This window comes from Takifugu flavidus, chromosome 14, assembly GCF_003711565.1.
Source record: "Takifugu flavidus isolate HTHZ2018 chromosome 14, ASM371156v2, whole genome shotgun sequence".
Classification (NCBI taxonomy): Eukaryota; Metazoa; Chordata; class Actinopteri; order Tetraodontiformes; family Tetraodontidae; genus Takifugu; species Takifugu flavidus.
Genome location: NC_079533.1, coordinates 5,267,397 through 5,334,043, shown reverse-complemented (window position 1 = coordinate 5,334,043; position 66,647 = coordinate 5,267,397). Strand labels below are relative to the sequence as shown.

Here is a 66,647-nt window from a genome sequence, read left to right as displayed (position 1 = left end):
CAAATCAATCTTTATTTATATAGCGTCTTTTACAATCAAAATTGTTTCAAGGCGCTTTCCAGAATCCCAGGGCCTAACCCCAGACAAGCAACAGTGGCAAGGAAAAACTCCCCTTTAACAGGAAGAAACCTTGAGCAGGACCAGGCTCATGTAGGGGGACCCTCCTGCTGATGGCCGGCTGGGTAGAAAGAGAGGAGACGGGGGAGGACAGGTAGAGGATAGAATAGGTAGGAGAGGGGAGAGGAGAGGAGAGGAGAGGAGAGGAGAGGAGAGGAGGAGAGGAGAGGAGAGAGAGGAGAGGAGAGAGGAGAGGAGAGGAGAGGAGAGGAGAGGAGAGGAGAGAAAACCATGACCCAGTAGGGTGACAGAGGCCTGTCAGGTGATCATGTTTCTGGACTCCGGCAGTCTTGGCCTATAGCAGCATGACTAAGATGTTAACCTAATGATTAAACGATGTTAACCTAATGATGAAGTATGATAATTTGTCTGTCTATAATAGTAACTGGAACTACAGAATTAGTAACAATAAGCTTTTTCAAAGAGGTAGGTTTTAAGCCTAATCTTAAAAGTAGCGATGGATCAACCTCCAGTACCTGGACAGGGAACTGGTTCCATAGCAGGGGGGCCTGATAGCTAAATGCTCGGCCCCCCATTATACTCCTAGAGACTCTGGGAACCACAAGTAGACCAGCATTCTGAGAGTGGAGCGGTCTATTGGGCTGGTAAGGTGTCACTAGCTCCTCCAGGTAGGATGGAGCTAGGCCTCTGAGGACCTTGTAGGTCAAAAGAAGAATTTTAAAAATTATTCTAAATTTAACGGGCAGCCGAGAGAAACTGAAGCAACAGGAATATATCTGTGGCTCTGCTTTTGACAGCAGGAAATCCATGGAGCATTTCTCTGATGGCAGCAGTAGCAGAAGAAGATAATATCATTGAGCAGATAGGCTCCTTGTGTATCGTGGCCGGCAGGAACTGACACAAATGACTCAGCTGTTTCCATACCAGCAAACTGCAACAACTTCAGTTGTGTTGCTGTTTGCAAGGTTTTGTTTCCTTTGGCAACTTTGAAGCAAAACTATGGTCTGTTAAAGGATGAAACATAAGAAACTTTGTGATCCTCCGGTCCTGTCGGACTCCTCCTTACCTTCTTTTAGCCCCCTGGCCCCCTACACACACGCACACACACTGCTCTGCTGACCCCATTTTGTTTTGAAGGCTTCTCGTAGCTTCACTTCTTCCTGTCATAAGGAACACCTCGCATTGAGGTCACATGACCATGTAACTTCCACTTTCACTTCCTGTTCTGCAGGAGTAATAAAAAACACAAAGGAAACTTATACAGATGTATACTTACACACCCAGTGCAGCAAAACCAGAGCTCACCTAATGCCAGTGTGGTGATAACACACACACACAAACATACACACAAACAGAAGCCATATTTGGTTTGACTATAGCCCTTCATTACTCAGCAGCAGAATCACCAGACATCTCTTGGTCACTCACATAATAACCACTTTGTTTGGACTTAAGGTTTCTTCACGATGGCGTTTCTTCTACATTTGCTGCTCAGCATGTTGACCTGTGTTTATGTGCTCCTACAGGCAACCAGACAAGCTGAGGGTGGTATGGACAAGGAGGAACAGGCGCATGAGCTCCAAGGTAGACGCATAAAAACCACAGACAAGTGTGACACACACTGATGTGCGCACGTCTCACTGGGTTGTTTGTTGTGTGCAGCTGCACAGTTGGCAGCCTGGAATCAAGAACCCATACAGGGGGATGGTGGTTTGGCCCGTCCCAGAGAACATCGACATCTCTGTCACACTCTTCAAGGTAGCAACAAGCAGAATCCACCCAAACACATAGAGGGATCAATGATTTGCCATGACTTCATTACACAGTAACTCAGTGTCTTTGTCTGTGTATGACACTTCAGATCCCCAACCGAGACAGCAACATGGTCTCAGTTGTCCTCTTTCTGCCTGTTTCAGAAGAAAAACACATACACACAAACACACACATACTCACTCTCACACACACACGTATGTATGTATATGGTTATTTATATCGTCGTTATATATATCCAGGAGGCCAATGCTGATGAGTTTGAGGACAAAGAGTGGACTTTTGTCATCGAGGGTGTAAGTATCTCTTACAGTCTTACAGGTTGTTCACATGAATATTAACCCAAATGAATCATTTTCTAAATGCACCAAGCAGAACTCTCATCATTCTCTGCTATCTCCTAATGGACTTCTGTCCCAACCAAGGAAAACAAGGGCCACCGTAAGGTTCTGGCCTCAGCTGACATCAACCTGAAGCGCTTTGCCAGTCCCACACCCACCCAGATCGACCTGACGCTGACGTTGAAACCGCTGTCGGTTAAAGTGGTGGAGGCCACCCTCAAGCTGTCCTTGTCCTGTGTCTTTATCCGTGAGGGGAAGGCCACGTGAGTGACACGTTTCAGAGCCACATTATCATGTTATAGGCTGATAGTGATGCTGGTGATAATGATGTTCATCCAACAGCGATGAAGACATGCAGAGCCTGGCCAGTTTGATGAGTGTCAAACCGGCAGATATCGGCAATCTGGATGACTTTAACGAGAGTGACGAAGACGAGAACAAGAAGTCCGTCACTGCGACAGGTAAGCAGGCAAATGCAGCTCCTTCTGTCTGATCTTCTGCTGACAGCTCTTCAACTATGACCTTCTTTCCTTTCCAATCCTCCTTCCTCTGCTGCTGTGTCCTGGCTTCTGCTGTAGTTCCTCACACTCTCACTCGCCCAAATCGCCCCGCCCCCCCACCACCTGACAAGTTAAACACCGCTGGACCCTCGTTCCCGGCCTCAGGTACCCTCAGCCTTGGCCTTTGTTCATCGGTCTTGTATTTCACACCGTCATTTGTCCCACATACCGGTACATCCGAATATGGAGATTAAAGATGGTGAGAATGACGCTATGCTGTGCAGTAGACTCATAGTTTACCATCTCCATCTTGGTCTACCATCTCCATGTTTCCATGGAGATGGTAGACCAAGTTAGACCATGTTAGACCAAGAAAACAAACTGCATATTTAGCGGTGCCAGAATTCCCTCATTTTTGTAAAGCTTTTTCTGAGGTGACGTCCACTCAACAGGCCATGTGACTTCAGACTTGCATGACGGTTTCTTTGTGAGCATCGTTTCATCTGTTTTCATTATTCACAACCCTGTTTTTTATCATTTCTCCCTCTGACAAAATCCACTTCCATCCAACCCTCCATCTGTCCATCCAGCCTCTCAGTGGGGTCCTCCCAGTCCTGCTGTCCTCTGCCACCCCCCACTTCCCGTGGCTCCTTGTCCCTCACCCCGCCATGCCCGACACCCTTTCGCCCCCACCACCACCCAGGTCCAGCCAGAGTTCCAACACTCCCTCCCATCCTCCCCTCAGCCCTCTCCCAGGTCAAAACACAACCCTCTGACCAACCAACTTCTACTTTCCAACCCATTTAATTCTGCAGCTCCCCCAGTGACAGCACCTGAAAACCAGAGTGCTTTCCCTGAGGTCTTGCCATCCCCTAAATCCCTCCTGGTCACACCTATACAAGAGAGCTCTTCATCCCTTCATCATCCCACATTGCCTGAATGCGGGACTATTTTACCTCCTGCTTCAACACGACCTTCTCCAGCCTCAGGTTCCTCAGCAAACATGTCCATTCCTGAAGTGTCCTCATCCGGTCATACCATTTCATCGTCCTCCATGACTCCCCAGACATCCCTCATTCTGTCCACATCACTGACCCCTGAGACTCCATCTGTCCTTCCCCTCAAATCCTCCTCTCCTCCAAAGCCCATCCCATCTTCTCAGCCTTCATCTGCTCACACTCCTGTCACCTGGACCCTCTCCCAGCCTCCCCCTCTTCCCAGAATCTTTCAGTCTGCCTCAGGAAAAGGTACCGCTGGGCCAACTGACTAACAGGCCTGCTGCATGCATTCCACTAACTGGTGCCCTTCATTTATTATTTTCCACATAAGTCACACACACAGGCCAAATACTCTAGATGACACTCTGGGGGCCATCTCAGAGGTTGAAACACAGTGCAAAACTGCAAAACCACAATTGTATTTTAGCTCTGAAAGAGTTCAGAAGAAAGATTAGCACGACGGAAGGAGAGTGTGTATCCAAACTACATTTGAAGGAATTAAAGACCAGTCTAGCTCCATCCTACCTGGAGGAGCTAGTGATAACTTACCAGCCCAATAGACCGCTCCGCTCTCAGAATGCTGGTCTACTTGTGGTTCCCAGAGTTTCTAGGAGTAGAATGGGGGGCCGAGCAAGCTACCAGGCCCCCCTGCTATGGTACCAGCTCCCTGTCCAGGTACGGGAGGTTGATCCATTGCTACTTTTAAGATTAGGCTTAAAACCTACCTCTTTGAAAAAGCTTATTGTTACTAATTCTGTCGTTCCAGTTACTATTATAGACAGATAAATTATCATACTTAGGGGGTCGTCTAATCATTAGGTTAACATCTTAGCTATGCTGTTATAGGCCAAGGGTCCAGGGTCCAGAAACATGATCACCTGACAGGCCTCTGTCACCCCACTGGGTCATGGTTTCCTCTCCTCTCCTCTCCTCTCCTCTCCTCTCCTCCTCCTCTCCTCTCCTCTCCTCTCCTCTCTCTCTCCTCTCCTCTCCTCTCTCTCCTCTCCTCTCCTCTCCTCTCCTCTCCTCAAGGTTTCTTCCTGTTAAAGGGGAGTTTTTCCTTGCCACTGTTGCTTGTCTGGGGTTAGGCCCTGGGATTCTGGAAAGTGTCTTGAAACAATTTTGATTGTAAAAGACGCTATATAAATAAAGATTGATTGACTGATTGATTGATGACTTGAAGCACGTCACACTGATGTGATATTTGTCCACCTAATGATCTTAGGTCCATGTCCACTGATCTGACTGATTGCAGGGTCATCGGGGCTCTTCACTGCACAATAAAGGACAGCAGTTCAATGAAGCAATAAATTAAATAAAAATTCAACACTTTCAATACAGTTTCTTAGCTGATGTTCCTCTTTTCCCTGTTTCCATTTGTCTTCATTTCTCGACCCTCACGTTGTTTCCTCTCATTAGTTTCTGTTCTACAACAACGGCGCCCCCCGGAGGCTGCGGCAGGCCTCGCATCCATCTCTGGTGCGTCTCTGAATCTTTTCAATTTTTCTCTATTCTCTGCTTTCTCTGCATTCCATTCTCCCTTCCCGACAGGCCACTCTCACATGTTCAGGCCCCAGATTGTCAAATCCGCTGGCCACCCGTGCTCCCCATCTCCCCCGGCCTCAGGGCCTCCTCTCCCCAAACCTCAGCCCTGTGTTTCTGAGTCAGGTAAAGTCTCATTTCTGTCTTTGTGAATCTCATCATGAGAGGTCTCATGTTTTCAGCTTCCACTGTCCCTTCCCCAGGTGTTCTGAGGCCGTGGCCTGATTCCGACGTCCCCCCGGTCCCTCTCCTCAGCAGTCCAGATCTTGATTCTCTCTGTGATCCCGTGACTCCTATCCTTTCCAAATCTTTTAATCGCTCCTCACCCCCTCATTCTGCTACCCTTCCTCTCCCTGCTCTCTCTGACCCTTCAGGTATTGCTGCTCGAGTGGTGTTTATTTGCAGCTTATTGATAAATTATCATATATAACCAATTCATTTAGGTGCCTGCTCATTTAAAAGTCTTCAATAGTTGAGGTTTAACAGTTCTGCTCCCACCGGCAGGCAAAGGCAGCCCCTGGAGCCACGGGGAGGACATGCAGCAGAGTAACCTGGCTGACGTCAGAGAGTCCAAGCAGCCCGTCTGTCCAGCCCAGGATTCAAAGATGTCCATTACACAATGCAGAGCCCAGTCAAGGTGAGATACGTTATTTAGAATGCAAAAGTGCACAAATACAATATACAGTTTGCTTGGGATGATAAGAGCAGATACAGAGCATGTCCTGGATGGTTGTGTTACCCATGGAGATATTTGAGCTTTTCTGCAGTTTGTGTATGTGTGGATCAGCTGAGGTATTTCTAGGAGCGTGGACAAGGTTTCACTGGATGAGTGAAGCTGCTGAAGCTTGACTGGCCTCACGAGTACGGCACATCATCCACCCATCCATAATCCAGCCATCATCCATTCATCCATACATGCAATCACCCACCCATCATCCACCCATCATCCATCCATCCATCCATCCATCCATAGATCCTCTTTATTCCTATTCAGAGTCATGTTGATGCTGGAGCTGCTAACAGCTGCATGTGTTTTTCTAAGAACCTCCCGCATGGCCTAACCTAAAATCTCGACCATACTTATATTGATCCTGTATTGTATTGAACCTCCAACATTTGTGTCCTCAGCAGTATAAAGTCATGCTCAGAGCTGATAATAGCTCCGCCCCCTCCATGGCCTTTCTCCTGCAGCGAGAGCATCATGCCTCAGCAGCCTTCTGCTTCTGTCGTGGCTGCTTTTATCACTCCCAAACAGCCCTATGAGCAGCTGGATAATGATTTGAAAAAGCCGACCAATGAGACAGGAAGTCATATGAGCACCATTAAAGCACAAAGGCCGCCACTGTCGCAGCCTCAGCCTGACTTGGATAAGTCTGGGGGGTTATTCCTGGAGGACGATGAGTCTAAAAAAGACACTATCAAAAGGTGTCCCGCACAGTGAGTATTTATATTTACAAGAAAATAAAGTTGGAATTTAGTGTTGTTTTGGAGCCACAGCTGGCCGTAACTCAGTGAGAAGTTGTAACCTTTCATTAACCTAAAAGAAGCTACTGTACTTGCAGAATGCTGCTAGCTCATTAGCTCAAATGCAACAATGACCACTGAAGTGTAAACGAAATGAAAATTGTGTCATGAAAGTTGTTTAAGAGTTCGATGGCTGAAGAAGAGGATTCAGGTGTCTGGTTTAACCATATGTTTAAATGTCCTTAAACATCTTAAAAGTTTTCTGCCTTTAAGGGCCAAAGATAATTTCTTGCTTTCCTTCAAGGTCAAGTTCACTAAGCTTCCTTATGGCATAATTTAAACTGTTTCATGATTGCTGAGTGCAAAAAGAGTTTTTCATGTGGCACTTTAACAATGCACAGATTGGGATTAAGGAATTTTATTATTGTTGTTCTGCAGTCTTGTACAGAAAACCAATGAAAAGGCCTCTGGAGAGGGAGAGCAGATAAAGAGAGCAGCCGAGGAGAATGATGGGGTGGAAAAGGCAGAGCAAGAGAGGCAGAAAGAAAGACTTACAAACCAAGAGAAGGAAAAAAGGAAAAAAGTGGAAGAGAAAAAGATACTGGAGCAGGAGGACAGAAGAAAACACGAGAAAGAGAAGAAGAGATTGCTAGAGGAAGAAAAGAAAAGACTCTTATGGGAGGAGGAGGAGTTTAGAAAGGACAGAGAACATAGGAGACAAGAGGAGGACAGACTCCTGCAGGAAAAGAGAGAAAAACAGAAAAGACTTAGGGAAGATGAGGAGAAGAGGAAACAAGAGGAGGAGAAAGACAAGAGGGAAAAGGAACAGGAAAAGAAAACTCTGGATGCAGGAGAGAAGGAAAAACTGATGAAGGAGGAGGAGAGAAGACTTGAAAGAGAAAGACTCCTGAAGAAAATGACAGAGGAAGACAAGAAAAGAGCAGAGAAGATGAGAGTCATGGAGGAGCAAAGGAGATGGATGGAGGAGCAACTATTCAAGGAGCCAAAACAACAAGAGCAGAAAATTAAAGTAGAGGAGCAAAACACAAGGGAGGTGGAAGGGAGAAAGAAAAAGAAAGCAGAAGATGAAAGAAGAAACCAGGAGGAGGGTAAAGGAGTTAAAGAAGCAGAAGAGAGGAAAAAGAAAGAGGCCGTTGAAAAGGAGAGACAACAAAGGGAGATGGATAGTGTGAAAAAAGAGGAGAGGAAAAAGGAGGAAAGGGTAAAGGAGAAAGAGTTGGAAGAGGAGAAGAAAAAAGAAGAGACAGAGGGAATGAAGAGGGAAAATGAGGAGAGGAGACAGAGACAAGAGGAGGTGATGATGACACCTCTTCCAAGCTCCACACACTCACCTCCTCACAGCTCCACACACTCACCTCCTCCCAGCACCACACACTCACCTCCTCCCAGCTCCACACACTCACCTCCTCCTAGCTCCACACATACACTTCCCTCCAGCTCCACACACTCATCTCCCTCCAGCTCCACACACTCACCCCCTCCCAGCTCCACACACTCACCTCCTCCCAGCTCCACACACACACCTTCTCCCAGCACCACACACTCACCTCCTCCCAGCTCCACACATACACTTCCTTCCAGCTCCACACACTCACCTCCCTCCAGCTCCACACACTCACCTCCTCCCAGCTCCACACACTCACTTCCTCCCAGCTTTACACACTCACCTCCTCCCAGCTCCGAACAGACTCCTCATCTCCCTCTTCTGGACAACAATGGGATCGCAGCACCCAAGCCAATTCTCAGCCAATCACAACACAGAGAGATAAACCATCAGCCAATCAAATTGAGTGAAAACTCCACTAACAGGAAATGGTGAGTTAAACGTGAATGGAAATGTTTACAGTCAATTGTCATGTTTATAGTCAATTATCAATCAATCAGAATATATGAAGTCTGCATTGGCTGATGTGTTGTTCTTTCTTGATTATTTTGTTTTTTGTGGTGATTGATTAGGATTTCTGTATGATTTTATTGATTATTATGGGATGTGATAGTATTTACATTTGCAATTGTGCAACTTGTGTGTCATTATTCAGTGTTTGCAGTTTCTTCGCCTTTCTTTACTTTTTACTCCTTTTCTCCACTTATTCCAGTCAGGGGAAACGTTCTGTCTTGAAGCAAGTTTCAGTCTCAAACATTGTTGTCCCAGAAAAGAACATATCTGACACAGATACTCCACCTGACATCCATTCAGGCTATGTTGCATTAGAGGTTGTGATGGTGACCCCGCCTCCACAGAGGCTTTCTGATGCAGAGGTTCCCATATGGAAAGTGCTAGAGGGGAGAAGTGGGAAAGATGAGGGGGGAAACTCTGCCAACGAGGCTGCAAAACCTTTGTGTGGAGGGTAAGAATGAATGAAGGGAGCTGTGGCCATCTGCTTCTCTGCATTATCAGTCTGAGCAGCCGCTTCTCTAATGATCTGCTTATTTTAATGTCAGCCATTGAAAAATTGTAAGTTGACATCGTCTATGCTCCTTTCTTACAGTTCAGGCGAAGAAGATGCAGAGGGGAAAGACATCTCGCACCATCCACACATTGTCCCAGCTCCTACTCAACCCAGTATGCCCCAAGAAGCAGTTGGACCCGGTGTGGAATTAGAAACCTCCAATAAAGCTTCCAGACTACCCTCAAAACCAGAACCAGGTCCACAAGAACAAGTTACAGAACCTCAGGAGGGAGCTCATGAGTCAGAGTGTGAAGTAGAAAAACATCTGTGGGCAGCTGTGGAGGACAAGCAAGGCAGCGAGAACTCTGAGGATAAAGATGGGAGGCAGCTGCAGGAGGAGGGTAGTGTGACAGGGGGGTGAGTCAGTAATGGTTTAGCTCTTGTTGTGCCGCATGCTTGCAAGCCTGCATGCACGTGTCTTGACCCATGGCTGCAATTAATCTTTTTTAACGCTTCCACTGCTTCTTTCCATGGTGTCATGTCCATAATTGTGCACGTGTGTGTGTGTGTGTGTGTTTTGCTGAAGAGTTGATTAAGTCACCTTCACCAGCAGCTCTAGATGCAGTAAAAGTATCACTGGCATCTTAGATGAACTGCAGCATAAAAGCTAAATCAAATGGTTAGGAGTGGCCTATTTAGAATGGCATACCTGCTATTTTGCACTCACAGTCATGTGCACGAGTGTTAAATGCTGTGAAAAATTTTGGTCCAGTGTGGTATCCTGTAGATAAAACTGAGCTGTACCACATGTGGTACATTAGATTTATGGTTGGTCCCATTCTTGGCTGTGAAGCTGAGGCGAGCCTGGTACACACCAATGCTGGTATCCTCTAGCAGCTAATGCAAATAACTGCAATATCTGACCCCTCATGAGAAGAGTAAATAGTTGCTGTCTTGTTTTTTTGTTTACAAGGTGCTGCTAGTGAGGTCATTGTAAGTTAAAGGTGCACCAAGAGGCGCCTGGGCAATCTAATCAATAATTTCTGTAGGCTTGTTCTACCTGTTTTATGGCCAAAGATGATGTAAATTTCAAGCAGATTTGCTGTATTATGCATTAGGTAAAGTGGTTCTCTGTGAGGCAGAAGTAAATATCTGTGTTCTCTGGACAAGCACCAAAACAAAGTCTGTGACCCAGCTGCAAAATCGAAGGCAGCGACTGGCTGTGAGGTCATTTTAAGGTCCGTTTTCCTGAACTTCTTGTCTGTCTCTTCAGTTATGAGACAGGAACCTACTTCAGCAACATATCTGAACAACAAGCTGTCGCCATGGGCACCAAAGAGCAGTCACGTTCGCATCGTCCAGACAGCCCCAGTGAGATCCCACCATCAGCAGTAGGAAAAATGAAGAAGATGAGAGAAGCAGCACAGAAACACGATGAGCTGAGTCTGGTAGCGCGGCTGAGACTGGCCGCTAGTGAGCGGGAGAAAGAGAGGGAGGGTAAAGAGAAGGAAAAGATAGAAAACACAGCCAGGCAGAGGGAAGTGAAGGAACCACAGACAGGGGAGAAGAGGGAAATAACAGAAGAGCAAGACAACAGAAAAGAGACAGAGAAAACAAAGGGGGAGGGGGTGAGATTAGAAAAGAGGATGGAGGGAAAGAAAAAAGATGAGGACAAAGAACAGGAAAATGTGAAGAAAATGATGGCAGAGAAAAGAATGATTAAAGATGAGAAAGAAAAGATAGAGCGAAAAACCACAAAGGGGAAGGAAATAGAAAAAGAAACAGAATGGATGGAGAGAGAGATGTGGAAGGAGAGCAAAAGATTAGAAAAAGAGAGCAAACATCTAGTGAGAGAAAGAGATGAGGAAAAGAAGAATCTGCAGAAAGAGAGAGAAAATTTAGAAAGACCAAAAGATAATGACTGCACGCTGATTGTGAAAGAGCGGGAAAAGCTGGAGAGGAAGGAGGAGAAAATGAAGCAAGAAGAAATTCAGCATAAGGTGACTGAAAATGGAGAGAAGAGGCTGGAAATTGAGAAGAAAAAGACAGAAAGACTAGTGGAGGAGAAAAATAGTTTAGAAGAAGAGAAAAGAGAAATTAGGAGAAAGGAGAAGGAAAACAGAGAGGAAAGAATGAGGCTGGACATTGAGAAAGAAAATATAAGGAGAGAAAAGGAAGAAGAAAGAAAAAGGCTTGAAGAGGAGAGAAAAGAAATGGAGAGGAAAGAGAGAGAAAGGGAAACAGAGAAGATAAAATTACAAAAGGAGAGAGAAGAACTGGAGAAGGAAAGAGAGGAAGAAAGGAAAAGATTGGAACACCAGAAAGAAGAGCTGGAGAGGAAAGAGAGAGAAAGGGGGGGTGAGAAAAGAAAGTTAGAAAAAGAGAGAGAAAAACTTGAGAAGGAAATAGAGGAAGAAAGGAAAAGATTGGAACACCAGAAAGAAGAGTTAAAGAGGAAAGAGAGTGAAAGGGAGGATGAGAAAAGAAAGTTAGAAAAGGAGAGAGAAGAACTGAAGAAAGAAAGAGAGAGAGAGGAAGAAAAAAATAGACTAGAAAGAGAGAGAGAGAAGAACTGGAGAAGGAAAGAGAGAAAATGGGAGGAGGAGAGAAGAAGACTAGAAGGTGAAAGAAATGAAATAAAGAGAAAAGAAAATGAGAAGCAAACAGAGATGCTTAAATTGCAAAAAGAGAGAGAAAAACTGGAGAAAGAAAGAGAGGAAGGGAGAAAAAGACTGGAAAAAAGGAAAGAAGAGCTGGAGAGGAAAGAGAGAGAAAGAGAGGAGGAGAAAAGAAAGTTAGAAACAGAGAGAGAAGAACTGGAGAAAGAAAGGGAGAAGGAGAGAAAGCACTTGAAAGAGGAAAGAATGGAAATTGAGAGAAAGAATCGAGAAAAAGAAGAGGCAATGGAAAAACTTAAAAGGGACAGAGAAATGATGGAGAAGGAAAAACAGGACGAGAGAAAGAAACTGCAAAAGGAAAGACAAGAACTGGAGAAGGAAATAGAGAAGGAAAGAAGAAGGATGGAAAAAGAAAAGGAAGAGCTGATGAGGACAGAGATGGCCAAAGAAGAGGAGAGAAAGATACTAAGAAAGGAAACTGAAAAGAGGAAAAAAGAAAAGGAGGAAGAAAGAAAAATGCTGGAGGAGAGGAAACTAATGGAGAGGGAGAAGGAGGAGGGAAGAAGGATAGAAAAACTGAGAGAAGAGCTGGAAAGGGAAAGAGAAGAACTGATGAGGGCAGAAAAGAAAAAAGAGGATGAAAGAAATAAGATGGAGCAGGATAGAAAACTGATGGAGAGAGAAAAAGAAGAGGAAAGAAGAAGGATAGAAAAACTGAGAAGAGAGTTGGAGAAAGATAAAGAGGAAGAGATGAAGAGGATGGAAGAGAAGAGTAAAGAAATTGACAGAAGAGAAAATGAAAAGCAAGAGGAGCAGAAACAACTTGAAAAAGAGAGAAAAGAATTAGAAAGGGAGAAGGAGGAGGGCAGGAGGAGGCTGCAAAAACAAAAGGAAGAGTTGGAGAGGAAAGAAAGAGAGAGAGAGGAAGAAAAAAATAGACTAGAAAGAGAGAGAGAGATGGTAGCAAGAGTAAAAGAGGAGGACAGAAAAAGACTGGAAAAAGAAAGGGAAGATCTAAAGAGAGAAAAAGAAGAGGAACGAAAGAAGTTGGAGGAGGAGAGGCGAAACATGGAGAGGGAAAAAGAGGAGGAGAAGAAGAGACTTGAGGCAGCGAGGGAAGAAATTGAGAGGATGAGGAGGGAAAATGAAAAGGAAAGAAAGAGTTTAAATATGGAGAAGGAAGAAATTCAGCAGAAAAGGGAGGATGAGAGATGCTGGGTGGAGAAGAAAGAAGTGGGGGAGAGAAAACCAGTTTGGGCTGGTTCTGTTGCTGCGGACGGTTCCATGAAGGGGCTTGACTCCGGATCAGAAGGACCAGATCAGAGGCCCAGTGTGAACACTGGTGTGACCACTGGTGCTGTCACAGCATGGCTAAGGGAGGAGGAGGAGGGGCCTGCAGAGCAGCACCAGGAGGGGGGAGCAGGGTAAGTAAGGGGAGGGGGGGCGTTGCCGTGGCGACCATCAGCTTTGTCTGTTTGTCCGACTAAATCTGAGAGGAAAGATGTTCACTAACATCAGGCGCATCTGTGCTAGTACAGGTGTGTGTTGTCACGCTAACCTGCAGCAGCTCATGCTTTCGCACCACTTCTGAGGCTCAAACGTCTCTGCGGCAACGGTGACAACCTGTCGACAGCATGGCGGATTTGGAACGCGCTCGAGCCGCTCCAGCTGCTGAAATCTGGCTTTCTGTCCTCAGCCCAGGAGGCTCCCCCCAGGACGCTGCAGCTGCTCAGGCCACCACACAGGGGCGCTCCATCTCCCCTCCTAAACTTTCCTCCCCTGCCCTACTGGAGCAGCGGCTCAAGGAAGAGGAGAGACTGTTATTGGCAAAATTACATCACATGAGTGGTGGGATGCCGCCCGTCTCTGGCCCTCGCAGCATGAGGCGCCTCATCCCTGACCTTTGTGACCCTGGCAGTTGCTCCACCGGCGCTCAGCCTTCCGGTGTCCGCCAGTTTGATAGGCTGCAGGTGATGTTGCTGACCCAGCCTGAGGAGTCCAAACCCCTGGGACAAAAGTTGGAAGAGTAAGTCACCCGGGAAAAAACAGTGAGGTGGGACACAAAGCTGCTCCTGATGACTGGTTAAACTGGTAAACTGGGCCCTGGTGTTTTGGTGAGGGCAGGCTTCAGCTTCAAATCACTGGTTTTGGCTTCCATTTTTGATGGTTTTGATGTTGTGGCTACTCTGAAGAAGCTATCTGATGCATTTAAGTCCTCAGGAAAGTGTTTGTGTTCAGGGTGAAAGGCTGCGTCCCCCGTGCTGAGACGAGGACACCGGCAGAGGGCGCTCCGAGCACAAACATGAAGACATCACCACTTCCTACATTAGCAGAAGAAGAAAGCTCCCACGTGAACGCCCCTGGTCCAGTTCCAGTGGTCAGAGAGGAGGTCGACGGGAAGGACGAGACAGTGGAGGTGCGCGCACACACACACACACACGCGCATTGTGGGCGTGTTCTCATCTATCATCCCCCTCCAGGACCTGGTGATCTCCAGCCAGTCCCTGCTCGAATGGTGTCAGGGCATCACCGACAGCTACCCGGGGGTGAAGGTCACCAACTTCAGCACCTCCTGGAGAAACGGCCTGGCCTTCTGTGCCATCCTGCATCATTTCCACCCAGAGAAAATGTACAATTCAATCCACAGTCCATCTTCCTCTTTGATATCGCTCCTGTGTTCTCACTCATCTCCCTCCTGCTTTTGTTTCTTTAGCGACTTTGAAACATTGGAAGCCCACAATATCAAACTGAACAACAAAAAGGTGACACCAGCCTCCGCTCCTTCAGTAACCTTCAGTTTTGCTCAGTTGCGTTTTCTCACAAGAACAGAAATTTTCCTTCTGCTCTTTTTTTCAGGCCTTTGACGGTTTCGAGGCTCTCGGCATCTCTCGTCTGCTGGAGCCATCCGACCTGGTCCTCCTGTCCGTCCCCGACCGGCTCATTGTCATGACCTACCTCAGCCAGATCCGCTCTCACTTCACTGACCAGGAGCTGAGTGTCCTGCAGATCGAGCGCAACAGCAGCCAGAGCAGCTATGGGCATCCCCGCTGTGGCCCCTGTCCTACTGATGAAGATGCTGCCGCTTTCTGCATGGCCAGGCTGAACGAAGGGGTCAGTCTGGAGGAAGGAGGAAGCAGCACGCTGGTCGTCCCACCGCCCAGAACCAAACGGCCAGTCAAAGGTACTTCCCGTTTGGTTTAGAGTGATGAGCAGCACCCCCTAAAATCCTGATAGTTCCTTGTCCCCCATCAGGGGATGATTTGATAACCACACCTCCAAGAGGCGTCAACAAACTCGCCAAACCTGGACCTCAGGTGCCATCTTCACCGTTTCCTCTGCCGACTGCATAGTAATTCCATGTATTCATCTTTCGTCTTCCTCCTCCACAGGATGAAGGTGCGACGACGAGCTCAGCTTCAGAGGAGTCCAATCATGCAGGTCCGTCCAGAATGTTTTGTCATGAAATGCTGCAGGGTCACCAATGTTGTGTTTGTGCGCAGGGCTGCGGAGCAGAACTGCAACACAAGAAGAAACACTGGTCAGTGATGTCTTCTAACAACCTTTAGAGCATCTTAAGGTTCTCCACCTTCACCTCTCTCTGACCTTTCACCCTCTTTCATCTTCCCCCTTTACCACTTTTTTCCCACTTATGCTCGGCTGCACGTGTGGCGTTTGCCTGCGTGCGTGATTGGGTTTGTGGTCAGTGTCTGCAGGACACCAGCCAGTACGTGCTGAGTGAGTTGGCAGCATTGGAGTTGGAGCAGAAGCACGTGGACAGCAGAGCAGCAGTGGTGGAGAGGCGACTGCGAAGCCTGATGGAAACAGGTAAGAGTGCATCGCAGCTGGCATTGCATCACTGCTAGCATCACATTGCTGCATCGCTTCAATTTAGGGGTTCAACGCACCACACAGGTAGCAGATCGATAGCATCCTGGATAATGAGCAGCTCTATTAGTCAATATTTGAGACTAGGCTCAACTCTGACACAAAATTACTTTGATATCAGGATTCTGATGAAGTCGGCATCGTTTCTGTGATGTCTTCCTCCAGGAAATGACCGTGATGAAGAGGAGAGGCTGATCCAGGAGTGGTTCACTCTGGTGAACAAGAAGAATGCCCTCATCCGCCGTCAGGACACCCTGGAGTTACTGTTAGTCCCCGCTGATGCGTCCAACTATCAACACACCTCAGTCTGTTTGATTGATCGCTTAAGTGTCTTTGCAGGCAAGAGGAGCAGGACCTGGAGAGAAGGTTCGAGCTTCTTAACAGAGAACTTCGGGTCATGATGGCCATAGAAGGTCGGTGGAAATGAGCCGTAAATACTAATTTAGTGATTATGCTAAAAAGCTCAGTAAACCATCTCTTTGACCACGCCTGGTTCTCTCAGACTGGCAGAAATCATCCACCCAGCAGCAGAGGGAGCAGCTGCTCCTCCAAGAACTGGTTTCTCTGGTCAACCAGCGGGACGAGATCATCCGAGACATCGACGCCAAGGAGAGAGGGTGAGTGCGTGCAGGGATGGAGGCCTGAGCTCCTCACATGAGGGGAAGCGTTCCTATCTGACAGCCAGCTCCTGTGTTTGCAGTGCACTGGAGGAGGACGCGCATCTGGAGCGCGGTCTGGAGATGAGGAGACAAAAATACAGCAACAAGGAAAAATGTGTCCTGCAGTAATCAACACATACCGCCAACTACTGAACCCCCATATTATTATTATTATTATTTTTTTTTTATTTTTTTTTATTTTTTTTTTTTTTTATTATTATTATTACACAGGAATTCCTGATTGCCATTATTTTCCTTCATCATGAGGAAATTATTTTGTCTTCTGCGATGCGCCTTAATTTTACAGTTTGGTTTAATCCTGTTGATTTATTTCGGTGCATCAGTGATTTCTTTCTTTTATATTTATGCTGATCGCTCTTCTCTTCCAAGCTGTTTTATTTATAATGTTGGTGCTTGATGTTCATCTGTCCTGCTGCTTGTGATATTTGGTTTCTTTCTCACGAGTAGAGATGTCTGAAGCACAGTAATTGCTGGTAACATTTTAGGTTCCTTTAAAAAGGTGAGAAATTGTGAGCTGGACTCAAATGTATGATTTCAACTACAAAATGACCCCAAGTCTTTGTTTTGGATAATTATTCTTTTGTTTTCCCATGTGTTGTCAGACCTGATTGTTTTTAGAGGTTAATCCAAAGGTGTACTTTTGATGTGTGATTTCTGTGTCATGTGAGTTACATCAGGAGAATAATATGCTGTACACTTGGTATTTATGAGGAGACAAAACCAATAAAACTTGGTTGCTTTACGTTGGGATCACTGTCTTTTATCTGAGCGCCACCTTTTAGGAATGGATCATTAACAGCTCTGGCTGTTAAGCTGAGGGTGCACAGAAACGTGCACCCTTGCACCCGCCTCCTCCCTGCAGAGCATTAGCGTTAATCTGATTCAACCGCAGCAGTAGAGATCTGTGGATCTACTAATCAGTGGTGACAGAAGAGGGACCTGCTGTGAGTGTTAGCGGACCAGTGGAGCCTCTCAGGGAGGGTTCTGTTATGCTGGAGCCAGAACGTGAAACTCGTGTCCACGCTTGGGTGTGTGTGCTGAGCTGTTGTTCTCTTGCCTGTCTGTACGTTGGTAGTTTGCACATCTGGAGGATCAACCTGCCCAGGTGAACAGATCCCCGTTAAGGCTGTGAGGGTGATGTGGTTCTGGACCGTTGAAATGATCTCTCTTGCTGTGTGTAGTGACCATCTCAGTGTGATTAAACGACGCTGTACCAGCATGCTGGTGTGGCTGGGCTCTCACTTGCACTGGTTAAGTTATGGACATACTGGGCTGATGTCAGGGTGAGTTCAAATATCAGGGGTTTGTTTTATGCTTTTGACTACAATAATAATTAAACATCCAACACAAACCTCACAGGGAGGTCAAAGGTCAGTGTCAGTCGGGTTCTTCCCTCCTTAGGGGCATCCTCGCTGTTCCCCTGTGAGGGGAAGCATGGACTTTCTTATCTTTTTCCCCTCCAGGTGGTCGGCTCAGTGTGGCAGATGATGGGGCTTCGTTTGGAAGGTCTGCTTCCTGCTGCTGTATTGCCTCTACTACTCAGAGTGGTACCAACCAACACACGTTCAGCATTTAATGCATTTATGTTTTTGGCCTCTCCCAACATTCTGTAAACATGTGATTACCCACAAGTTTGAACTCTCATGCTTACACTATCAACATTGTACTTGGGTCCCTTGGTCCAGTCATCTCTGGACAACCCTCGAAGCATTGCCGAGCAGCTGCGTTCTGCTCTCGGTGAGTTAACATTTGTATCTAATAAGTGTCATGCCACTTTACGGTGCGTATTCCTACATTTGATCCTCGTGTCACCATAAATTCTTGACTTTATGTGTCCAGATGTTCATTCATGGAGGCTGTGCGCATCAGATCCAGTGTGGCTCAGGAACCAGGTGGTGGCACCATTGACAGAGGAGGTGGTCTTTAGAGGGGCCATGCTGCCCATGCTGGTGCCCTGCACCGCACCCACCACCGCCATCTTCATAGCCCCACTCTTCTTCGGCACCGGCCTGTGTCAACTCACGATTCAGTTGTGCTAAAACAATTCTTTTAAATATTATTCTAGCTCATTTGCATCATCTCTTTGAGCAGCAGCTCCTCTCCAAGGATTACACAAGAGCCACCTTCTTGGCTTCAGGTCAGTCACGCTACAATCACAGTCCTGTTTTTCACTGCAGGGTTCAAAGAACTTTTTCTTCCTTTAATGTTGTGATGATCGGAGCATCAGAACAAACATGTCTTAAGCCTTAAAGTTTGGTTGTTCTTTTAATTGACACAGTAATTGTATAATTCTCTTTTATCTGTAGTTCAGAGTCCTGTTTGTCTGATAGCTTGATGCTGGTTTCTTTACAGCTTTGATTATATAAAACCATTATATAAAACTTGTTGCATCTGCATTATCACAGTGTTTTATTTTTTTATGGTGAGCGGTCATGGTTTATTCTTTTGCCGTTTCTTTGTTGCAGGGGTCCAGTTCTTGTACACAACTGTGTTTGGTGTCTTCGCCGCCTTCATATTCCTGAGAACTGGTGAGAGGCAGGTTTTAATCCCCAGTGACTCTCGCTTCTACAGTCCTGCATCTGATCATTAATCTCTCTCTCCTAGGTCATGTCATAGCTCCAGTTTTGTGTCACTCCTTCTGCAACAGTCAGGGCCTCCCTGATATCAGTTCTGCCCTGCGACACCCTCAGCCAACAGCTGTCCTCTTCTCATACCTGATGGGTCTGCTGATGTTTTTGCTGCTGCTTTTCCCCTCCACAGACCCATTCTTCTATGGGACCATTCCTGCTTACAGCCTGGCTTCCCCATCACGGTCTTTATGACAGATTAAATTAAATTAAATCCACTTTTCATTGTTTGTGTGTGTGTATGTGTGTGTGTGTGTGTGTGTGTGTGTGTGTGTGTGTGTGTGTGTGTTTTAGAGTTATCAAGTAATCAGCATGGGCTTTATAAGCAAAGAAAAACAGACTCAGAGGCCCAACAGACAAAATGTAAAGTCCCATCACTGTGATTAAGACAGAAAAGCTACCAGACAGAATTGTGAGAAAACAGGACCTGAATCAATAAGAGGATAATGAGGATTGAAGGGCAGGTCCAGGTCCCCCAGGACATTTGAAATGTGGGGTAACAGAATTAGAGTGGGATTCTGTGGAAACACTGACGCTTAATACGGAAAGCAGAAGAGGTTGAGACGAGATTTACAAGACAGAAACTAATGAGATCACTTCAGCCGTTGTCCAAAAACCTTCAGTCCCTCAACCAAAGTCCTGTGTGACAACCATGTCACAGTTTATTGTCCATTTTCCAGATCAACAAGGTTAGCACCAGCAGGACAAGGTGACAGAGTGGTGGAGGTACTGATGGTCCAATCCCATTCCCTTCACTGCGGTAAAGATTTCTCTGGTGGAACAAACTGATCACGTAGCTTCTGGTAGGAAAATCAGAAGTGCTCCTAAAGTCGGTCAGTAGCTGCTGCTGGAGTCAACCTGTCTAAGCTGAAGGTTGCAGGATCAACACCACATCCCTGATGAGGGAAGGACCTCCAACTTACCTTTTCTGCATGTTCCTGCTGCAAGTACCAGTAGGAGCCGACAGGTTACGGATGTGGGCTGCTGGTCTTTGGCTCTATACACGTCCTCATTGCAGGTTTGCATTTATTTTGTTATGGAAAACATTTTAGCTGTTGGTGTTCAGACTGGACCGCTGGCATCTGATCATATAGGTTGTAAAAACATCTACATCCATCAACTCATTCGTTTTTGCCTGATTTTTCCCTCACGGGTGAACGCTAAAACTATTTCCCGAAAAACAAATTTGGTTGTTGTAGGTCAAACTGATTTATGCCCAAACTCCTAATTTTCACAATTTCAAATTGATGATGTGATTGACCAAAGTTGAAACTGTCATACTTTACCCATGGCTGCTGCACAAATGTTGAAGCAAAAGGTTCCAGGTGGCAGAAGTCCAACAGCTTAATAAGATAAATGGGGAACTGGTAAAACATGTTAATAAAGCAATAAACATGTGAGGTTCTAGCAATATTGCAATATATTTAGCTAACTGGTAGGGTTCCAGCCTCGCAGTTTAAGTGTAAAAACAAATATTGTATGTGTAGATTCTGAATCATCCAGGTCATCGTTATCCAAGGCAGTTTTCTTTGTCATCTGGACTATATTTCTTCTCTTTGAAGACGTTTCACCTTCTATCCAGAAGGCTTCTTCAGTTCAGTTCTCGCTGGGGACCGAGCATGTAAATATAGCCCTTGTGGACCATTAACCCTTGTGGACCAAAAAAGAAACAAACGCCACGGCATTTCGACCCCCTATCTGTCCGGGGTCTCTGAGAAATATAGGAGGATCCTCCAAAATCATGACATACCGGTTCAGTTTAAACCAAGCAACACTCTCAGACAAAGGCTGGCACACCTGAAGGACAAGACACCAAGACATAAACAATGTAATGTTGTTTATGCTGTACAGTGCCAGGAGGAATGCAAGGAACTGTAAATTGGTGAAACCAAAAATCTCTCCACAGAAGAATGGCACAACACAGACATGCCACCTCTTCAGGTCAGGACTCAGCAGTCCAGTGACACTTAGAGAGCGGGCAGTGGCCAGAGAAGACCGCTGGTGAGAGTCGAGAGTTGTGTCAAGGAAGCCATCCATGTCAAATTGGAAAAACCATCCTTAAATAGAGGTGGTGGGCTGAGGCACTTCCTATCACCCACGTACAATGCAGTCCTCCACTCCTTCCAACAACAAACCAAACATTCACACCATTTCAGGAGACCTGGTGATTCACCACCATGTGAGTCAGCAGACAAAGGAGAGACACCTCAACTGAACCCTACCAACAACCCTACCAATGACTCTCAGATGACCACCCAGATCATTAGCATGCTAATGGTCCACAAGGGCTATATTTTCAAGTTTGGTCCCCAGAGAGTTTAGAACTGAAGAAACCTTCTGGATAGAAAGTGAAACGTCTTCAAAGTGAAGAAATACAGTCCAGCTGACAAAGAAAACTACATTGGAAAAACAAATATTCTGCCCAATGGATTTCTGTTATACTCAGAATAAGAACTGAACAGGTTCAGAAAGTTATCAAAGAGGATATGGCATTTTTTGGAAATTGTCATTTTATTCTTTTAGAGAGAGAGCTGATTTCTGCCCAACTCTCAGTCTTTTGGCATATTTTCAATTAAAAAGTCTTTGGCAATAACCCACTAAGTGTTTTGGGATTTGAAATATTTTACTGCTTTGGCTCCAGTCTGACAGCAGGTTTTGCAACTGTTTCATATTTACTGCCCAGTATTCCTCCCTGGAAAATACATGAGCTCAAATCTCAAAACCTTGGTGGCTAAAATTCCTCAGGCTTTGAGAGTCAAGAATGAAGCAGATCTCATATCTTGTGTTTCTTTGGAGTTATTTAGCCCCCCCCCCCCCCCCCCCCCGCCCCCCCCAATGCTGAGTCAGGTATTTTGCTGTTCTAACGTCTGCTTGAGAGGTGAGGTGTGTATACATGCAGTGCAAATGGTGCAGAAAGAGTCAGCTGAGTCTTCTCAAAGGAAATATAAATCAGCTTGTATCTCTCTCTGTCCAGCAGCTGTGTGTCTCTTTCCTGCTGAGGCCTTGGTCCCTTTCTTCATCACATAATGCACTTACCATTAGTGGGCAGAAGGTCCACCTCTGGAGAAATAAGACTGAAGCACGTCAGATGCTGTAAGAAGTGCTCAGATGTGTGTCTGTGTCATGTCTATGGAAAAGCTGAGACTATCATCTGGTAAAGGAATGATCTGTTGAGTTTCACTCCCTCCGTCTCCCTTTCCTGCCTCTCAGCAGTATTTCAAACCTCAAGACTTCTCCTGATTTTGGAGCTGTTTGTCTGAGGTTTGTTTAAACATATGTAATTCTTTAAGTGCAGCTCTGACATGCCTGCAGGAGTGGCTTAAGCAGCAGTAGCAGCAGCACCTACAGCAGCAGTAGCAGCTACAGCAGTAGAAACGACAGCAGCAGCAGCAGTAAGAAGAGCAGCAATAGTAAAAGTAGAAGCAGCAGCTACCGCAGCAGTACTAACAGTAGCAGCACTAACAGCAGCAGGAATAGTAACAGTAGCAGCAGCAGCAGCAGCAGTCATAGTAGCAACAGCAGCAGCAAGAGCAACAGCTAACAGCAGCAGAAGCAGGAGCAGTAATAGTAGAAGCAGAAGCTACAGCAGCAGCAGTCATAGTAGCAGCAGCAGCTACAGTAGCAGCTACAGCAGCACCTACAGCAACAGTAACAGTAGCAGCAGCAGTAACGGTGGCAGAAGAAGTTAAAGCAGCAGGAGTCATAATAGTAGCAGCGACAGCTACAGCAGAAGCATCAGCAGCCACAGCAGAAGCATCAGCAGCAGCAACAGCAGCTACAACATCAGCAGCAGCAGTAACAGAAGCAGCAACAGCAGCAGCGGTAACAGCAGCAGCGGAAACAGCAGCAGCAGCTACAGCAGCAGTGGCAACAGTGACAGCAGCGGCAGCAGCAGCAGCTACAACAGCAGCAGTAACAGTAGCAGCAGCAGCAGCGGCAGTAATGGTAGCAGCAGCTAAAGCAGCAACAGCTACAGCAGCAGCAATGGCAACAGTAGCAGCAGCTACAGCAGAAAAAGCAGCAGTAGCAGCAGCAGCAACAGTAGCAGCAGCTGTAGCAGCAGTAACAGCGGCAGTAACAGTAGCAGCAGCAGCAGAAGCTACAACGGCAGTAGCAGCAGCAACAGCAGCAGTGGTAACAGCAACAGCAGCAGCTACAATACCAGCAGCAGCAGTAGCAGCAGTAACAGCAGCAGCAGCGGCAGTAATGGTAGCAGCAGCTAAAGCAGCAACAGCTACAGCAGCAGCAGTAACATTAGCAGTAGAAACAGCAGCAGTAACAGTAGCAGCAGAAGCTACAGCAGCAGTCATAGTAGCAGCAGCTACAGCAGCAGCAGTGAAATTAGCAGCAGCAGTAATGGTAGCAGAAGAAGCTAAAGCAGCAGGAGTCATAGTAGTCCATAGTAGTAGTAGTAGTATAGTAGTCCATAGTAGCAGCAGCAACAGCTACAGCAGCAGCAGTAACATTAGCAGCAGCAGAACCAGCAGCAGCAGCAGTAGTGGTAGCAGCAGAAGCAACAGCAGCAGCAGTCACAGTAACAGCAGCAGCAGCTACAGCAGCAGTAACAGGAGCAGTGGTGATGGCATTCCTGCAAAACCAGAAAGTGTTTGACACACGAAATAAGCTCAGTCACTACATTTTCCATTGGTTACCATGTTTTTTTTAAGCTCCAAAGTGGAAATTCAACACCAGCTTTTCACACCACAGTAAAATTTCCAGTTGTTCTGCCAGTTTATCGAATATACAGGAACTTAGATTTGATATTTGTGAGCGGGAATAACTTGAAGTTGATCAACTCACAGAAACACAGCGTGAAGGATTAGGATCAAAGACATTCTCACTGAAGTGTTTCAAGGTTAAACAAAAGATCAATCAACATGCTGTCATTGTGTGAGGTCAGTGACGCTGTCTCAGTGTCTAACACTTTTCACTCATCACCCAAACGACATCTGGAGCTGAGCGTTAGGCAGATATCACAGTCCTCTTGGATATTTGTGGTGAGGGTGTGTTGACTGTTGGGGCAGGAAGGTGTTTATGTCTGCTAGGAAAGATGAAACATGTGGACCTGTAGTGGATAAACGTGTTGACTGCAACGCCACAGAAATCAAGACTATACACTCTATTATTTCACCACAAGGCCACAGCTAATTGCTTCAGTGTGTGTGTGTGTGTGTGTGTGGTGTGTGTGTGTGTGTGTGTGTGAGAGAGAGAGAGAGAGAGACACAACACACCAGCGGTAGGAAAAAATGAGCTTCTGATGTGTCCCCTTATATTCCACACAAACTCTCGGCAGGCCTGACAGCAACAGGGCAACAAGGGAATTAAGTGTTTTCCAGTAGCAGAATCGCTTATTTAGAATCCAGAAAAATGTTTTGATCTTCAGAGAAGACTCTGATCCTGCACAGGCAACCTGACAATGATACAACTGTGCATCTGGACCATTGAGGAACCTGCAACAACATCAGTAACGAAACCAAGTTTTACCTATGTTAAGAAAAATATGAGCCGGTTTAATGAGCGTCACACAGACTGATGTGGGCAGGTGTCTGGGGTTGCAGACCCTGCTCATGTTTTGGGATTTATACTATAATGACAAGAATGTAAACATTCACCTCTACTGCTGCAGACACTCCAGCTACAACTGGAATCTGCAACCGTCCCGTTTTGACAGGACAGTTCTGGGTTTGACCCCCCACTGGAGTCAAAGCCTTGTAGAGTGTGTCCTCCCATGTCTACTTTGTCTCCGGCATCCTCCTACAGTCTGCAGACATATGGGTTGGGTTAAAGTGCCTGTGGGAGTGAATGTAGTTCATCTCTGTGAGCTCTATTTCTGGGTGGTGTAGAGCATAAATACAAGACTTTGTGAGGTCCAGGTGCTTTTTGTCCCACCAGGAGCTCAGATTCTACCTGGACTGGATGTTACAAAGATGCTAAAGACGTGCGTTGAACATCTACCAGCCTAATCTGGGTGTGTATGAGCAGAAAAGGGCTGCTTTAAAGTCTTTAACGGACAAGATGGCAATGTAAACAGATCCATCTGGGTTTGATGGGTGTCGTTCACATCGCTGTATCTTCTCTGTTGTCTGGTTAACAACAAAAGGTTAATCCAGCCTTCTGATCCTTATTATTGGTCTTTTTGTTCTTCAGCCTGTGTACCTGCACTTGGGTCTGAAATCTTACAAATTCAACTTTCAGGAGATGCACCAACAGAAACACGTATAGATCAAAGATATTGATGCACTATTTTAAAGCCTCGTTTTGAGCATGTGTTTAAATGCACATGTTCTTTAAATCAGAAAAGAAAACAGATACCATCAGTCTCCCTCCAATGAACTACGGCTATTTTCTGCTGTTGGTTAAGTGAAATGACACAGTTGAAAGATTCAGAAAATGATCTGATAAAGTAACATAGTAAGTGACAAACGGTCAGATGTTAAAAGGGGTTGAAAGTTGCTCTGACTCAAACAAGGAAGGCAATTCATGAAGTGTGCATCTTCCATTGTTGACGTTGGTGGTGGTAGAACCATTTTAGGTGCTGTATTAAAGCGAAAATGGGGGAGAGGGGAGTCCAGAACCATGGAAAGTGTCTGTTCTATCAATTACATTTGTGGTATGTGTCTCTGGTAGCGTGGCCGTCTGTACCGGGGGAGGGGTGGTCCAGGCCAAGTGATAGAATAAACAGAGGACTGGGAGGAATTGGGGGAAATTGGGGAGGGGGGGGTGTCTTGATGAGAAATTACTGACTTCAGAGCTCAAATCATGAGAAAAACATGGATGAGCTATATCAGCAATATGATAAGAAAATTGGAGGGAGCAAAGGTATTTGAGGAAGGGGGATGAAAGAGTGAATAGGGACCCAGGAGAAAAAAAGGTCATCCAAGAGACGAAAGGAAAGAAGGAGAAGGGGGTGGGAGACAAGACCAAGAGGCTCACTGGGTTCTCCGGGATCCTGAGGTTTAAAATGTTATTCTCCTTTTAGTCTCATCCTTTAGATGTTACATAACAGCTAAATAGGCCAACTGTATATACCCCATTTGCCAAAAACAGCAGATTCCACAGCTGCCACGCTGGTCCTGCGCTGAGCCTCAGCGCTGCAGATGAAGCCACTGCTTGACTTTTCCATCTCATCATACTGAGGTGAGAAGCTGCTCAGCACTCAAACATTTCTGTCCTTTTGAAACAAACCTATGAAGGCAAGTGGCGTCATTTAGTCCACTCACTTCAGCCGCTGTAATATAGTAACACAAAATGCCAAAGTTAAAGCTTCACAAGCTCCCTCTGCAGGTAAGCTGCAGAAAAGGAACAGGCCATGCACCCCTCAGTGCCATTATTACTGCACATACACACTATACTGCATACTTTAATTAATGATGATATCTAATTAGATGTACAGAAGGGCATTCACTATTAGATACTCTAAAACATTTACTCACAGCAAATATCTATTAGAACTTTAACTACTTATGACTTTTTTAACCTGACTTATTTAACAGACGATTCATGAAGCACTTGGCGGCAGTGGAGATACCCGGGTTTTTCCTCCTACTCCCTAGCTACCGAGAGGTCAGGCTGACACACATCTGGCATTTCCTGTTTCCTCTCCTCCATATGCCCCCAAGTGGTGACCATGAATGCTCACATACGGCACTTATGCATACGCAGAGACATATGTGCCCAATATAATGTTATTGAGAAGAGCATAACAATGAACTTACACACAGTTAAAAAAGGATCCTGCCTCCATACCCAACTGTTTCCAGTCAACTATAAAAACCTCCAGCTGGTATAGTGAAAAGACAGAAATAGAGGGGGGAGACTGTGGATTCTGGAGGGAAGAGAGATTAAGAATTAAATCAAGAGAAATAATCATCAAGAGTCTGGGAGAGGGGGAACAAAAAATTAAAGAGGGGAGAAGGAAATGTCTGCATCTCACAGAGCTGACAAACACTTTCCACTCCTGTGGATGCTGAGAAGCAGGCTGTGTGTGTGTGTGTGTGTGTGTGTGTGTGTGTGTGTGTGTGTGTGTGTGTGTGTGGGTAAGAGATAGAGAGAGAGAGAGAGAGAGAGGAGAGAGAGAGAGAGAGAGAGAGAGAGAGCAGTCTCAAGCCATAGGCTAGATGGGGGACAGAATGGTGCCGTATGGTTTTCATAACTCTCTGATGGTTTTCAGTTCCGTTGCCCCACCACCACCCCATCTCTTCAACCCCTCTGCTCACTCCCTTCACCAGCCCCTTTCTCCCAAAGCAGACTATTCTTTTTCCTCTACGTAGCCACCCCCCAACCCCACCTCTCTCCCTCCCTCCCCCATAATTCTGTTTTCCGAGGTCTGGTCAGAAAGCCAACTTTGCAGATTCAAGTAAACCCCAGCAGGATCAGAGGGAAGACAGAGATTCTGTCACCAAAGAAGAAAAAGAAATTGGAGAGCATCGACTTATGTCATACAAAGGACAAACAATTTTCAGAATCATTTGTGGACTCTTTTGGACTTTACTGAAGGTCAAATTTTCTGCTGATTTTGGATTCTCCTGGCACTTAAACAGGCTTTAATGGATTGTACTGGACTCCAACAGAGTTCTAAAGGATTCCCCTGGATTGGTTACTAGACCTGTGGAAGTTTGCCTCACTGTCACCATTGTGCAGATAATTGGTTACTTTTAATTGACACTGTAGGGTTTTTATGAATATATGGTAAAGTCTGATTAAAATCAAGGTTATTCAGTGTTTGGTTCTGTCCCTACATTAATTTAGATGACTAAAAGCAAAGTTGGTGTGTAGCTTAATTGATCTGGTTATACTAAAGTTAGCCTGCTCATTTGAATGTTGGCTATAACCCAAATGTATTGGAGGAGGATGCAAAAAAGCAGTAGGAGCAGCCACAGCTGCTGCACGAGTCTCCTGTGTGTGCTGTGGCTCCTGAGCAGTCTGGCTGCTGAGAGCCGAGGACAGAGGCTGAGGGAGACACAGACTGAGCAGACTAGAGTTCAACTTGCAGAGAAAGATGCAATCTGCCACCCAGACGGATGTTACGCTGTCTTCCTCCAGAAGAGAACCTTCAGAGAGGCTGGACGGAGCTGCCGGGAACGAGGCGGGACCCTGGCAACAATGCACACTGAGGAGGCGGCAGGCATGGTTCATGAGCTGCTGTCGGGCACTGAGGCACAGGGCGCCAGGCAGAGACTTCGCCTCTGGATCGGGCTGCACAGGCCCCCGCGGCAGTGTTCAACTAGCAGACCACTCAGAGGATTCGTCTGGGTCACAGGTCTTTTTTCACCTTCATCACCATCATTATTAAGCTTATTTATCTATTTCTGTGTGACTGTCAAATCTCATTGGGTCAGTTTAAATAAAAATCTAAAATAGATGTAGACTTTGACCAGTCTTTCTGAACCGATTCCTGACTGAATCTGGAGCACAGTGAGAGCATCAGTCTCTCACAGGTGAAGCTGTTATGTTAGTGACTTTGAGTCCGACCTCTCTGCTTGACTTTGTTGCTCAGGCAACCTTCACAACTCCTTCACAAATGCCAAACACATTAACTTCTGTTGTTTCAGAGTGATTGAGTTGGGGGGAAGTTCAGTCCACTCTTGACCCCTCAGCCTGATGGAGTAATTACCAAAGCTCTCCTGCTAAAAACCAGATGTTAATTCAATCGCTCATATATTCTGTCTCAGGAAAAAACTTCTCTAACCATTTAAGTTTTTGACTGTTTTAAATTGTACTAAGAAAAAACACAATGCATTTATACTTGATAAACAAGCAAACATTACTTTGTGGTTTCATTTGGAGAAGATTTTGAAGAAAGTATTTGCTCCTGAATACAGTTTATCGGAAGGATGTCAGATAAAGCTTCCGTCCTCTATAACATCAGAAAACAGACACACTACTGTCGACTCTTCTGTTAATATAGCTGTAACACAAGGACAAGGAAAATAAATTAGAGATATATTTGTTGCCTTAGTGAAGATGAACACTACAGAAGGGAAGGACCTTGTGATGTAACACATTGATGCTATCAGTAAAAACAGGAAAAAAGGAATTGTCTTGGTGTGGATTGACTGGTCACCCGCACGTTGTTCCACACAGGTGAAGATGCAGAAGTCAGTCATTTTAATCTCTGATTACTTCTTCCTCCTCTTTTTCCAACAGGAGATCAAGATGGCCAGTTCACCAACTGGCTGCGTGAAGACAGCCCTGGGACTTGTGCGGCTCCTCGCTGCGTGGCCATGATGGTCCACACTTCTGAGAGTGGACGTGAGAGCAGCGACAATTTCCGTTGGCTCGATGGCTCCTGTGCACTGCCGTTGGATGGATATGTTTGCCAGTATAACTACAAAGGGATGTGTCCAACCCTAGAGGATGAGGGTAGAGGTGCAGCTGTCTACACCACCCCTTTTCACCTCATCAGCTCCCTGATCACTCATGTACCCTATGGGTCCGTCGCAACCGTGTTCTGTCCTGCAGACCAGTCAGACACGGATGCTCCTGCAGAGCAAACAGTGCTGTGCATGGAAAGAGATGACGAGACAGTAGGCTGGTCCAGAGATACACCACTCTGCACATCCGGTCCCACCAGTTCTATGAAGAACCAGGACTGGTGCAGCGGGGACCATGGCTGTGAGCAGTACTGTCAGAACACAGATACAGACTACTACTGTTACTGCTCGGAGGGCTTTGTCATAAGTGAGGATGGCTACAGCTGCAAATCAGACCCTCTCAGTCAAACCAATGCTCCAGATTTGCCCTCTGATTCTGCTGGTCCCACTGATCAACCCCACATTAAACAGGTCTGTGTGGACATGGGATGTGAGTACAACTGTGTGGAGACACCACGGACAGTTCGCTGCACCTGTCCCCCAGGGTATCAGATGGGTCCAGATGGCCGCAGATGCTCCGATGTTGATGAATGTCGGCAACAACCATGTCCACAGGTTTGTGTCAACATCCCAGGCACCTTTCATTGCACCTGCCACCCTGGATACCAGCCAGATGACGAAGGAGAGTGTGTGGATATCGACGAGTGCCTGGATGAGGGTAGCTGTCAAGGCATCTGTGAGAACACAGTGGGTTCTTTTAGGTGTGTATGTAACCCTGGATATGAGTTGGGCAAGGGAGAAGAATGTGTGGATATAGATGAGTGTGTGGGAGAGTCACCCTGCCAGCAGCAGTGTCTCAACTACATGGGGGGATATCAGTGTTACTGTGACAACGGCTTTGACCTGCAGTCAGATGGACTTACCTGCCAGCCTTCCTTTGATGATGGAGAATACTCCACTCTGACCCCTGACCCCAGTGATTCTAGTCACATTCCTATCCTTGATCCCAGCCATGATATTCCATGGTCCACTTCATACACCCTGGACCCAAACTTTGTTAGTTTAGGTGTTGACTTGCTTACAGAAAGTCCTGAACAAGTCCTCCCTGACATCACACATGGGTCAGATAATTCCCCGAGCCAATGGGATGTATTCTCACGAGAGGGCTATCAGACAGTCCCATCACCAACACAAAAACAGGGAACAGGCAATGAAATTGTTCATGGAGTAGAAGGTAAGGAAGGGACTAGGGACATAAATGGTCACAGGGGAGTAGAACTATCAGATCACTCAAGTACTGGGAACAGGGATAATTCCCACTTGGATAACACAGAAGAAACCATCGGCACTGCTGAGACTGGGGCTGGATCTACTGATGGTAAAAAGAAGCATGACAAGAGCTGGCTGCTGGTGGCCCTGCTGGTGCCTCTGTGTGTGTTCCTAGTTGTGATGTTGGCTCTAGGGATTGTCTACTGCACCAGCTGTGCTGTTGACAAGAGCCTGAGCTTTTCAGAATGCTATCGCTGGATACTCCCCACAATGCCTCCTGATAGGAGAGAGGGTAAAACCCAAGCATGAACCCTAAAGCAAACAATCACATGTGCACGTGCATGCACTATGATGAGAAGAGCGCCCAGATGATGTTAACATTCCTTATGTGGTGCAGAACGGGTCACTGAACTACCAGATGGACGCAGAGCAGATGACTGGTTCTCCCATTGAGTAAGGGAAATTCAATATTTTTCTATTGCACATCTTTGTAAATAAGTCACTGTCTCCTCATGTTTTTAGAATCCAATAAAAACATTTTTTGATGAAAAAGTGTGTGAGTTGTAATTTTTTTGAAGATTTAAATTAAGTGTAATAAACAAAAGAGGGTGAACCAATAAGTGATATGCAGTTATGTAGGCATGTAATATAGAACTCATTTCTATATGTACAGAAGAAAAAGACAACTGGAGCAGGGCTGGGGTGTAGGAGGAACTCACAGTTCAGGTCACAGTGGAACACCAGATGGAAGTAGTCACCCTGTCATGAGCACTATTTGGGGCTTTTGTCTAGATAATCATTACCAGTGCATATCATGTGCTAGGAAATACTGTTGAATAAACAGCCCACACAAAAAAGGAAATTCCTTGTTTGATACTTTAACTGTGATTATTTAACCTATAATGATTATTTTTCCTGGTTCTTTCTTGTTAAAAGTAAAAAGACATGATTATATTAATAGGGTGAATCGGCTGTGTGGAATTGCCTGCTGTGTCTGTATTGAATTTAAAAAGGCTGTGGAACAGATTAAGAAAGCTAAAATGAAAACCGACGAGGATGGGATTCGAACCCACGCGTGCAGAGCACAATGGATTAGCAGTCCATCGCCTTAACCACTCGGCCACCTCGTCAATTGACACGACGCTCGCAATGATACTTTCTTTATCAGAGCCAAAGTGAAATGGGTATGTGTTTTCGGAGTTGAGGTGGAATTAAATAACTCTTTTTCATTTTCTTTCAAGAATGACCCCAATGAAGCCGATCAGACGAGTACGGGTTAATTACATCGCGATTGGTTATTATATCTGTCAATCAAAAATCGCAACTGTTCATTGGTTGATGGGCGGTTCTAAAATTGAATGAATCCAGGAAATGTAAGTTGACATCGTGAGACTGCAATTTGACGTTCACTTGAGCTATAGCTGAGAAGAAGGTAAGTAGCTTTTGAGTATGCAGTTCCCTTTTTATTTTTGGACGGGCACTTAATAAGATGCACTTGATGAAAATCGGGAAATTGTAATGCACGCAGCGTAATGGCAAAGATAAAATACTGTACGTTGGTTTTAGCATAAATGCTAGGAGCTAACAATAGCCAGGAATTAGCCTGGAATTATTTATCTGTTACAAGAGGCTTGAACAGCTTCTGACAGAAGGTTCATTTTAAATCGGCATAGGAAATTCACAAATAATACGTTGCTGTGCAAGTAAGTAGTTCAAAATTACATTTAAATAGATCTGAGAAATCATTCAGTATCAATTTCTGACTCGAATTTGTGTCGTGCTGTTAGCTGTCCTAACCTAACAACAATTGGTATCTAATTCTTTCACTAGTAGTGTGGATCAGTGCTGTAACTGTAACACGACCTTTTTCAATATTAAAGCAAAATAAATGACAAACTTTATATAGTTCGTCTTTTTGCAAATAGACTTTGCGCCAAAGTAATTGAAGTCAACGATTTTGTACTTTGTCCAACTTTCTTTGATGATTAGCTGACAAATGTGGGGCTTGACCCTCTTTCATCTGGGACTCGGTTTTGGGTCTGGGGAGCTGAACCTTGAGAGTAGTGACAGTGTCCAGAATGTCGCTCAGGTGGAAAGAAAAGATGAAGTCAAGTGTCCTCTCCGATGACCTGGCGTCTAACTGTGCTATGTTTAATCAGAAAAAAGGAGTAACCACAGCAGCCTGCAGATGTCAAGGTTCAAACTTTCCACTGGGCAATGTACAACCAAATAAAAGTGGCAGGTCCTCAGAAAGTTCTGCGTCACATACCTGGGTATTAAAAATAGGTCACTCATAGGATAAAGTCAGATCTCAGAAGTGACCTTGCTGTCACATAAGTGTCACATAACTTTATCAACGGTTGAAACAACTTTTCACAACATGTGATGCTAAATTTATGCTGGGAGTGGAAAGTGGGCTACAATTAAAATTGAAGACAACAAAGCAGTTTCACCATCGGCACAGTTGAAGTCTTAAATTTTGTGCAAATATTTGCTACTTTAAACTGGTCAAACTCCTTTTCCTTGTCCTCATTGTTCAGCATCCCACTACAGCCCAGTATTGTAGGAGTGAACTTTGTGAAGATGGTGGACTCTCAGTACTACCTGCCAAATAACATCGGTGTATCGGCACTCGACTGTGGTGAGGCCTTCCGTTTGCTTTCACCACAAGAAAAGATGTATGCACACTATATGTCACGTGCTGCTTGGTGAGTTTGTTTCTGTCGAGTCACCAATTTTATTAAAATGACTGATGTGACAAGACGTCAGACAAGACATGAACACTACTGACCAAAGGGTAAAAACTTTGTTCCAGGTATGGTGGTTTGGCAGTGCTGCTGCAGACTTCTCCAGAGTCGGCAGACATTTTTGTCTTGCTGCAGAGGATCTTCAGGAAAGAGACGCCTGCACAGCTGGAGCAAGTCGCCACAGCAGTTGGACTGAGTGCTGAGGAATACAAGGTAACAGGCTCCTTGTGCTTCGTAGGACACCCTTAAAACCACACAGTAGTTGAGAAACAAGCATATTTGTGTCGTATTTAGGCCTTCTTGGTATATGCAGCTGGTCTTTATGCCAACATGGGAAACTACAAGTCCTTTGGAGACACCAAGTTCATTCCAAATATTCCAAAGGTAAGAAGTAATTAAGTTCAACACAAATACTTTTGACCAGTTTAACAACTCTGATGCTCTGTAGTGTTGTTTAGTGAAGTTACCTGCTCTTGTGGTCTGTTTATCTAGGACAAGCTGGAAGCTCTGGTGAAGGCCAGCCAGGCATTCCAGGAGCAGCCCAATGAGATGGAGGCTCTATGGAACGGTTGCTCTTGTTCCATGTTCTCCCTGGAAGACAGACAGAAACAGCTGGGGCTGGGTGACAAGGTTGGAACTGGCATCTCTGAATGTAGACTTTAGGCCAGCTGTGAACCATTTTCCTCTGGTGGATTGGACAAATATTAAGATGAGATTTCTGGTCATTAGGAATTAGTGCATTCTTGCATTTTCATGGCTGGCTTGTTTCTTTGCTGTCCTCATCTTTCCTCAGCTATTTAGCGTTGTGTTTAAATTGGCCGCCCATAGCCAGATTTGGATGAAGTACGTTGGGAGCAGGACCAAGAGGAAAAGCTTGAGTCATGTTTTTTGTCTTTCTTCTGTTCCTCAGGGAATAACAACCTACTTCTCAGGAAACTGCTGTCTGGAAGATGCTGAGCTAGCTCAAAAATTCCTTGATTCAAAGGTAAAATATTCCTTAATTTGCTTTTTTTTTAGTTGATTTTGGCACCTCATTTGGACTCGTTTCGCGTTTTTAATGGTTCATCCTCTAATGGTGTCTTCTAGAGACTTTCAGTTGTTTTCCTTTTGTCTTCTAGAAATTGTCGGCTTACAACACCCGTCTGTTTAAGAGGGAGAATGGTGGTAAAATCTGCTACGAAGTGCGTTTGGCTTCAGCTGTGCAGAAAGGTCAGAAGTTGTGCAAGAGATAATATTTAGACTTTACTCTATGACATTAATGTAGACTCTAATTATAATGAAGTGGTTGGAGAGAGATTCATCTATCTGACTTGTGTTACTGTGGTTTCAGATTGTGCAGTGGATGGGGAGTGTGATTCATGCTGCGGCTCTTTCAACTTTGAAGACAAAGAATTCTCTGTCAAGAGAGGAGACTATGCTGCCCTCATGGAGAAAGTCAGCCATTACCTGCAGCAAGCACAGGTAAATCCATGCTTTGAATGATTCTGTTCACTGTGGATTTTTTTCCGCACAGCAGGAAGTGATGCAACAGACCATTTATTCGTTGTCAGGAAAGCTTTTGATTGGAGTGAAAGGACTAAAAAAACAAATGCAGCCTGAGGGTTTTGTGGGATGTTGGTGATGTGATACAGCAGCACAGGCCGCGGGATTATGAGTCAACACTCTTCCTGCCACCGTTTCCATTTTGTAATGTTTTTGCTGTGTTTCCAAATGCTAAATACAGGCCTATGCTGCCAACGAGAACCAGAGACGGATGCTGGAGGAATACAGACGTAGCTTCACCTTTGGCTCAGTCGAAGCCCATAAAGAAGGCTCGCGCTACTGGATTAAAGACAAAGGGCCCATTGTTGAAAGGTGAGCCCATTAAACCACAATGATGCTAAACCACTCATGGATTTGAATTAACTGTCTTAGTAACCTGTCTGTGTCTACTTTTGTCCCATCAGTTACATTGGTTTCATTGAAAGCTACAGAGACCCCTTTGGCTCAAGAGGAGAGTTTGAGGGTAATTAAAACATTGTTTTTGTATTGAAGATAGAAGTCAGCTTCACGTTGTCCAGCTCTGATTTTCTCTGTTTAGGGTGGTGCGAAAATTTCAAACACAAACTGTCAGACAGACCTGTTCCTCTCCTGCTTGACTTAGCCGTCTCCTCCAGGTTTTGTTGCAGTCGTGAACAAGGCCATGAGTCAGCGTTTTGCCAAACTGGTGAGCTCTGCTGAAGTCTTGCTCCCTGAGCTGCCCTGGCCGCAAGAATTTGAGAAGGACACTTTCCTCAAGCCTGATTTTACCTCACTGGATGTCCTCACCTTCGCTGGGAGTGGAATTCCAGCTGGCATCAACATACCGAACTGTGCGTTTGCTTTATGACCCACACGTGGGGACTAGTGCCACACTTTAGCGAGTTAACATTTGTGACTGTTTTATGCGCAGACGATGACATCAGACAGTCAGAGGGCTTCAAAAATGTGTCTCTTGGCAACGTCCTGGCTGTTGCCTATGCTACACAGAAAGAGAAACTGACTTTCTTAGACGAAGAGGACAAGGTAATGGACTCCAGAGGGGTTCTTGTGGCTCCTGCAGACTCCTACATTGAATTACACATGTGTTGTTCTTTCTAGGATTCCTTTATTAAGTGGAAGGGACCGTCCTTTGAGGTGCAGGTTGGACTACACGAGTTACTGGGACATGGAAGTGGCAAGCTGTTTGTCCAGGTAACTTGATCTGAATCATTTTAACTGATGTACCTTTTCTATGCTAATATAATGAGTTGTCATTTATTACTTTGGTTTGACCATCCATTTTCTCCAGGATGACAATGGCAAGTTTAACTTTGACCAAGAAAAGGTGATCAACCCAGAGACTGGAGAACAGGTGAGCTGTGCTGTTTAGCTGCTATTCTTTTGGTTAAAGGACTCTAAAAGCATCACTACATCTTCCAGGTGTCCACTTGGTATCTGGGCAGCGAGACATGGGACAGCAAATTCTCAACGATCGCTTCCTCTTATGAAGAATGCCGGGCTGAGTGTGTTGGACTCTACCTTTGTCTCAACAGGGACGTGCTCAGGTCCACCAATTTATAACACTCTGTATCTTCATGAATGTCCCAGTCGTGTAGAATGTCCTGTCCGATACTAATGCAGACAGACTGATGGACAGTTATTTGACAAACCATAGTTTCTTTTTCAAGTGTGATGAATTCCAGGTGTGTTTTATCTGCTTAACCTTCCAGTATTTTTGGCCACGAGGGTCAAAATGCAGACGAGGTGGTGTACATCAACTGGCTCAGCATGGTCCGAGCCGGACTATTGGGCCTTGAGTTCTACACTCCCGAAAGCAAGAGCTGGAGACAGGTGATGCCAATACCGCTCCCCTCCAACATCGACTGTGTCGCAGCACAAAGTCATCATGTGTAAATGTTTGGTTGAAGGTTGGATTTCCAGTGGTACTCAGTGTTGCGTCATGTGTGTTTAGATGAGCAGTCGATGTGCAGACGGCTTCAGATGTGTTCCTTATAGAGTAATAAATTTAGATTTGAGTTTGGATTTGTGCAGCTTGCATAATGTCGGCCTCTGTTTACATAAACTTCTGGAAATGTATACAGCGAATGTTGCCTGAACGTGTGTATCTGTGTCTGTGTGTCAGGCTCACATGCAGGCTCGTTTCGTAATCCTGCGTGTTCTGATTGAGGCTGGGGAGGACCTCGTGAGCCTGGAGGAGGTGACAGGTCAGGATGGAAAACCTGATGCTCGCATCAGACTGGACCGAAGCAAAATCCACACTGTGGGCAAGAGCGCCATCCACAGGTTCCTTTGTAAACTGCAGGTGCGTTGTGGCAACATGTTGCGGTTAATAACGAAATATTTCTAAATTTAATGGTCTTAATTGACTATGGGGTTCAATCAGCATTCCATTACCACCATTATATATTTATTTTAAATGTATTTGAGATCTATACATACACATTTTGTCAGATAACTAATTAGGAAACTAATTGGGGAAGCTCAAATTTACATTTTGACTCGGTGGCAAATTAAAATAAGTAATGAATGTGTCTCCTACCCATAGGTTTTCAAATCAACAGCCGATGTGGAAGGTGGTCGGGCTCTCTATGACAAGTATTCCACAGTCAGCGACAGCGGCACACACAACTTCCTGCGTCTGCGGGAAACAGTGCTGCTCAGGAAGGAAGCTCGTAAGATGTTTGTCCAGGCCAACACCAAAATCAATGGTAAATACATGCTTCTGTAGCACAATTCACCTGTGATTTTACAAGCAGTGTTTAAAACACCTCTTTTTCATATGTCTTTTCCAGGAGATGCTGTAGAGCTAGTGGAATATGAAAGCAGTGCAGCAGGTTTGATTTGCTCATTTGTCGAACGCTTCCAAGATGATGTTGAGAAGTTGGAGTCTGACCTTTTGCAGATGAGCCGAAACGACGCCCCCTGCTGGTGTAGTTAGATGGATGCGACGCCTCAGTCTTAAGAGACAGTATCAGAAACGCTTTTTGTTTATCTGCATAAGTGATTCTCAATGATTACATAAACTGCCAGCTGACAGGGCCACACAACGCTGCGGAGATGTCGGCCACAAATCCATATACCGCCGGTCCATGGTTTAAGGATTTAATAATGGTAGTGCTACGCTGATGCCACACATTTCTAATAAAAAGTTCTGTAACAGACTAAATGTGTGTAATTTACTTCAAGATTGTAACTATTGGCCTGCTGGTGGTGTAATGGTGTAGGGGGTATTTTCTTGGCACACTTTTTGGCCCCTCAGTAACAAATGAGTATCATTTAAGGTGTTGCGGACCATCTCCATCCCTGTAGGACCACAGTGGACCATCCTCTGATGGCTACTTCTGCCATTTAACAAAGCTCAGATCAACACAAACTGGTTTCTGAATAATCATAATGACTGGGGAGGGGGCAGGCACCTCCTCAGTCACCAGAACTGAATCAGGTAGATCAGCTTTGGGATGTGGTGGAGCAGGAGATTCTCCTCATAGATGTGCAGCAGCTGAGGGATGCTCTCATGTCAAGATGGAGCAGAATCTTTCAACACCTGGTTGAAAGGATGATATGAAGAATTCTAAATTCTTGGATGTACATTTATGCATAAACATCTAGATACTTTAGAGAAAGAGAACTTCATCCTGAATATCTGGTGTCTAGTTTTGTGTTTCTGTGTAATTTTCTTCTCTGTATGGAGCAAAGCAGCAGCCATTATGTTGAGATAAAATGACTGAAAGATTTATTCAAACAAAATTGAAACAAGAAATACAAAGTTGAAAATGCTACAGGAAAGTCTGCAGTGAAAACATGCAAAACAAGAGGATTGATGGTTATTTGAAAATACTTTAAGTTAAAAATCACTATGCACATATTTATTCACCGATGTATATATTCACAATGTTTATCTACAATCAACACCTGTGTCTGTAAAGGCATTGACTTTGGTATACGTGTAAAATGTTAAATAATACACATTCTTATATTATGCACGTAGAATCTATGCGTTTTTCCTCTGATATAATGTGATTGTACACAATGATTTAATTCTTTATCTCAATCCGACTTGAGACGCGTTTCATTGCTTTGGGGTGGTCTACTCTTTTCCACCCTCTCCTGGCCAATGTAGGAGCAGCAGCTTTCTGCGTCCTTCAGACAAACAGTGTCCATCTGTAAAAGCAAACCCCGCCCGTCGTCTCCATTTATCTCACCACCTTCATCATTGCAATCTATTCCTGCAATGGCCTCCTCATCTCCTTTGTCTGATCCCTGCTGATCTATTGTCAAAGGAGCAGTAAAAGGGGGGAAGGAAAGAGAGGTACAAGAAGAATTGGATGGGATCAGAGGTGAAAGAGATGGAAACTGATAAGGAAAAAGAGAAGGTGACACATTGGGCAGGCTCTGTAGAGACATTGAGCTGAGCATCTTGGGAGAAAGAGATGGGGATTGATAGGGTGAGAGTGAAGGAGACTCAAGAGGAGATGGTGCTTTGGGAAAAGCTTGAGGTGTCAGAGAAGGTGCAGATGGGGAGAAGTATGGAGAGAGTGAGGGAGGGTGGAAGGAGCTGATCACAGGTGAGGGCTGCATGTAGTCTGAGTTATCCGGAAGCTGCTCCATTATTGCTGGGAGCTGAGATGAAGCCTGTGTGGGGCTCTGCTCCTGCTGCAGTCGGATGTGAGGGGTAGGAGGTGGAGGCTCACTGGCATTGTCCTCTGTCTGTTTCTGAACAATCTGACTGGCTTTACATTGGCCTTGGATTTCTTGAAGACCTTTACTCTTTCCCTTGGACTTGGGCATCAGAGGGGGTGGAGGTGGAGGAGCGAGTGGGGGCGACAGCAGGGTCGACGTCTCTGTGGAAACACGAACCTTAAGGCTGCGTTTGAACATGCGTCTTCTTAACAGTGGGCTCTCCATCTGTCGGAAAAGGGGGTTGATGAAGCAGAGGGCACCCTGGCCAGAGCCACAGTCCAGCTCTCTGGGGCTGCGTGTCTTAATAGGACAAAACTCATGGAACAAGGTCAAACCAGGAGCAGGAGCTTTGCTGGCATTTGACAGGCTGTCTGAATCAGACCGTGGAGCTGAGTCAGACTGAGGTGAAGCACTTGTCTGTGGTGCAGGGCCAGGAGGGGCTGTGCTTATGCTGCCTGGCTTCTCCTGATCCTTCTGAGGCAGAGGTGCCTCCCGGGGGCCGCGGACATTGAGGTGTGAATTCCAGAATTCTACAAAAGGTGTTGAGGAAAGTTAAACTCTGACTTGCTTGATTGAAATAACATTTCCTGTGGCCTGTACCAACTACCACGTCGCTGTAACACAGAGCTTGGGCAGATGTGTGTGTCTGGTGTGATTTAATCCTCTAGGAGGCCTGCACATATTTGTGGTTTTACATTTCCTAATCTACTACATGGAAACATAACACAGCATGCTTTACTTCAATGCTGCCCAAAGGTTCCTGCATAAAAGCAAAAACAGCAAATTGAAACGTTTGTGAAAGTTAAACCAAACTTTAATAGAAATACAAGTAAATTAATTTATGATACATCAGTATAGCTTTCTGGGAATAAATTCAAATTTCTGGCAATAAACCTTAAGTAAATCTAAGTGTATTTATTTACGTCCATGTTTACAATGCCTGTACCAAATGGAAACACGATCACCAACCTATTCCCATATGTGAGATGGACTCCAGTTCTTTGTGCGATGTTGCCTTTGCGATGGCCTCAGGAAGCTCTAGAGGAAAGGGTAACACATCTCTGACACACAGAGAGGATGCAGAGTGATCAGTGCAGGAATGAAACAATGGACCGGAGAGAAAAGAGAATCTGTGACATTCACCTGCTCACACAGTAGAAGGAAACTAGTCTCGGGAGGTCTGGAAAGCTTATGGCCGATGTTTCCAGAGACAGAGCTGAGAGAAAACACCCAGTTGAGGAATGAATCACACTTAAAGTCTATGCTCTATTTTTAGCTATGTACAAATTTAGTGGAAATTAAGACATTTTCCTTGAAAACAAGTATTTACTCTACTGACCGTCTGATTTTGATCAGTAATTCTAGTCTTTAAAAAAAATCTAATTTCAAATTCGATGGTCTGAAATCCGACATTACAAAGTGTTCTCACTGGATTGCTCCTCTCTGATCCCGAACTGCTGCACAAAGGATGGTACGCTCTCATCGGCCAAACGTACACACAGCACATTCCGCTGAGATGTGCGGGATTTGCGCACCAGGAAGGTCTGTCAGACACAGAATGCATTCATGAGTCTGGGAAAGGTCCCGCGAGGTTTAAGAGACGTGTGTGTGTGACTGTGTACTTTCTTGAGGATAAGTGTATGTGGCTCTGACCCCAGGAGGTTCCCTCTGCAGGATATGCAGCGCAGTAGCTGGATTAATTGACAGCTGAAACCAGACAGGAACTGTGAGCAGGAGACGGTCCAGTACGCTGATGCTTTTCAGGGAGCCCCGTCCTCTGTGATGCCCTGCAAACTTGTGCCCTGATGGCTGAGCGGGCTCAGGGAAATCATAAAGTGGCTCCTGCTGTTGTGCCATCTACAAATACACAACAATAATAGACACACACCAAATGAATATGGTTGTAGACTATCCGGCAGATCATCATGGATGCTGTCTAATGTCGAATTAAAGGTGGCTACTGTATATTTATAGCTCACATTCCCAATGGGAAGATATTTGGGATGGCTGCACACACACAGAGACATACTCACACCTGTGTAATAAATCCACCTGGATTGGGACAGCAAGCCCAGACTTGGTAAAAGGCAGCAGCTCAGACAGAAGGTGAGTGAATAGGCACAAAACGACGCATAATCTAGGAAATATAATCTAGGCCCACAAACAAGACTGCTCAAAATATATACACAGTGTAGTTTGACATGATTACAACGTTATATCTCACTTTAAATAAGCCTATACTTTTGCTTCGATGTGAGCGCGTTCTTCCTAACTGCATTCCCTTTTCCATGTACTGCGCACATTTTTCCTGCTGTATAAATACCCAGCTTGTAACGTCTGATCCAGGTTTTTACCTCTACCGTGACTTTCTCTTTATCCCGTCTGATTCCACACGTTATGATGACATGCTCCCGACTCTTCCTTAAACTTCAGCACAACGAGAAAGTCAACTTGTCTCTCACTTGGGTAGTCATAACCTGCGCTCCCAGATCGGAAGAAGCCAATCTTCCATGGCTCCTCCTCTGTTAACACCTGATTACACCTTAATAAATATTAATCAAATTGCACGAAATGCATGTTGCTTTTGGATTCTGTCGTGATTAAATGTATCTATAATAGCAAAAGTACAATTTGAAAATGATCGGGAAGTCTTCTATTAACATTTTGCGAAAACGCGGTGAAACTGCGCCTTCGTGGCAGCGATTGCGTCTGTGTAGCGCATTGAGTCAGATGACCGGAACCGGATGTGAAGTTTGAACTACAGCTCCACGGCCGCGTTGGGTAAGAAGAGTCTGTTGCTTCAAAGCAGGAAAAAATACATTTTACGATTTACATTTCAATTGTACACCACTGGCATTAAAATATACTGGGCAGTAACTGTTGCACATGGGAGAGCGTGATGTTAGGCGAAGATTCATTTACGTAATAATAAAAAATATCTTCGTTAGCTTAGGCTAATTTAGCTTAGCCGACATTAGCTCCATCGACGCTTTAACAAAATGGCCAGCGGTTGTAGTTTTAGCTAACTTACGGCCATATCTTTAAACTATTGTGGATTCAACTTACAACAAACCCAAAAGCCGAGTGTACGTCTCCACTGTCATATGTTGTTAATATAACCGGGCTTGGGTCTTAGCTACTACTAATTCGATGTTTTCGACTCGTAAATGATTAGGTTTGCTAATCATACGCCACAAATGCCGGTTTAGTAATTGTGGGGAACTCGGCGACCTAAAGTTTTTGGAGTGAACAAATACACACGATACACTTGTGACGCAATTAGCCAAATTCCAGTCCTCCTAAATGCGCTTTAACCAAATCCTGTTGTACATATTTGTGAATAAAAACGAAGCTGAAATCCGCCTTAATGGAAGCACGCTGTCGCCTCTTGCAGATGCTCTTGATTCAGAGATGAGCGGTGAGAACGTGAAGCTGTTCGTGGGGAATCTTCCTATCGATGCCACTCAGGATGAGCTCAACAAGCTTTTTGCTCCGTATGGAGAAATCAACACCTGCTCCCTGCTCAGGCAGTATGCCTTTGTTACCCTGAAAGGAGAAGGAGCTGCAGACAGGTAAAGCTGGCAGATACACCTCTGTTCCTGAAACATTTCTTGGGAAGGTTGACTTGTATTTAGGTCTGTTCATAATTCTGCTGTTTTCATTTCTATTGTACCTGTTGATAATAAGTATTCTCGTGGCTTGCAGGGCCATACGGCATCTTGATGGTAAAGAGTACAGAGGCAGACCTCTGGTGGTTGAAGAATCACGTGCACGCCCACCAAACTCCACCAAAGTCTTTGTTGGGAACATTAGTGCAACATGCTCAGCTGATGACTTGCATGGGCTTTTTGCCAGCTTTGGCAGAGTTTTGGATTGCGATAAGGTCAAAGGTGAGTAACAGCTTGTTACAGATCCTCACTGCTGCTTGTTTAGGAGGAGCAGCAGGTTTTGCTAATGAATTAAGTGTGTTCGCTTGCTTTCTGTTGCTCTTAAGATAAAAATATCTTCATTTATTTTCTCTCAGATGAAAGGAATAGATCCATTTTATGGCTGGATTTTTCTGTCGTAACAATAAAGCTGATAATTTAATTAATTTGAAAGTTCGATGGACTGAAAACAAAGGAAAGTGAAGGCTGACGTTCAACAAGTGGAATGTCTTAAACTATCATGTGTGTTCTGTATTCCTCACAGCCAGGTTATGTTCAAACGTCGGCTATGCTTTTGTGCACATGGAAAGGAAAGAAGAAGCCATGGCAGCTATCGATGCGCTCAACGGGACCATGTTTAAGGGTCGTCAGTTGGCTGTTGAACTCTCTAAAGCTCAACCTTTGGTCAACCAGATGGTGTCTGGAGGAAATTCAACAGGTGCAGAAGAGTTCAAGGCTCAGTATTTGTGCATATCTTTTGCTTTTGCCAACATGCACTCATGTTTTTCCTTCTCCATGAAGGTGGGCTTCTCCCAAGACCCCCACTGTCCATTGAGCATCAGAGCCAGGCAGCGGTTCTTGCTGCAGCTGCAGCAGCTGCGGCCGGACTGCCCATACAGGTCAGTGGGATCTTCAGCCGGACTTTTGCAATACTTGATTTCTATCTTTGGAATAGTGAGAAGTCGCTGGGGGAAAATCATTTCTAAGTATTTAAATTTTAACTCGCCTTACATTTTGTGTGTGTTTCCATGACGGGTTTTGTTCAATAGACAAATGAGAAGAGAATCTTGAAAAGCCTCTTCCATGTTTTCAGGTCCAACAGAGTGTTCACAACTCCTTCTTCAACACCACTTCCTTCGACCCCACCTATGCCGCTCTTAAAGGGATCACAAGCTCTAAGGGTGCAGATGGGATGATATATGGAGCTCTTGCTAGTCAGGTGTATGGATCTGTGGCTGACCAGGTTTACCAGGATATAACCAACCACGATAATACAGCTCATGTAGAAGAAGTGGAGACGCCAGCTGGACCAGATCCAACAGTGCTTTTTGAAGCAGCAAGAGCCAAGTTCTTTCAAGAAGGACAAAAGGTACTTTTCAAATGTGTGTTCATATTGAAAAGTTTCAGTGTACATGAACAGTTATTTTTATTAAAGATACTGGCTGAGCAGCAGGCAGGGAAAAAGACCAGCACCACCACAGCGACAACAGAACCTGAGCGGGACCGTAGCCCAATCAGAGGAAATCGAGCACCCCTCCTACCTGACCCTGTTCCTGGCTCATTTGCTCAGACCAGACCCAAACGCCGGGCGCTGCTGCCTACGCCGAGTGGAGGGCCCGAAGAGTCTGCGTCCACTACAAATGCCCCTGAGGGGGTGGATCCAGTGGCTAGGTACACACTCACGTCAGCATAGTGACACCTTCAGTGATTTGGCTTGTAGAGCTGCGTTTCACACCAGGGAGTGTTTTTGTAATTGTCATATTTTTTTTGCTGCAGATCTTATACAGAGTACTATCAGCAGATGCATCAGTACCAGCAGTATCAGCAGTACCAGCAGTACCAATACCTCCAATATGCCTACACCAACCCACCTCCACCCCCGCCCCCGCCACCACCCGCCACCACTCAGACACAGGACTCCTCTGCTGACACCGCACCCCCAGGGACATACTCAGCACCCCCGACTTTCAATACCTCAGCGTCCTACCCACCGCCAGGGACATACGACGCTTCGGGTTACGATAACTCGTCTGGAAGCTACAGCTCTGCATCTGGGAACTATGATGTCTCATCAGGAGGCTATGATGCATCTGGAACCTACGCAGCGGCAGGAGCATATGATTCATCTGGAGCTTACGCAGCAGGGGGAAACTACTCCACATCCACACCGTATGAGCAGACACCCGCACACGGGCAACCCATGCCCCAGTGCAATGATTACCCTTACCACACACCAGAGCCCCCTTATCGATAGTTCACCCAAAACAGGATCTCCACACTGCAGACACGCGTGCAAATGTGTATTTACATAAGGGACACTTCAGACAGAGAACCTGGAGAGGTAGAAAGGTTGTAGTTTGAAAGTGGTCTCTTCTCCACCATCATATAGTCTCTTACTGGCCTGTCACTGGTGGGCAGTGGGGGTAATGGGAAGGGTCAGATGTTGAAGAGCTGTTATGGAGATTGTCATTTATATTCACTTTCATTAGCTTAGGATCCTCTTTGAGAAACAGGATGAAGTGTGTTGGGACACAGAGGCCACATTTGATGATTTAAATATTTGATAAAGCAGAAAATTCTGTTCAACATTTGTGTTACATGAACTGTAAGTCATTTCAAAGTGATGAAGGCTGTCCGCAAGGGCTTTTGTAAATTCACAGCCTGCATGTAAAGGACAAACCAGATATACCTGAAAGATTGTTGGAAGTGGTGCCATGCAGGGAACCTCAGTGTCCTACAGGCAGGTAACAATTAAATCCACTTTTTTTGATGCTCGCTTGATAGCATCCCGAGCCAGATTAAATCTCAAATGTGTTTTTTGACAGTGAGTCCAAGCCATTTTTTTAATGATCATGTATGGACTTTCTGGTGTTGGCCTCTGTAGTTAGCTCATCCAGCAAGGAGGTTTGGGCTAGTTTTCATGGGATGGGCACCAGCATCAGTGCTCCAGTACCAGTTAGCTGTAGGGGATTCTCCGCGAAGTGCCGGTGAATGCTGTAGTAATCTCCTCGTGACTGAGATGGACGTGGGCGTGCAAAGGTGACTCCTGAACTCTTGATTTCAGTCGTTTGATTCTGACTCTCTGCAGATGTCCTCTGGTGATGCTAACACTTCTCTGGCTCTCCCAGGCCCCCGTCAATGTGTAGTGGCTCTTTAGGTTCAACAGACACACAGCCTCTCAATTTCCACATTATTCCACCGTCTCCATATAAACTGTTAGTTGCATGCCTTGTTGTTGCTGCTGCTCCAGCCACCTTCTTCCTCTTGCTGATTATTGCAGCTAGAGTGGGAGGGAGCCAATCTGAGCCCTTGCCCTGGACGTACGCCACATGCACCCGTAGCATGGGATGGGGAAAACAGCAGCGTTAGGCCTGAAAATGCTGTGGACGATGGGGTGTCCCCCCTCTAAGGTAAACACTCAGCCCACACACTCCTGCCCCTCCCTGAGACACATGCATACAGTTACACCCTTGTCTGTTCCTTCCATTTCTTGCCTGTCTTCAGGGAATTTTTTTTGTGGTCAGATTTAAATTTTTAATGGGAGATAACTTTTTCTTTTTTCGCACCAGTCCTAGTTTTGCATTTTCTTCTGTTTAATGTCACCTCCCCAGAGACTAGCAGATGCACACATCAGATTTGGAAGCCTCGTCCTTTAGGGTAAGCTCCCACTCTCTGGCGCACGCGTGCCGTTAGTGCGTCCTGCTCTTGGCCACACCTGGACATTCAGATACGACAGGTTGGATCTGTCTTTTTATGAAAATCTTCCTTTGGGGCCAATTTGGGGGCCATTGCCTTGCTTAAGAGCACAGCTGTAAGCCCTTCAATTCACAGTTGAATATCCTGACTGAGGATCGGTTGCTGGTTCAACGCTCACCTCCCCTCTCCCCAAAACCATTTTTGATGCCACATCAAACTTGTATAAATGACAATAATCCATTATTTTGTTTTAAATTGCATTTTGTTCAATGTTATTTGAAATGGTTATCAATAAATAAATTTCAACTGACTTGCCGCATCTCTGTGTGAATATTTACAGCTGAGCTGAGAAAAGTGGTGCAGGACACTGATCAGCATCAGATGACGTTTTATTCCATTCTCTCCCAAAAACATCAGCCTGTGCTTTCAAATGCTAATCAAAGAAAATGACGACATATTCAATCTTGTACAAAAATAAGGACACGAAAACAACTCAAAGGTGAGTTTTACTCCCTGCTAACAAGTGTCGTGGACACTCCTGAAGTTAAAAAGGTTCACAGATGATGCTGAGGTTTTAATGTGTAAATATGGATGAAATGGGTCTGAGGGTGTGGATGAAACTGCATAGACATGCGTTTCATTGGCATCACAACATGCTGTTTCTGTCCTGCTCTGGTTTCCAGCTGCCAGCTCAGTTGGCAAAGTAGCTTCAGAGACACCTCATTATCAAACAAGTGAACTGCAGTTGTGACAGCCATTTTACTGGAGGTGCACTGTGAACAGCAGAAGAGGTTCGTTGCTAAAATGGCCCACACGATTGAGACGGATGCTGCTTGATAAACAGTTAGAGGGGTACTGGAGATATTCTTAACCTACTCTAAACATGGCCTTTGATTCAAACACACTCTGGCCTTTCAGGTTGCAACTGGCCAATTAAAGTTGAAGCTGCTTCTCAGCTCAGGAAACCAGTGTGCATTTGAGGAAAACTGCAAAAGACGTTTGCATGGCAACAGACAGGACGAGACTGGGCAAACACGTCAAGAACATGACACCACGACCAACACGTATTACAGTACTTTGTCTCTCAATCACAGCCTCCCATGATGCTGCTGGCATAGAACGTAAAGGAACAAGTGTTTGAACACACGTATTGAAAATAGCAACGCTTTAATAAAGAGCGATTTTTACAAGACTGCAATGTTTTAGCTAGCTAGGTGATCACTGGCATTGACATCCATGTCGTTTTACGTAGAAGTTACAGTAACTGCTTTGAAGTTGGATGTTTGCTTGCAAGTCGCATTCCTGCGCGTGAGGCAGCCTTCAAACAGTTACGCACTTGATATCGTAAAACAATGATTATGAATGTCAATGAATGTTCATGTCCAGAGGTAAGTTTAAAAAAAACAAAATCTCATCTCAACATCGGTCGGCGAGAGTTCACACAATGGTCATGCGTTTACCGGACACACCAGCCAATAAAAAGACGACATTTAGTCATGCAAAAAAAGACAGTTTCATCGCTTCTAAAAACAAAAGGATGGGGAAAAAAATCCTTTTTGTGTTCTGATATCATCCATCCAAAGTGACCTTGAAAGAAGAAGCTGCGCTTTGATGATGACTTTGGTGCAAAAAATGTTCCTGTTTCGAAGAGGACAGACCCTGTCCTGTCCTCTTCCTTGATGAAGACACTCTTGGTATAGACCAGTTGTGATAGTTACTTTTGACCCCACCCACCCACCAGACTCCTCCCTGCCTTCTCACGGAGGACACAAACATCAACCCCCCCTTCCCTGGATGGTGACACTTTAAAAATACAACCTTTCAAACACAGATACAGCAATAAGTTGTTCAACATACAGTACGTCATCCAATGGGGCTTTGATCACTTTACAGCGTGTACGTCTAAAAACACATGAACGGCTTTACCTATATACAGAGGACACAGTAACAGTCACAGGGTGGCCCAGGATACATCCGGCCGGGGCAATTAGCTGATGGGCAAATATCTGGGGGAGAAGTTGAGCAGAGTGGAAAAGAAAATCCCAAAATAATCCAAAGGTAAATTGTCTTCTTTGAGAAGGTCTGCCGGCTCAGTCACGGGGTCGGCGGGGGGCAGCTGCAGATCAAAGGTTGATGGTAAGGGGTTTACCTTTTAATTCGTGCTTGGATTCTCTGTCTGATTTTTGGGCCCTTGAGCTTTTCCTGATTATTCTTGAAATTTTGCAGCAGATGCTTCATCCTGGAGCCACCTTCAGCAGATGTTAGACAGACTGACACAGGTACAGTAACACACCGCTAAGTAAGGACACGCTACCAGCTATGGAGAGACCCTAGAAGTCTCCAACTGAGGAACACGACCCAGTTTGTAGCCATCATAATGCATGTGCACAAAAACACGCATACAGTACATGTACGTAGAACAAACACCACTTTAAAAAAACAAACTCTGAATGATTATTGCCCCTTTTGTCTGTACATCCCAGCAATGGTTTTAGATTTTTGTGCAGCAGCGCTTTGTCCCCTCTTTGAAGGTTTTTGCTCTCTCTTTCTCTCTCTCTCTCTCTCTCCACACACACACACACACATATATGTGTGTGTGCGTGTGTGTGTGTGTATATATATATGTGTGAGATATATATATATATAGCCTGTCTGGGTCTGACTTGACTTTGGGTCTGCCAGAAAAGCCACATTAACATTTAGCATCTCATTAAAGCCTCTGGCTGTCTGAATCACTATCACCACTGCATCTGTTACAGGATCATGATGGACACATAATTACCAAGGCAGCTCTTGTCCCTGTATGACTCCTTTAGCTGACCTTTAGCTGTCCTTTCATAGCTACATTAACGCAACCCCCCGCCTTCCCATTGTGTTAGCTGTGTCTCAAAGTCCCCCAAGTGGAAGTGAGACATATGCTGCTGTAATTATGCTCCTCCACTTTTTTCTGAAGTGTGAAGGACTTCACAGCGACTTCTTCTAGACAAGCTGAATGCAGCACACAAAGAACATCAGTTGGGGTTGAAATCGCTCAAGACTGAGAACAGCCCTTCTTAGAACAGCCGGGCTCTCTGTCGGTGCATTTCAGCTGCTTTTCGAGCAGCATGGAAACGGAACAGGCCATCCAAATTAAGCAAAATGACTGTACACAAACTTGATGCAGACACACGATAAGAACACGACAGTAGGAGATAGCCTCTGAACTACCTCCAAATGATTGACATCGACAAGGTTACGTGATATTGCACAGGTGGGGGGGAATGGGGGGGCTAAAATAGACTTTATACAGCGAGTAGCAAAGTTAGTGTTAAGAGGTTTACATCCAAATGTGATGCCTGGGTCTGGCTCAGTGCTTTTATCAGTTAGTTCCAGTGCAGTAACACATTTGTATCTGCCAACACAGCAATGACATCAGGTACCAAAATAGAAATGCATGCACGCACACACGCACACACACACACACCAAAACTACTGTTCCACGCTGGATTCTGGACACAAAGTTGGCAACAATGAACAAACATGATCTTAAAAAGTCTCAGTAGATGTTGATGCTGATGCAGAGTGTTGAAATGTAGAAAAAAAAGGTGGGGTCACATATTCAAATCCAGCACATCTCAAGTCTGGCGGTTGTTAACGAAAGACGGGGAACGCAATAAAAATCGCCTGCATAAACGCACGCCCTTGGCAAAGGTCACACTGAGTAAAGTGCCAGCAAACAATCCAGATCCCCCAAGACTGATGGAACGGTGGTGGTGGGGGTCACCTTAGGGACGGGGATCCCAGAGCTGTCAGTCAGCGCAGTGTCCTCCCGGGTCATAATTATCCTTTCAATTGGCGATTAAACCAAGGATGAGCGTGACTGATGCTGAGGCTGTTGGTGCCTCAACACAATAGATTTGATGACGATCACGAGCCTCATGTCGAAAGAGAGGAGACGAGAGGGTAGCAAGATTCAGATGCCCCCTCCCTTCTCATCAGCTCCATCCTTCCTGCAGCACTGGATGTGTTTTCTGTGACTCTTGCCCTCCATCCCTCCCTTTTCTGTCAGCTTTGTTGCCATAGTTACCACGCCGGCCCTACATGAAGTGCATCTGTAGAGGACACAAGGAGGGAGAGAATGAGACTAATTTATTTAAACTAAACAGCTTTTTAAGTGTGCCAGCTTCGACTGACCAGCCCGCCACCCCCTAGACTAGCAGAACAACCCATCCCCAGCAAGAGCGAGTGCTCACTAGGCCATCTCCTTATTCTTAGCTTGGGGCTAATTGATCAAAATACACTTGTTTGTTCTGCTGAATCTCACCACATTAGTATTCACAGCATTGTTGATAAAGGCAGCATTTGGCTAAATTAGAATGATTTGATCCTGAGGGACTCTGAGATGTCATTGGGAATGGTTGCAGCAGTTGGGATTCTTGGCTGTTTTGTGTTTTTGCTGTTGCAGATTTAAAGAAACAACTATTCTTTTGCCTTAACCTGTAAATAACCTGCTTATTCAATATTTACCCCCATCAATGGTTTAAACTCAAACAACTGATATGAAGCACTTCCCACTTTGTACCTGGGTCCCTGGTATGGGCCCAAAGGGGTTGGTGGGTCTCAGGACTGGCTGGTTGTACATAACAGGCTGTGGGGGCATCATGGGAACCCCCCCCATTTGATGACTCATCTGAGGAGGGAGCTTGTGAGGGGCAAACAACATGTGGAGAAGGAGACAGAATATAATCAGGTACAGAGCAGACAGGCCTCGCAGGGGCTGGGAGATAGGAGTGTGCCCTACCATTCCATACACAGGCACTTGGGGTGTTGTCATAGGAAAAGCCATTGGTGCTGGAGCCTGGCGGGATAAAAGACCACAAGTCTTAGTCTGGGCAAGAAAGTGACAGCAGTTCTGGTTCTGTCACAGCGTCTGAGATGTCTTCAAACATGTTCCAAACACCAGCGCCAGTGCAGCTTTATGCTGGAATCATCCTGTTTCCATCACAATTAATGTGATAGAAACCATCCAAATCAGATGTTCTGGATGCCTTCAGGCACAAAGGAGAGAATTTATTGGGAGGAGGGAAGAAAAGTACTCACGTAGCCAGTGTAGATCATCCCATTCTGTGGGAGTTAAAGAAAAAGGAATGAAAAAAAGGAATGTTCATGCTGAGGAGGTAAACTTTATTCATATGATTGGAACCAAGCCGCCACCTTCCTGAATGTTAAATGAGTGACTGACTGAGAGGCCAATCATTTCAAAATTTAACAGATGATCTCAGATTGAATAGAAGAGACGTGTAGAAGAGTAAAGCTGAGCAGAAAGGACACACACCTTTAACAGTGGGAAAAAAGGGACTATTTGATCAATTTTAGGGCAAATTTACACCCGAAGGTGGATTGCAGCAGTTAACAAGCAATCATTCCTGGGAGAGTAACACCGACTGCTGTTACATCCCCTCGTCTGTCCAGAGATGCATCAGCTGACACAACAGGGGGTGGAGGACAGCCGCAAGTGGGACTAAAGCTGCATGTACCAAACATAAAGGCTTTACCATCTGAGGGACAGGCATGGGGGCAGGCGCCATGGGATGGGTGGCATGAGTCCAGTTGGTGCTGGTGCACATTGTCTTTGACTGCCAGCCGCCCCCTCCTGTCGGCTTCTTCTCCACCAGCTGGCTCCACTGGAGCTCTGGTCTGAGATTAAACAGGACAGGAGACAAATCAGCCTCCAGCCACACCCGAGTCAGGTTACCATCTGATGTCTTCCAAAACTCACTTTTTAGCTGGCGTCCCCCCAAACTGAAGGTCTAAAAGGAGGACAGAAAAATTTACCGTCAGCTGAGAGGGAAGGAAATAAGGATGGCAGAAACAGTGATGGATGGAGGGATAGATGGAGTAACAGACAGAGAGAGGGATGAACGGACAGAGGTATGGATGGAGGGACAGACTGAGGTGTGAATGGAGGGATGGGTGGGAGAATGGAGAGAGGAACAGACAGAGGAATGGATGGAGGAACGGACAGAAATACGGATGGGGGGACAGACAGAAGAACGGTTGGAGGAACAGACAAAGGTACAGACAACTTACTTCCAACGAGGTTGGCTAATGAAGAGTCTAAGTCGCCCGGCAGCATTTTCCCACAGTGCAGTGGGGCCCCAGGACTGTGGATTTGAGGGGGGGGGGCTGGTTTTAGCAAGTCACCTGAAATTAAAGGTTGCCATAGCAACATAGGAGGAAAAAAGAAGTGAAATGAGTCAGGAGCAGGAAACAGCAAAACATCAGTGTCACAACACATCCTGGCATTATTCACCCATTACTGCTGCATTATACCATGTTTGTGTGTGTGTGTGTGTGTGTGTGTGTGTGTGTGTGTGTGTGGGTGGGTGGGTGAGTGTGTGTGTGCGTGTGTGTGCGCACATGCACCTCCCCAGGCGTTGTTGTTGTTGTTGGACACAGTGTGTGTGGTCTGGATGGGGCAGAAGTTGGGCTGCAGGGTGAACAGTTCACCACTCAGGTTTGCAACACTACAGGAAGAAAACGGCATCGGTGACTCAAAGGCTTTTCCTGAACAGATCAGCAAGGAACACACTTCAACTGTAAACATAAGATCAGTAATAAAGGGTTAATAAGCTACACTAATTAGTAATGAGAATGCTGATGGGGCGTCACCAGAGGGATAACAATTCAAAATGATTCTGAATTGAAGATCTTCATTAAGGTTAATATTCAGAATTGAATGGTTCTTTATTATTTCATTGTTTTAGCAAGCTGCCCTGATTATCTCTGTCCTTCAGCTTGACAGATGATCAAAGTGCTACTGCTGAGGCTCTTTGGAAGCTGGACTCACTGGTTGTTGACCGGTACAATGGTTGAGTTGGAGAACAGGTCTGTGGCTCCTCCGCTGCTGTGACCACTGCCCACTGACTGGGTGCTGGGCGACGCGTTGGGTGTCTGAATATCGTTCATCTTGTGGCCATCATCCTGCGTAGTTTGTTGAAAGAAGCGTCGGTGGTCACTGAAAACCCTCCAGTCATATTTCTATGCTTCCTTTATCTCTTTTTGAATTGTTCTCAAGGTTTCTGCAGTTTAATGAAGAACTGCATCTTTCTACATCAGACAGACAGGCAGGCAGGCAAGTATGCAGACAGATAGACAGACAGACAGACAGACAGACAGACAGACAGACAGGCAGGCAGGCAGGCAGGCAGGCAGGCAGGCAGGCAGGCAGGCAGGCAGGCAGGCAGGAGGCAGGCAGGCGGACAGGCACTCAGGACGAGCAGGTGGGCAGGCAGACAGGATGGACGGACGGGAAGACAGACAGACAGGCAGAGCAGCAGTCATCCCACCACAGGTGTGTTTTTGTATCAGCGTTGAGCTGTGTCTCACCTTGTGCTGCTGCAGTCTGTTGTCTTCTGTTTTGTCCTCAATACAGCTGAGAGAGAGTCCAGTGCTGGACAGAGAGGACACTGCACTAGACAAAGTGCTGGATCTAAGAGGGGGACACACATGCACGAGTCTGCAGCGTTCTTGACTGTAGCTGAAAGGTTCAAAGAGGAACTTCCAGTATAATAGATGTGCTGGTTTCAAGTTCCACACCCTTGTCAGGGTTTCTAAGAGCAAATGTGCGATCCTGATGATTCTGTCTTGAGTCCATTTGGTACTTTTCACAAGTGAACAGTTTATGTAGTGTTGTCACTCAGCAGCTTTTTTTTTAAAGATTCTGTTCTAATTTGGTTTGGAATTCTGAACCAAATGTGCTGGGATGGAAACACAAACACTGGGTTGAGTGGGTGCAGATTACATCTGGTTGCCATGGTGCTGCTGTGGAGGTGCTGGAATTTTGCACATCATTCCCCAAAACCGGCAGGAATGATGCATCACATTGGTGATACCTGCTGGCGATGGATAGATCCTTGAGCTTCCTGCCTTCCAGGGAGGCTAGATGCTGCTCCAGAGCCTCTAAGAGAGAACTGGGGGCCTGAGGAGGCAAAATGGGTTTGAGGAGGAGAAGTTAGAAGGACCACTAACTGAAACAGTTGGACACGCTGCTGTCTGACACTCCCATAATCTCATGTAAACTCTTACACACTAAGCAGGAAGAGATGTTAAGAATCCATCCTCAGATCTTAAAAATTGCTTTTTTTGCATTTGGTTTCATCAGGTTTAGTTGACCAACATGCACACATCAGCCTCAGATCATGCAGGCAGGACCGGCGGGTCACGACAGAGCACAGCCTCCTTCCTGCAGGGTCCAGGACCAAAACACCACAGACAAACCTCTGGAGCCTCTAATGAGCTCATGCACAAGCCAGCAGCACAAGTTCTCTCATAAACACACACGAAGGAACCACAACCCAGAAATCCAGAGTTAACTTGTGGTTTCCAGGGAAGCTCTGAATCAATTATTCATGACATTTGAAGAACAGATCACGCTCCGCTGGAAGCCGAGGAAGTTAACTCGGTGAGATGTAAACCTCTGGTGAACGACCAGGTGTACACATTCAGCAGATGGGTGGCGCTATTGATCAAAAACAGAAAAGATGGATGAGTTGTGCATGTGACACCCTGGATTTCACCCAGACGTTTACATGCCAGCACCAGGAAACACGATGCAGACGCAACAAAGCAAAGAAAAGATTACTCAAATACTCATTTTAGGGGGGAAAGAGAGTAAAGTGAGAATTCTGGACACCCTTCTCCAGAGACATCTAGAATATTCTAGTTTGTTTGAAAGTAAAACACACAAATCTGGAGCTCAATGTGGTTGAACAAGGGCCTATAAGGTCTTCATGAGCACTACAGACATGCAGGTGAGTTTGAAAAGGCAGCACTGTGTCCTGATTAGAAAAACCTCTGAAGTTCATTTGGAGTTACTGGCATGATGTGTAGTGCTGATGAGGGCGTTATGCACACCTGTCCAAGTCAGACTTGCAGAAAACGACTCGATTAAAGCCATTCGCTGCTCTCCCCACAGCTAACGGGACACAAGTTTTCTTTGGGAAGATTATTGGAACACTGCTCATGAGGGCAAAAAAATCGGATTTGACACAGCTGACGTTTGTGTAACAAACCCTAAAAATGACGCAAAGTCCTACAAGTTCTGTGAAAAATACAATCCAGACTACTTTTATCTGCTTTTATCTCTGGACCTCATGAACGCTGCCTTCTCTTACCTCAGTGAAATTGGTGCTAAAAATGAGTCAGATATAAAAAAGGAGAGAATCCTGCAAATTGTGCTCAAAGCTACTCAGAGGCATCACTGATCCGTTTCTCTACTCTGGACTCACAGAGGAAAAGCAGAAAAACGGCAAAGGAGAGTGGAGAAGAGAGGAGGAGGAAGGGGGCAGCTGCAGTGTGGGCAGGTCTGTAGGGTGAGTAGGGAACGGGAGCGTTTAAAAATGAAGCATTATGGGATTGACTTGACTCTCAATACTGGTTGACTGAGTGGTTGATTGAGATGAGATGTAGACTGACCTGTGTGAGATCGGGGCTGTCGCCCTGATCTATCCCAACTCGCTGTGTCACAAGAAGGGGGTGGGGGAGGAGGAGGAGGGCAAATGAAACCAAAAGAGAAACCCAATGTAGTAAAAAAATAAGGAACAAAAACATACAAAAAAGGAGGGAAGAGGCTTGTGAAGGAGGAAGAAGAGGAGGAAGGAGAAAGAAGAATCAAACCCGGGCATTCATTAATTCATGCAGTGGTTAGAGAGGGAAACAAAGGAAAGACAACAGGGAGGAGAGGAAGGGGGAGCATGCACACACTAACAAACACATAAACACACACTAAAAGGCTCTGAAGAGGCACATATAGGGGCACACACACAGAAACACGCACACACACATACACATACACACATACACACACACACACACACACACACACTCACTGATATGAAGGCAGAGCACTGGGTGGCTGGCTGGCTGGCTGACTGACTGACTGACTGACTGACAAGGCTGAGGGCAGACAACAGGTCACATGACGAAGAGGAAAGTAACATCCAAAACTAATGTTGACTTTTGAAAAGACAGAGAGGAGGACGGGGACACAGACAACACTGTTTTGGGTTAGACAGGTAAAATGAATGAGAGCTTAAAGTCAACATTATTCAGCTGCTCCCCAAACCTTCTTATTGATTATTGGAATGGGGGCTAGGGGAGAGAGAGAGAGGGAGGGGGGATATTTGGGGGGTGGGGTGGGGGTGGGGGGTAAGTGAGCTGGGTTGTTCATGCAGTGCAGGCAGATGATCAGGCAGCACGTGAGGGTCCCTGGTCTGGAAGGCTCCTGAGAGGCTACAGCTCAGGCAGTAACCACACTAAGGAGTAAAACCCTCCCAGCACAGAAATTGCGGGAAATCAAGGGATAGAGATAAGAAGATTATGGGGAAGAGTCCTTCGGGAACCTGATCAGGTGACTGACTAAGAGTCCTTCGGGAACCTGATCAGGTGACTGATTCAGAGTCCTTCTAGAACCTGATCAGGTGACTGACTCCGGGAACCTGATCAGGTGACTGACTAAGAGTCCTTCGAGAACCTGATCAGGTGACTGACTCAGTGTAGTTTGGGAACCTGATCAGGAACCTGAAGAGGTGACTAACTCAGAGTCCTTCGAGAACCTGATCAGGTGACTGATTCAGAGTCCTTCTTGAACTTGATCAGGAACCTGATCAGGTGACTGAGTCCACAGGAATCAGCAGTCTGGAGCAAGTCTCCACAGTGTGAGCTGGATGGTTCCTCGACAGTTCAGATTGAGCTGGGAAACTTGCTCGGACTGATGTTCTGGCTGCTGCTCTTCCTGATTCCTCTCAGCACCACAGAGACCTTACCTCTGCCACCTTCAGGAACTCAGACAACTTGGTCATCCTGTTGAGGAAAGTCTTGTAGATTTCCAGGGCTTCTTTGCACTGGTTCTTCTTCATGTCAAAGTATTTCTCTGTGCATCACAAGAACATGTACAAAAGAATCTTTAGTACGACCAAATGCTGTAAGTCTGAATAATGTCATAGATAATTTTGGAAGGAAGAACTATATGAACTCCAGAGACATCGGTAGAAGGTTCTGGACCATTCCTCAATGTCTGTTTGAGCTTTGGATGAAATCTAAAATGTACTGGAAGCATCTCTGCTGCATCCACCTGAGACACAAATGTCCCTGCAAACATGCCTCTGCCCTACAAACGCTACTGTCAAGCCTCAGTCGTCACTCCAAACATCAACATTGAGCAGGGACTGCTCCTGCTCCAGTCCAGCTTCGAGATGGTAGTGGAGCTGTCTTTGATGAAGATGGAGTCCCACTCAGATGTTTCACTGCATGAACACAAACAGTCCTGACCCAGGACCCCAGGACTCACCCAGCATGTTGATGACTCCTTCATTGTAGGCCGCAAAAAGGCGAATGGAGTCTTTGAACAGCAGCATGAAGGCTGTGTTGATCACGCCATTGGTCAGCTCATTGGAGTTGGGCTGAGGAAGGGAAAAGTGTGAGATGAAGCAGGTCCAGATCGGAACCATGGCTGCTCTTTTCCTGCTCTTTTACCTGGAAATCCAGCAGCGCATCTAGCTGGTTCTGTATTGTGGGCAGAGTTTTAATTAACTTCTCAGTGTTCATTGTGCGCATCACACCATCGGCCCTGGCGGAAGGACATGCAACAGCAAACAGGCGTGAAATGGACAGAGAGTGCAGGTTTGATACCAGTCCAGGTCTGATACGTCCAGGTCGCATAGTCTAGGTCTGATACCAGTACAGATTTGTACAGGTGTGATACCAGTACAGGTCTGATACAGGTGCAGGTCTGATACAAGTCCAGGTGTGATGCCAGTACCAGTCTGATGCTAGTGCAGGTCTGTACAGATCTGATACCAGTCCAGGTCTAATGCCAGTCCAAGTCTGATACCAGTGCAGGTCTGATACAGTACAGGTCTGATACCAGTCCAAGTCTGATCCCAGGACAGTTCTGATACCAGTACAGGTCTATACAGATCTAATACCAGTGCAGGTCTGATATGAGTACAGGTCTGATACCAGTGCAGGTCTGATACCAGTCCAAGTCTAATACAGGTGCAGGTCTGATACAAGTCCAGATCTGATACCAGTCCAGGTCGAATACCAGTCCAAGTCTGATACCAGTTCAGGTCTAAGGCCAGTCCAAGTCTGATGCCAGTGCAGGTATGATGCCAGTGCAGGTCTCATATGAGTACAGGTCTGAAATCAGTGCAGGTCTGATACAGGTGCAGGTCTGATACAAGTCCAGGTGTGATACCAGTACAGGTCTGATGCCAGTGCAGGACTGATACCAGTCCAAGTCTGAAACCAGTTCAGCTCTAATACCAGTACAGGTCTATACAGATCTAATACCAGTGCAGGTATGATATGAGTACAGGTCTGATACCAGTGCAGGTCTGATACCAGTACAGGTCTATACAGATCTAATACCAGTACAGGTCTGATGTCAGTACAGGTCTGATACCAGTTTATATCTGATGCTCAGACGTGTTTGCAGATCGTTACCCTCTCTTCATCTTGGTGAAGTCCACGGCTGCTGTTCTGTAGGATGTTGCTTTTTCGTTCAGGTAACGACTGTAGCGTCTGATGAAAGTGGACATTTTATACCCTGGAAGACAGACAGGGGGCACTGCAGTTAAAACACACATTACAAGACCGCAAACTCTCTTTCCATTTGGCAACATTCACTACCCCAAGGCTTGTTTATTGTCTTTTTTTAAATTCCGAACAGCAGCTTTAGAGCTCCTGGACTTTAAAATGAGCTTATTGGGGCAAAGAGACTCCAACATAAAGTCACTGCTTGGTTTACGAGCATCCAGATGGCCTTAAATCACCTTGTAGCGCCGCCTTATCGAGGAAGTTGTTGAGGTTGAACAGCGCATTTCTGGAGGCGACGTACTGCATCAATCTCTGGAAGATGGAAGATAGAGAGTTAGTGTCTCACCTGAAGGTTTACCTGCCAACACGTTCCATCTGATACTCTTTTACACGTTTAAATCTGCCTCCTTGTCCTCAGTTAGCGATTTTAAGTCTCGTGGCTGTGGAAAAACAGCAAAATAGCAATAATCTTTAGAGTAAAAGATCTATAAGCTGTATAAAACCCACTTGGTAACATTTATAACATCCCTAGACTCAGTTTTAGTAGCATTCAAAAGTGGAAGAAGAGTTGCATTTTTGGTTTTTCCCCAATCAGGTCAAAGCTGAATGGTTGACAGATACTCCAAAATATGGCGACTTTTGTTGATCGCTGTGTTTTTAAACGCAGCCTGACTCTGCTGTGGTCTTTAGAGTGCTCTGATATTCCTGTTGTGTGAGTAAATGTGGCTGCTTTTTCATGTCGACCATCCAAATGTCAGCCGGAGACCTTGTCGCTCCTCATCTGACACGAAGAAGATGCATCAAAGAAACACGCTTCAAGGGAGAGGAATCGCTACAACCTAGCAAGCAAAATGTCAACACGCAGAGTGAGTGATTAGCAAACTCACTATCTTGCAGTATTTGTGTGTGTGTGTGTGTGTGTGTGTGTGTGTGTGTGTGTGTGTGTGTGTGTGCATAAGCCCACAGAACAAAGATGCTGGTTGTAATGACATTTTTGTTGTATTTACAGTTTTTCACCTGTTGCAAAACTAATTTATTTATGAATTATTACAGAGGTTAATAGATTGATCTTTAATTTAGTAAGATTCCATCATGGGTCCAGAACACAAGATTTTATCATTGTTATTCAAAAATGGGACAAATCCCCATATTTATTTAAACACATTCTTGCTAAGAATCTAAATGAAGTGAATGTTTTTATCCCAGGCAGACAGTAGTTAACTCTCGTTAAATCAGTTAATAGCTGAGAACTATTATTGTCATGGAAGATAATAAACATCTGAATTTGCCCAGCATGGGTGTGAATGCTGAAGCTTGTGGCCGTGCCTGGGGGCTCACCTCGTTGCCGTACATCATGAGGTGGTGGGTGGTGATGAGCGCTTTGAAAACCACAATCCAGCTGTTGCTGGAGGTGCGCTCCAGCAAGGTGTCTGCCAGGTGGGGGATGCTGACGTTCAGCTCATTGGTGCAGTGAATCAGGTCTGAGGGGGGCACAAAACAGAGAAGCATGGTGTAAATGCAGCAGCTCTATGGCAACACTCAATCGGGATTTAGAACCGCCCAGATGTTGTAGGTTGAGTCCTCATGAACCAACACACATGTGTTTTAACTCCATTAATACAGGCATCCAAATAAAGGAAAAACGGATTATTTCACATAGGGGCTGTTCACACAATGGGAACCAATCAGGACAGGATACGCTATCACCTCAGAAGAGGAGAAGGAGCATTTGAGCTGGTTACTGATGCATGATCAGAGGTGAGACCTGATACCGTCAAACCCAGAATCGGCAGCAAAATCAACAGCAAAATCACCAAAAGGCACCTAATTGCTTCAAATCTCTAAAACTTCAATAAAAAAGAAAGCTGAAATACAAACAAGCGGCTTTCTTTTTTATGGTCTTCACATGCTCACTGAAGAAAATCTGGGATCTTTCCAGTAGCTGTAAATGACAGAGAAGTGAGAGGATGGAGAAAAGAGGTAGAATTACTGCAATTATCCCACAATTACTGGGAGTTGTTACCTGCTAATTCAATCTCAAACTGTGACAACAGTAGTGTTAAGTCATGACGCGTCCATTGTTAATGGTTTGTGTATTTTGTCTGGCTCAATAATTAATAAGACCATATTGATTCTGACTAACTAATGTTTCTTCTACAGAGGAAGAGCACACACATTCTAGAAAAGCTTTGACGGCATTATAAAAGTGGAACTATGGTCCACAGTCTGGGAGGTAAATAAATCAACTGTTGGAAGCTTCACTGCTCCCAGCAGGGATTTTAAGCTTAGCCTGTTAGCGGCTAAAGTTACATGGGGAACATGTGTAACAATGCTAGTGCTAGTGCCTTAGATCTGAATGACTGCTGGCACATCTGCTAAGGAAGAGTTTGCTCATATCTTTTCATTCTTAATGATGTAAATAATGTCAGCACGCTGCTGAAAAACTGGCAAAATGGCCCTATCTCCATCTTTTAGCAGCTGTGTCATTTTGCAGAACGCGTCGCTGCGGCAGAGCAGAAAGGAGCTTGTTGAAAGCAATATTTTAGTTGTCAAGCTGCTGCCTGTCTATAACCACACACACAATGGTTTCTGTGTTGGACCCACCTGTGTTGCTGTGGGTGGTCATTCATCAGCTAAGATGCTAGCAGTGACCCGTGCCAGTGTCAAAAAGCAGCATTTGATGAACTATTGACAGGGTGATACCAGCTGGGATCATTGATAAGCTGCAGTCCATGAAGGAAAAAGTGCATAATCAATTATATTATTATTTCAAATCAATAGCATGATTAGAAATAAGATTGATGAATGCTTGTGTGTGGGTTAAAGAAATAAACAGGTTCAAGGGCTCGACTTTGGATGAAGTGTCAGTTTTGTCATGTGGAATTCAGATGAAATTTAATCAATCAATCAATCAATCAACCATCAATCAATCAATCAATCAATCAATCAATCAATCAACCAATCAATCAATCAATCAATCAATCAATCAATCAATCAATCAATCCATCAATCCATCAATCAATCTTTATTTATATAGCATCTGTTACAATCAAAATTGTTTCTAGGCACTACAGAATCCCAGGGCCTGACCCCCAACAAGCAACAGTGGCAAGGTAAAACTCCCCTTTAACAGGAAGAAACCTTGAGCAGGACCACGCTCATGTAGGGGGACCCTCCTGCTGATGGATGGCTCGGTAGAGAGGGAGAGGAGAAGGAGGAGGACAGGTAGAGGAGAGAATAGGCAGAGATCAGGGAAATACATCATATTCATTAAAACAAACTGCCGGTCAGCGGGGTCAGAGGTCAGTAGGTCATTTAAGATCAGAGCAACTTAAACATACGTAAATGTGAGAGTTTAAACCGATGAAACTCTGGTGGAGCTGATCTGTCCTGTGTGTCTCCGCAGACTGTAGAGCACCCAGAGGTCCACTGGAAATGTATCACAATCACAACAAGGACACCCAACTAGACATATTTCCAGTTGACTCAGAACTTACTGCGGACAAGAAGGTCGTTTCTGGTCTGATTACTCTTGCGCGTGTGATAAATCCGCCTCCTGTCACCGAACGCTCCACTATCTCAGCCATACACGAGCCACAGCCAAACCCCATTACTCTCTCTGTCATGCTCATCATTTGCTATGGAGCTGGTAAATAATCAGCATTGGCCGTTTGTGTCATCGTCCACTCTGTCAAGGTCATGATATCATATGGCAACAAAAAATGGGGACCCCCATTTGAATAGCATTTGATTTATCGTGGGCTACCTTTGGAGAAAGGGCCAAGTGATGTCCTTGTTGTCATTCTCTTCAGCCTTTACCCACATCTACGGCTCTGTCCCGAGGATCACTGAGCTGCTTCTGCCTCATGTCAGCTACTCTAAAGGCTTGTGTGCAGCTTAGACTGTAACTTCCTGATGCCCCCCCTACACACACACACACACATTTACTGCCGCACGCCATGAAATAAACACCAACTGGAGGAAACATCGTCTGGAAAACCGAGCAAACATTAGAATCGCAGTGTTACCGAAGCTTGGAAATTTGCGAAAAAAAGGACAACCCTCAAGGTTTTCTGCACCTTCTTATGACAACAAGACCACCTGTGATGACAGAGTGGAGCATCTGTTGCAGCAGATGATGATGAGACTCATTGATGAGCCTCAATGAGCATGTCAAATTCAGCTGAATCCTCATGTGCAGACAGGCCCTTCCTCATCATTCCTCCTCACCTCCAGAACATCTTGGACCACCTACGGCCCTTCCTCAATGTTCCTATTCAGCTCCATAACATCTTGGACAGCCAGCAAGGAACATTCATGTTCTGCAAAAACCAGTAGTTCTTTTGTTTGTTTGTTTCTGAGAAAGTTGGAAGAAAATCCAACGTGACACTAATTTCTGCTCCTCCTCCTGAAGCGGTGAACACCATCCTGCTAATGTCTCAAATGCCTCTCATGGCCTGACATTGTCACACTGATGTTCCTTTTGGTTAACCTGCAGAAGTGTTTTGGTTTCAGAACCTGTTTGTAGAACGTGCTTCTCGCTGGGCAGGAAGAAGAGATCACCCTCAGACTGCTAAAATAAAACATTTGCTAAGGGTGGTCAGCAGCGCCAGAACGCCACACGTTACTCCATCAGCCCCCAGAACCAGAACCAGAGGCAGCTGGGAGCATAAGTGCCTCATAAAATCACCTCTGCAGTAAACTGACCCACTCTGAGAGAAACCTAATTGTCCTTGAGAGCGCTGATGTGGCGCCTTTTAGAATCTAGCTGATGGATAAAGGTTTGCCATGTAAATGTTCTGGGTGTATTTTTGGACCCTTTGACATTTCTGAGACTTCCCACTGGTGGTGGAAGGAGCTTGGCATCCTGGCTGAACTGAAGGTCTGCTACCGTCTGTTAAAACAGTCACTTCAGACCTTTTACCAGCAAACACCCATTATGTTCCTGTCACTGGTAAAGACCTTGAAATATGATTTAAATTACTACAGCTGAGCTTCAGACTGGGTGGTGCTAATGGAGAACTGTCAGCATGACGCAGGCGTAAAACAATCAGGACTGGATAACCCACATCCCTACCCGGACAGCCGACTGAAGCTCAGCATTAATCTGCTGAGGAACCTTTCCTCCCCAGCAGCATCATGACGTCAGGTTCTTCCTGAGTTCCTCTTAACGTGGCGGCAGTAGTGGGATCCACCTGTCTAGCTGCACGCAGGCAGTTCCTGTGGGGCAGCATGCCCCCCACTGCCAGACTGCTGACAGCCTGGGTGTGGAGTGCTTTGGCAAACATCTGATGCTCTGGCTGATTACCGCTTGAGCCCTTTTACTTCACACCCCCACCAGCAACTCATTTCGCTGGGTCTGCCTGCCTGTCTGTCTTTCTGTCTACCTGCCTGCTCACCGGCCTGCCTGTCACCATGTCTCCTCAGCTCCTGTGTGACCATGATGAGCTGCAGAAGCCCCCGCTTGGGGTGTCCAGCATGTCCATGTGAATGTCCCTCTGCTCTGCCTGGTCCTGGCTGTGCTGCAGCTCTCACACCATGGTAACCAGCTGAGTGGAGGCAGAGGAGCTGTACTGACACCAGCATTGGATTTGAACACCTTCTCGGTCTCTCTGCATCTCCAGCAGCTCTGACAGCAGCATCAAGCTCATTACTGCTTATAACACACCTGGAGACATGACACTGAACTTGAATCCGGGATGAGAAAGAACGCGCATCCCGTTCTGGCCACTTCCTGCGTCCCCGGAGGATTGGAGCTACCGCTGATAGTGGCGTTAATGGATGGGCCCTCAATGTAAAGCCGCTGGTTGCACCATTATTAGCCCCTAGCAACGTGTTCTGTTTCCCTAAGTGACATGCACAGACCTGAATAATCGTTTTACAGCAGCCGGAGTGCGGTCTATGGGAATGTGACGGTGCCTCGTCAAAGGAACGGGCCGGATGAGAGGGAAGGAGGGGGGAGGCAAAAGGAGAGAGGGGGTGCACTAGATGCTGTTCATACAAGCTGCCCTTTGTGAGGAAAGACGGCGGCGGCTTGCTTAACGCATGCACGATATGTACAGTAAAAGGTTTAACCTACAGTCAAGGTGTTTCTTCTTGGGTCCGCTGACTTCGTGCGTCGTGGCCTTGCAGACGGCTTTGCTGATGGCAGAACCGGTCATGCTGTGCTGCGCGGCGGCGATCCGGTCTGTCAGAGACTGTCCCGACATGTTTCTGAGGAGGAGGTGGTGCTGGTGCTGGTGGAGGAGGAAGAGGAGGCAGGCGGTGCGATGGTCGAGTGGTGGGGGGAACCGGGGCGGATGATCAAAATGTCTTTAGCGGCTGCAGGGAGGAGGGTAGTGCCCTCTGCGAGTAGGAGGGGGAGGAGGAGGTGGTGGTGGAGGAGGTGGAGGAGGAGGAGGGCAGCAGCGTTCACCGGTGAGAATCCGATGGGAGAATTCATGCGGCGGCTAAATAAACCAGCAGACGGTCAAACACAGGCCAGCAGCTAAAAATCAGTCGACGGCGTCATGATGATCCCGAGAATAAGATGCGGATCTCTGTCAGGAAAAGTCAGTGATATTGAGCTTTAAATCAGAGGACAGCACAATAAATCCCTGAAAAAGCTGCTGCCAGCGGCGGGCGAGCGGATCCAAAATGGCAAAGAATCAGATCTATGCGGCATCGCCCGCAAGGAGGCTTCGTGTCCCTCAGAGCCGATATAAAAGCATTGTCCTTTGTGGGTTTTTGGCTGCCCTTCGGCCGGTTTCTCCTCTGAATGTGTGCAGGCACCTCTCTGACGTGCACGGCTCCCTGCGCTGCTGCATCCAGCCTCGGCTGCTTTGATTTTTTTTTTCTTTTTTTCTCTCCTCACAAAAGGGTGTTTTTCTGTGGTGAGGTTGCCGATAGGCCAGCCCCGATCTTTTTTTGTCACTCAAACTTGTGTAAAATGGCAGTAGATGAATCAGGTGACAGCAGGAGGAGGCCGCTGCGGCTCCGAAGAGGGGGTCTTAAAGCAGAAGGCTGCATCATCACACGGGAGGGGGGGTTGATGAGATTCTATACAATCGATTTTCAAGGAGCAGTAGATGAAGGAGGCTATTGGGGAGATTGTGTTAGTGACGAACATGTGAGGAAAAGCGATGAAAATGTTGTGAATGTAATCTTGTATATTTGAAGGAACTCTTCTATATTCTAGCATCATTCTATTGCAGCAATATTACCCTGACCACACACACACACGCACGGACAGACAAACACACACACACACACCTTTGACATAACACACATCCCCCAGCTGAG

The 66,647-nt window shown here is 45.7% G+C and overlaps 6 protein-coding genes, 2 long non-coding RNA genes, 1 other non-coding gene and 1 pseudogene across 32 annotated transcripts in view; 6 read left to right on the top strand and 4 right to left on the bottom strand.

Annotated features, from left to right (window-relative positions):
- LOC130538146 (uncharacterized) overlaps positions 1-270 on the bottom strand; it is a 1,082-nt gene extending 812 nt beyond the window's left edge. Inside the window, exon 1 of the long non-coding RNA XR_008953777.1 lies at positions 1-270. This exon is cut by the window's left edge and continues 501 nt beyond it. This is a non-coding gene — a long non-coding RNA (uncharacterized LOC130538146).
- LOC130538117 (EH domain-binding protein 1-like protein 1) overlaps positions 1-17,029 on the top strand; it is a 20,080-nt gene extending 3,051 nt beyond the window's left edge. The window contains exons 2-31 of one of the 14 annotated variants that reach the window (XM_057055393.1): positions 1,605-1,662; positions 1,741-1,836; positions 2,091-2,144; positions 2,274-2,452; positions 2,532-2,650; positions 2,768-2,854; positions 3,280-3,936; positions 5,107-5,166; positions 5,239-5,355; positions 5,433-5,603; positions 5,734-5,866; positions 6,358-6,666; positions 7,132-8,529; positions 8,811-9,062; positions 9,204-9,521; positions 10,378-11,434; positions 11,678-13,146; positions 13,419-13,748; positions 13,961-14,138; positions 14,203-14,351; positions 14,436-14,484; positions 14,579-14,903; positions 14,975-15,036; positions 15,112-15,160; positions 15,223-15,260; positions 15,427-15,547; positions 15,773-15,872; positions 15,947-16,020; positions 16,110-16,224; positions 16,308-17,029. In XM_057055393.1, coding sequence (XP_056911373.1) covers positions 1,605-1,662; positions 1,741-1,836; positions 2,091-2,144; positions 2,274-2,452; positions 2,532-2,650; positions 2,768-2,854; positions 3,280-3,936; positions 5,107-5,166; positions 5,239-5,355; positions 5,433-5,603; positions 5,734-5,866; positions 6,358-6,666; positions 7,132-8,529; positions 8,811-9,062; positions 9,204-9,521; positions 10,378-11,434; positions 11,678-13,146; positions 13,419-13,748; positions 13,961-14,138; positions 14,203-14,351; positions 14,436-14,484; positions 14,579-14,903; positions 14,975-15,036; positions 15,112-15,160; positions 15,223-15,260; positions 15,427-15,547; positions 15,773-15,872; positions 15,947-16,020; positions 16,110-16,224; positions 16,308-16,395 — 8,212 coding nt within the window. In that variant the 3' untranslated portion in view covers positions 16,396-17,029. Of the gene's footprint in view, positions 1-1,604; positions 1,663-1,740; positions 1,837-2,090; positions 2,145-2,273; positions 2,453-2,531; positions 2,651-2,767; positions 2,855-3,279; positions 3,937-5,106; positions 5,167-5,238; positions 5,356-5,432; positions 5,604-5,733; positions 5,867-6,357; positions 6,667-7,131; positions 8,530-8,810; positions 9,063-9,203; positions 9,522-10,377; positions 11,435-11,677; positions 13,147-13,418; positions 13,749-13,960; positions 14,139-14,202; positions 14,352-14,435; positions 14,485-14,578; positions 14,904-14,956; positions 15,037-15,111; positions 15,161-15,222; positions 15,261-15,426; positions 15,548-15,772; positions 15,873-15,946; positions 16,021-16,109; positions 16,225-16,307 lie in introns of all 14 variants that reach the window. The other 13 variants (XM_057055394.1, XM_057055395.1, XM_057055404.1 and 10 more) reach the window with 13 other exon arrangements.
- Positions 4,711-5,027, top strand: LOC130538147 (uncharacterized). The gene is made up of 2 exons (XR_008953778.1): positions 4,711-4,815; positions 4,913-5,027. It is a non-coding gene; the product is annotated as an uncharacterized LOC130538147 (long non-coding RNA).
- Positions 17,030-17,173: 144 nt separating the features above from the next.
- Positions 17,174-19,132, top strand: LOC130538145 (CAAX prenyl protease 2-like; annotated as a pseudogene).
- Positions 19,133-27,004: 7,872 nt separating this feature from the next.
- Positions 27,005-31,048, top strand: LOC130538124 (endosialin-like). The gene is made up of 2 exons (XM_057055422.1): positions 27,005-28,173; positions 29,061-31,048. The coding sequence occupies exons 1-2, from the start codon at positions 27,732-27,734 to the stop codon at positions 30,803-30,805; spliced, it is 2,187 nt and encodes a 728-aa protein (XP_056911402.1). The 5' UTR covers positions 27,005-27,731; the 3' UTR covers positions 30,806-31,048.
- A 496-nt stretch (positions 31,049-31,544) lies between these two features.
- Positions 31,545-31,626, bottom strand: trnas-gcu (transfer RNA serine (anticodon GCU)). Its single transcript has one exon. It is a non-coding gene; the product is annotated as a tRNA-Ser (tRNA).
- A 211-nt stretch (positions 31,627-31,837) lies between these two features.
- On the top strand, positions 31,838-37,930 carry dpp3 (dipeptidyl-peptidase 3). Its single transcript, XM_057055423.1, has 19 exons — positions 31,838-31,928; positions 33,037-33,204; positions 33,312-33,456; positions 33,538-33,627; positions 33,736-33,873; positions 34,154-34,228; positions 34,362-34,452; positions 34,574-34,704; positions 34,967-35,097; positions 35,190-35,248; positions 35,400-35,594; positions 35,675-35,787; positions 35,863-35,955; positions 36,053-36,115; positions 36,184-36,308; positions 36,474-36,594; positions 36,887-37,066; positions 37,310-37,472; positions 37,557-37,930. Exons 2-19 carry the CDS (start codon positions 33,080-33,082, stop codon positions 37,700-37,702), a joined length of 2,184 nt encoding a protein of 727 aa, XP_056911403.1. The 5' UTR covers positions 31,838-31,928; positions 33,037-33,079; the 3' UTR covers positions 37,703-37,930.
- Positions 37,931-38,469: 539 nt separating this feature from the next.
- LOC130538132 (ras and Rab interactor 1-like) lies at positions 38,470-41,974 on the bottom strand. 4 transcript variants are annotated; one of them, XM_057055446.1, is made up of 7 exons: positions 41,799-41,938; positions 41,478-41,595; positions 41,098-41,301; positions 40,874-40,988; positions 40,588-40,660; positions 40,414-40,505; positions 38,470-39,974 (listed from the first exon to the last, which is right to left on the bottom strand). In XM_057055446.1, exons 3-7 carry the CDS (start codon positions 41,299-41,301, stop codon positions 38,812-38,814), a joined length of 1,647 nt encoding a protein of 548 aa, XP_056911426.1. In that variant the 5' UTR covers positions 41,478-41,595; positions 41,799-41,938; the 3' UTR covers positions 38,470-38,811. The 4 variants fall into 4 exon arrangements, with proteins under 4 accessions (XP_056911426.1, XP_056911425.1, XP_056911424.1 ...); XM_057055445.1 differs by having other exon boundaries at positions 41,480-41,595; positions 41,669-41,806; XM_057055447.1 differs by lacking the exon at positions 41,799-41,938 and having other exon boundaries at positions 39,347-39,669; positions 39,780-39,974; positions 41,480-41,619.
- A 117-nt stretch (positions 41,975-42,091) lies between these two features.
- Positions 42,092-47,097, top strand: rbm14a (RNA binding motif protein 14a). Of its 4 annotated transcripts, XR_008953774.1 has the most exons (10): positions 42,092-42,225; positions 42,839-43,016; positions 43,150-43,334; positions 43,636-43,809; positions 43,893-43,990; positions 44,185-44,460; positions 44,527-44,762; positions 44,868-45,260; positions 46,372-46,501; positions 46,703-47,097. XR_008953774.1 is itself a non-coding variant. In XM_057055452.1 (9 exons), the coding sequence occupies exons 2-9, from the start codon at positions 42,856-42,858 to the stop codon at positions 46,373-46,375; spliced, it is 1,527 nt and encodes a 508-aa protein (XP_056911432.1). In that variant the 5' UTR covers positions 42,092-42,225; positions 42,839-42,855; the 3' UTR covers positions 46,376-47,097. The 4 variants fall into 4 exon arrangements, 2 of the variants coding, with proteins under 2 accessions (XP_056911432.1, XP_056911431.1); XR_008953773.1 differs by having other exon boundaries at positions 44,868-46,501; XM_057055452.1 differs by having other exon boundaries at positions 46,372-47,097.
- A 61-nt stretch (positions 47,098-47,158) lies between these two features.
- LOC130538130 (phosphatidylinositol-binding clathrin assembly protein-like) lies at positions 47,159-66,318 on the bottom strand. Of its 5 annotated transcripts, none has more exons than XM_057055441.1 (19): positions 65,446-66,318; positions 60,705-60,847; positions 59,603-59,678; positions 59,274-59,376; positions 58,302-58,395; positions 58,117-58,228; positions 57,593-57,699; positions 56,244-56,285; positions 54,662-54,747; positions 54,156-54,219; positions 53,617-53,750; positions 53,193-53,293; positions 52,857-52,970; positions 52,546-52,576; positions 52,322-52,463; positions 51,867-51,890; positions 51,570-51,624; positions 51,349-51,485; positions 47,159-50,878 (listed from the first exon to the last, which is right to left on the bottom strand). In XM_057055441.1, exons 1-19 carry the CDS (start codon positions 65,573-65,575, stop codon positions 50,864-50,866), a joined length of 1,710 nt encoding a protein of 569 aa, XP_056911421.1. In that variant the 5' UTR covers positions 65,576-66,318; the 3' UTR covers positions 47,159-50,863. The 5 variants fall into 5 exon arrangements, with proteins under 5 accessions (XP_056911421.1, XP_056911419.1, XP_056911420.1 ...); XM_057055439.1 differs by having other exon boundaries at positions 54,156-54,258; positions 65,446-66,316; XM_057055440.1 differs by having other exon boundaries at positions 51,349-51,468; positions 51,568-51,624; positions 54,156-54,258; positions 65,446-66,311.
- Between the last annotated feature and the right edge of the window lie 329 nt (positions 66,319-66,647).

Coding starts and splice junctions, on each gene's coding strand:
- LOC130538124 (XM_057055422.1), top strand. CDS start 27,732: ATGTTGGCTATAACCCAAATGTATTGGAGGAGGATGCAAAAAAGCAGT. Junction 28,174..29,060: donor AGGATTCGTCTGGGTCACAG/GTCTTTTTTCAC, acceptor TTTTTCCAACAG/GAGATCAAGATGGCCAGTTC.
- dpp3 (XM_057055423.1), top strand. CDS start 33,080: ATGGTGGACTCTCAGTACTACCTGCCAAATAACATCGGTGTATCGGCA. Junction 34,453..34,573: donor GGCTTCAGCTGTGCAGAAAG/GTCAGAAGTTGT, acceptor CTGTGGTTTCAG/ATTGTGCAGTGGATGGGGAG. Junction 35,249..35,399: donor CTCAAGAGGAGAGTTTGAGG/GTAATTAAAACA, acceptor CGTCTCCTCCAG/GTTTTGTTGCAGTCGTGAAC.
- LOC130538132 (XM_057055444.1), bottom strand. CDS start 41,301: ATGGCACAACAGCAGGAGCCACTTTATGATTTCCCTGAGCCCGCTCAG. Junction 40,661..40,873: donor GATCAGAGAGGAGCAATCCA/GTGAGAACACTT, acceptor GTTTTCTCTCAG/CTCTGTCTCTGGAAACATCG. Junction 39,975..40,413: donor CATCTCACATATGGGAATAG/GTTGGTGATCGT, acceptor CACCTTTTGTAG/AATTCTGGAATTCACACCTC.
- rbm14a (XM_057055451.1), top strand. CDS start 42,856: ATGAGCGGTGAGAACGTGAAGCTGTTCGTGGGGAATCTTCCTATCGAT. Junction 43,335..43,635: donor GGATTGCGATAAGGTCAAAG/GTGAGTAACAGC, acceptor TATTCCTCACAG/CCAGGTTATGTTCAAACGTC. Junction 43,810..43,892: donor GTCTGGAGGAAATTCAACAG/GTGCAGAAGAGT, acceptor TTCTCCATGAAG/GTGGGCTTCTCCCAAGACCC.
- LOC130538130 (XM_057055439.1), bottom strand. CDS start 65,575: ATGTCGGGACAGTCTCTGACAGACCGGATCGCCGCCGCGCAGCACAGC. Junction 53,751..54,155: donor ACAGACTGCAGCAGCACAAG/GTGAGACACAGC, acceptor CAAACTACGCAG/GATGATGGCCACAAGATGAA. Junction 51,625..51,866: donor GGATGATCTACACTGGCTAC/GTGAGTACTTTT, acceptor TTATCCCGCCAG/GCTCCAGCACCAATGGCTTT.